This window comes from Juglans microcarpa x Juglans regia, chromosome 8D (genome assembly GCF_004785595.1).
Source record: "Juglans microcarpa x Juglans regia isolate MS1-56 chromosome 8D, Jm3101_v1.0, whole genome shotgun sequence".
NCBI lineage: Eukaryota > Viridiplantae > Streptophyta > Magnoliopsida > Fagales > Juglandaceae > Juglans > Juglans microcarpa x Juglans regia.
This window is the reverse complement of record NC_054608.1, coordinates 805,376-877,464: the sequence shown is the minus strand read 5'-3', so window position 1 is coordinate 877,464 and position 72,089 is coordinate 805,376. Positions and strand designations below refer to the sequence as shown.

The following is a 72,089-nucleotide window of genomic DNA, read 5'->3' as shown; positions in this document are numbered from 1 at the left end:
CAGGAGTGTGTGGACTTTACAGCAAGTCAAACATGTTCCAGATTTGAAGAAAAACTTGATCTCCATGGGACTATAGTTTTGCAGTAGCATTCCTGTAGGAGCTTGGAAGATCACCAATGGTGTGCTGGTTCTAGCGCATGGTAAGAGATCTAATTCTTTGTATTTAACATCAAGATCTAGTGATCTATAGAGAAATACAATAGTGCAAAAATGCAGGTTTGATTGCGCAAAACATGTGAGGAAGCCAAAGAGATTAGTTTTGATGTTCCTCATGAAAGCTTGGGAAATTTAGCTAAGGTTGCCAAGATCGGTTCGAGACCGGATACTCCTAGTGTAGTGGGAGTTGTGAATCGCCCAGTGGATGTGCTAACTAAGGCCAATGTACGTGGAAAATTGAAGTTGGGCTTGACTTCAGTGCATTTTCTTGCTTGAAGACAAGAGCTCTGAGCTGCAAAAATGATAGGACTTGACTGGAAACCATGGCTGGCTTGTGGAGGATATCATGTTTGAGGCAAAGGGTGATACAATGGATGTACCAGTCTCCAAGTAAAAGAATTGTTGAGTACTGTGGAGTATTGTTGGACCATATGCAAGTCAGAGAGTTCGCTTAAGACTGCTCGACAATGAGCACAAGCAAATGCAAGTTAGAGAGTTTGCTCGAGGCCGCTTGACAGTGAGCTCGAGCAGAATCTTAAGAGTAGTGCTAGGTTGCCGGCCAACATTGACCGCTGGATGTGCCGCTTAGCACAAATTCATCTTTTATTTTTTTTAATTTTTTTATTCACATTATTTATTATTTTTAAATATTTTCAAAAATATATAAAAAAAAATTTATCAATACATTAATAGCTAATTCCTTAATTATTAAGTAAAAAAAATATTAAAAAGAACTAAAGTATAAGAGGTGTCTAAATGAGGTGTCAATGTAGCATTTTCCAAATGTTAAACGTTGAAGATATGATGATGATGATGATGATCGGCACCGCCTCTCTCTTGTATTGCCGCCTCAATGGAAGATCTCTACCTTTTAGGGTTCATTTGAGAAGTAAGATGAGATAAAAATTTTGTGAATAATATAGTAAAATAATTTGTAAATAATATTGAGATAATTTGAGTTGAGTGTTATATATTTTTTAGTTTTTAGAAAATAAGAGAGAAAAAGTTGAATAAAAAATATTATAAAGTTAAAATGTTGTTAGAATATAATTTTATAATATAATTTTTGTTTAGAGATTTGAAAATTTTGAATTATTTTTTATTTTTTATTTGAAAGTTTGAGAAAATTATAATGATTAGTTTGAAAATGTTGTAATGATTAATTTAAAAATATTTATATTTGAATTATATTTAAGAAGATGATGAGATAAAATAAAATAAGATAAGATGAGATCAGAATTATATAATAAGATTTATTTTTAAATAAGGCCTAAGATGATGTTTCTTTACCAACTCTGCATACACAACTAGCTACCTAATAGGATCGGTCCTTTCTCTTGAGCAGATGGAATTTTCTCTCTATGCTTCCTAGGAACATAGAGTCTGTGTCTCTTGGATCTTCTCGATACATAGAGTTTGTTGCTTGTCTCAGTTGATCTCACACACATGGAAGAGGAGATTTCTCATCTTTGTAAGGGCCTTAAGCTCTCGGAAGAGGAACAACAAGAATACTACCTAACGGAGGAGGAATTTTCGCTTTCTCAGGACATCAGCAATTTGTGCCTTGTTGCACTGGTCGTTGCAGACATAGAAGTGAATAAAGGAGCCTTCAAAGCAATAATGACTAGGCTATGGAATGGTGAAAGTGGGATTTCTTTCAAAGATCAAGGAAGAAACAAGTTCCTACTCGAGTTTCATAACGCCACCGTGAGAACCAGGGTGTTAACTGGTCGACCTTGGTCTTTCGACAGAAATTTAATTTGTATTCAGGAGTGTAAAGGCAGGCTAGCCTTAAAAGATATCAAGTTTTCTCTGGAACCATTTTGGCTCCAGCTCCATGATCTCCCATTTGCTGCTATGAACAAAAGAACGGATGTGAAGCTCAGGACCAGTGCTGGTAAGGTTATCATGGTGGATGTTGATGAAAAAGGAAGAGCATGGGGGGGAGTCCTACGTGTGAAGGTGATGATTGACCTCTCTAAACCTTTGACAAGGGGTTGTGTTATTAACGTAGGCGATGCTCGTTCCTGGATACCCTTCAAATACGAAAGACTACCCTCATTTTGCTACCATTGTGGTATAGTTTTGCACACTCAGCTCAAATGCTCAAGACATATCTCAGATGGTAGTACCCATACTACGTCACCACTTCAATATGGCCCCTGGCTTAGAGCTGATCCATCTCAAAAGCCAAATCACTACAAAACACAATCAAGCAGTCTAGAGGGGAAGACCACAGGCAGTGGTCGGCAGGCCAGCTCCGATGATCAAGAGTCTGATTTTGGCGGGAATAATTTGTTAGCTGATTTCTCGCCAACAGTCCCGTGTGATCCTGTACAACCAAACTCTGCATTGGAAAAGGAAAGGAGAGGTGAAGACCTTTTGTCAAAAAAGGACAGTGTCAGGTGTCAACAGTAAAAAAAAAAACAGCCCCAACTTGTCTCGAGGGGTCTTCAGTTGAAGAAGTCAGGACATCACTTTCTAGTAGACAGTCAGACTCGATGTCTTTGGATACTAATATGGCCCTCGTAGCAGACACTCAACAAGTAAGTCCTTCACTTCTGTACTCCCAGTTAGACCAAAAGTTACAAACAAAATCTCCATTTTTGTCAAACTGGAAAAGAAGAGCTCGTGGAAAGACAGGCTTGAATGTTGTTTCAAGTTTGTCCAGCCCCTATGCTGGAAATGCAACCACCAAGAAGAAAAAAAGAATCAAGGGCTCGACAGTTAAACCAATGAGATCCTCAAAAAGACTCAAACACACTTTGGCAGTGGCTGTTCAACAGCACTGCCCATCTCCATGATCACCTTATGCTGGAACTACCGAGGGCTTGGAAACCCTCGGACAGTTAGAGAACTCCACCTTTTGGTGAGAGTTAAGTCCCCATCACTGGTTTTTTTAATAGAAACAAAATGTAAAAGAGGAAAAATGGAGCTCATAAGAAACAAGCTAGGATTAGAGTGCAGTTTCATAGTGGATTGCATAGGTCGAAGTGGTGGCCTAGCTTTTTTCTGGAAGCAAGAAACATCTGCCAATCTGTTGTCCTATTCCCTCAGCCATATATCTCTCCAAGTCCAAATGGATAATGCAGAAAAATCTTTCATTATCACTGGCTTTTATGACCAACCTGTTACTGCAAAAAGAAAAGAAAGTTGGAACCATCTAAGACTATTAAAAGTGAACCCAAATACTCCCTGGCTGTGCATGGGAGACTTTAATGAACTTACTTCGCATGGTGAAAAAAGAGGTGGTCCTCCCAGACCTTTTAATCAGATGGAAGCATTCAGACAGACCCTTGCCTATTGTGGACTTGGTTATCTAGGCTTTGAGGGCTCCCTGTTTACCTGGTGCAATAACCTTGAGGGTCCTAACTTCACAAGAGAAATATTGGATAGGGGACTAGCAAACTGTGCATGGCAGGATCTTTTTAACTCTAACTCAGTTTCCATCCTCCCTACCATTTGTTCTGATCATAGCCCTCTTCTCATATCAAGCTCCTCCTTTATTCCCTCTTCTATCAGAAACAAAAGAGTGTTTAGATATGAAGCTTCGTGGGCCAAACATGAGGGTTGTGAGCATGTGATCAAAAGGGCTTGGCAAGGTTCACTACAATCGAGCTCTAAGGCAGATGTCACTAGAAGGGGACTTGAAAGATGCAGATACCAACTGAGAGAGTGGTATAATGTCTTTAGAAACTCTCATCAACAAGAATTTAATACCAAAACTGAACTGTTGAGATCCATGCAAGCTTCTAACTCTGGGTTAGGTAATGATTAGATTCGAATTCTACAAAAGGAATTGAATGTGTCTTTAGAGGCAATGGATCTTAAGTGGAGGCAAAGAGCCAAGTAGAGATGGCTCAAAGATGGTGATAGGAACACAAAATTTTTTCACAAGTGTGCATCGATCAGAAAATAGAAAAATCTTATACAGAAACTCCAAACTGATGTGGGATAGACCTTGACAAATCTGGATGACATTGGAAGTGAATTCCAATCAACTTTTAGAGACCTCTTTACTACCTCCAATCCTACAGCTCCTGACTCTCTAATAGAAGACTTCAGACCAACGGTCACGCAAGAGATGAATTCTTCCCTTACAAAAGCTTACTCTAAAGAGGAGATTGAGCTAGCCATCTTTCATATGAATCCTCTGGGCTCCCCGGGACCAGATGGATTCCCTGCTATTTTCTTCCAAAACCACTGGCAAACTGTTGGTGATCATGTGGTTGCTGCTGTTCTAGAATTCCTTAATACCAAGTCAAATTTCCAATCAATCAACCACACTTTTATCACCCTTATCCCCAAAAAGAAATCCCCTTTGTTTGTATCAGATTATAGACCCATAAGCCTTTGCAATGTTTTCTACAAATCATTACAAAGGTTATGGCAAATCGTCTTAAATCCATTCTGTCTCTCCTAATCTCAGACACCCAAAGTGCGTTTGTTCCAGGAAGGATGATCTCTGATAACACAATCGTGGCATATGAACTAATGTACTCAATGCAGAACAGAAGGAAAAACCACAGAGAACGTTTTATGGCACTCAAGCTAGATATGAGCAAGGCTTATGATAGGCTAGAGTGGTCTTTCGTGCAGCATGTACTTCAAAGGATGGGGTTTGTTAAGGAGTGGATTGAGTTGGTTATGCAGTGCATTAGTACTGTCTCTTACTCTATTCTTCTAAACGGTTCTCCTCAATCTCCCTTCAAGCCTTCGAGGGGTATTCGTCAAGGAGATCCACTCTCACCCCACCTGTTTATTTTATGCTCAAAAGTTCTCACTTATGCTCTGAATCAATCTGAACAAAATGGGTTAATATCTGGCTTCCCAATTACTAGAGGCTCTTTGTCTGTTAGCCACCTCTTTTTTGCAGATGATAGTCTGGTTTTTTGTAAAGCACAGTTGCAGGAATTGAACAGGCTACATTATACCATCTCTTTGTATGAATCAACTTCAGGCCAAAGGCTAAATATTGAGAAGTCTTGAATCTTTTTTAGCAAGAACACAAGGCAAGAGATCCAAAATTCTATACCGTCCACTGCTGGAATTAAAGCCTTGGAGCCTTTTGAAAGATACTTGGGTTTGCCTTCTTACATAGGAAAGAGTAAATCAAGGGCCTTCTTTCCAATCCTTGACAGAATCAAAGCTCAAATGAGCAGCTGGAAAACTAACCTACTTTCCCCAGCAGGCAAAGAAGTCTTACTGAAATCAGTCATTCAATCCATACCTACATATTGCATGGGCATTTTTCTAATTCCAAAAGGCATATTAAGGAACATTAATAAACTGATGCAGTCCTTCTGGTGGGGTATTAAAAACCAGAATTCTAAGATGCATTGGCTAAACTAGAAAGGTCTTGGAAAAGGCAAACAGGTAGGGGTTTGGGGTTTCGAGAATTTGAAGACTTCAATAAGGCTCTTTTAGCTAAGCAAGGGTGGAGGATCATCACTAATACTCAATCACTGGCCTCTCGAGTTCTGAAAGCCAAATACTTTCCATCAACTAACTTTTTATCAGCTAGAGTTAGAAGGGGTGACTCTTTTGTGTGGAAGAGTATCACAGCAGGCAGACAATTACTTCACGAGGGTCTTCTATGGAAGATTGGTGATGGAAACATAGTGAAAATCTGGTCAGATAGATGGTTGCCTATTCCAACATCCTACAAGTCTCAGTCTCCTCCCAAGGTTCTTAGTCCTGAAGCTACTGTTAACTCTCTCATCGACCAAGACACTCACTCGTGGAATCTGCATCTGGTTCAAAATGTTTTCACTCCTGAAGAGGCTGTTATTATCTCAAGAATTCATGTTAGTCCATGCAACAACAATGACAAGCAGGTTTGGAGGTGCACTAAGAATGGGATCTTCACAATTAAATCAGCTTACCATCTCCAAGTTTCTATGATCTCAGTAAGGGACAAGCATCAGACATTGACACCAAACATGAGGTCCTTTGGAATCTATTGTGGAAGCTTAAAGTGCCTAACAAAATAAAAATGCTTCTCAGGAGATCAGCTAAGGAAATCCTTCCCACCAAAGTAAACTTGCACAAAAGGAAGATCATTGACTCTCCATTGTGTCCTATATGTTTACTTTATCCAGAAACCGTATCCCATGTTCTATGGATGTGTAAAGCAGCTCAGGATGTCTGGAGTATTAGCTCAAGAAGAATACAGAAAAGTAAGACTGTGGAGGCACTTTTTTATGATTTACTTTCAGAGCTTCTATCCACACTTCCACCAAAGGAACATACTAAATTAGCTCTCACAGCTAAGGAACTTTGGTTCAGAAGGAACAAGTTCATTTTTGAGTCCAAATTAGCCTCACCTCAACAGGTCACAAAACTGGTCTCCAATAGCATTATAGACTTGGAAGAGTTTGAAAGAAACCAGCATAAGACATCTTCTCAAATTCAACGTACAGCCAGGTGGTGCAAGCCTCCAAACAATTTCTACAAATTAAACTGGGATGCAGCTATTGACAAGGCTAACTGCAGGGTGGGTATCGGGGTGTCGATCAGAGATTGGTTGGGTCTCGTTAAAGCAACTCTCAGAAGCCCTTGTAACTCCTTTCCTGGTCCTCTTTGGGAGAAGCATTAGCTGCCTTGCAAGCAGTACAATTTGGTATTGAACTTAGCCTGAAATACGTTATCTTCGAAGGGGATTCAAAACAAGTGGTACATGGCATAAATGGCACAGCTAAAGACTGGAGCACGGTGGGGTTGATTTATCAAGACATCAAGAAACTATTAGGCACTTACCTTTCTTGGTTTGTTTGCCATGTTCCTAGACAAGCCAACACAGTGGCACATTGTTTGGCAAAAAGTTCTCTAGATTTATCTGAGGACTCAATTCATGTAAAGGATTATCTTCAATGTAGTCACGTTTACCTCCCTTGAGGTTTTAATATGAAGTAGATTTTCTCTCAAAAAAAAAAAAAAAAACTAGCTACCTAATAAGCCACCGCCTTCCACCATCACTCTCTGAAGTTCTTGACATCTTTCCCCACCTTTAGTCCTTTTTTTCTTATTTTATGTTATATCTTGTCGTGACAACTTCCAAGACATCTTTTCAATCGGTCGGTTCAAAGCCCACCTCCAACATAGTACGTAGTAGTGGCGTTAATCCCATTTATTTGAGCCTATACTTTTATCTATAAAAAAATTATAGATGATAATACAAAAAGAAAAAAAGAATAGATGAATTATAGAAACATAAATATTATAAATTAAACTAGGTGCGAGGTTGTTATTGTATGATCAAGAGATGTGTTTTAGATTTGTTTTCTATAATTAATTGGATGAAGATCAAGATTTTTTGAGAAATGGATAAAGATTAGTTTTGAGATTTCCTTCTATATATATGTGCCATGCATGTCATGCGAGAATGCATGAGAATCACTGATCAAGGTTGGAGGGGACATCCCAAACAGTTAGCTGGCCCCCACATGGGCCTGGGCCTTTGATCTAGTCTAGAGCATGTTTCATTGCCGAAAAACTCATTATTATTATCAAGGAAATCCAACCCACTACAAATACCGATTGGGTAACGGCAGTTGGAAATCCAGCCCACTACAAATACTGACTGGGTAACGGCAGTTATGTACACTACTCCAACACACATAACCGAGACAAAACAAAAGAGGAAGAACCAGCCAATAGTAACGGGTGACAAACCGAGAAGTACTGCACTTATCACAAAACAAGGGGGCCCCAAACTGAGGACTGCCACAATCTAAAGGGAAAAATAGAAGATATGAAAGGCAGTGGTGAATTAAATCGCCTGGTTGCCCAAAACACTACCCCCCACGATGTACAAACGACTGAAAAATCAATCACAAAAAATGAAAGAGTGAGAGCCCTAGGCGACGAGAATCACTGAAAAGAGAGATGAGGTCACATGAATCTCGTGACCAAAGATCGAGAACGGATGATAACCACAGAAACCCACCTTTGGGCAAAATATATATGATCAATGGCGGATATACAGGAGGTGGCCCGAATTCCTCAAGAAGAAAGGCATACGCTAGGCGGGCGATGTATGAAGAAATTTATAATGTGGAGAGACCCGTCAAGCAGCCCCGAGTACAGACATCCCCCACAATATCTTTTGGCGATAAGGATTGTTAAGGGGTTATGTATCCCCATGATAATGCCTTGGTGGTAACAAAACTGGTGGCAAATTTTACCACGAGGAGAATACTAATTGACAATGGAAGTTCAACGGATATCCTATTCTGGGACGCTTTCAGCAAGATGGGAATAAGTGTGAATCAATTGAAACAAGCACCAACTACGTTAAAATAGTTAACTGGAAATGCGGTACAACCAATGAGGTCCATTGCATTGCTAGTATCTATAGGCACAGACTCTCATGTCGCCATGGCGATGACTGAGTTATTAGTGGTGAAAACTCGGTCGACATACAATGCAATTATTGGGCGACCCATGTTGAATGCTTAAAGGCTATCACCCTGACCTATCATTTGAAAATGAAATTCTTGACGAGAGTTGGAATAGGCGAGGTTTGAGGCGAGCAAGTCCTAGCCATAGAGTGTTACGTGCAGGAGCTCAGGCCAGGATAAGGAGAAGTCAGTATTGTGGATACTAATGAGGGGGCAGTTCTCTCGCCAGCGCCCCAAGTAATGATGATGGAACAAGAGACTAGAGATGAAAGTACTTTGAAGCAAAGGGAGGCAAATGAACCCCTCGAGTTGGTCACTCTTGACCAAGGTCACCTCGAGAGCCATGTGAAGATCGAGACTAAATTAATAAAAGAAGAAAACAACAATTAATAGACTTCATTTTAGATTATAAAGATGTGTTTGCATGGAGTCATAAGGATATGCCTGGGATAGGCAAAGAGATCATTGGAAACAAGTTGAGTGTAAAGCCCAAGGTGCGCCGAGTAAAATAGAAGAAAAGAAACTTCAGTACCTAGAAGTACGAGGCAATCACTAAGGAAATGGATCGATTGCTGGCAGCAGGATTCATCAAAGAAGTACAATATCTGGATTGGCTGTCCAACGTAGTATTGATAAAAAAAAAAAAAAATCCAATAGGAAGTGCCGAATGTGCATGGATTTCACCAACCTCAACAAAACTTGCCCAAAATATAGTTTTCCGTTACCACAGATAGATTTAATAGTATATGCAACAACATGGCATAAGATGTTAAGTTTTATTGATGCCTACTTGGGATACAACCAAATCAGGATGAATGAGGCTGATCAAGAAAAGATTGCTTTCATAACTGACCGAGGACTATACTGCTATAATGTGATACCCTTCGGCTTGAAGAACGTTGGGGCAACCTACCAAAGGTTAGTAAACAAATTATTTAAAGACCAAATTGGGAGAAACATGGAAGTATACGTTGATAATCTGCTGGTAAAAAGTATAGTGTTTGCCCAGCATGTGGAGGACCTTAGGGAGGCTTTCCAGGTTTTGCGGCGAAATCAAATGAAGTTCAACCCAACGAAGTGTTCATTCGGAGTGCAATCGGGAAAGTTCCTCAGTTTTATGGTGTCAGAAAGAGGGATCGAAGCAAATCCCAAGAAGCTGAGAGCAATACTAGAAATGAAGTGGCCCACGAACTTGAATGAAGTGCAGAAGCTAGCAAAAAAGATATCAGTTCTTAAGAGGTTTGTATCCCGATCAATAGATAAATATCTTCCATTCTTTCAGGTGCTTAAGAAGGCACAAGATTGAGATGCCAAGTGCGAAGAAGCTTTCACCCAGCTAAATGAATATTTGGCTAAACCACTATTGCTCAGCCACACTAAGCAAGGAGAATCATTATTGTTATACATGGCTGTGACCCGGACTTTGTTTTAGCAGCCTTGTGCGAGAGGAGGGGAAGGAACAAAAGCCAGTAATATTACGTAAGCAGGGCCCTGGGAGGAGTTGAAGTCAACTACCCAAAAGTTGAGTTAGTCGCCTTCGCCGTAGTAGTAGCAGTAAGGTGATTACGACCATATTTTCAAGTCCATTCGATAAAGGTGATCACCTTATCGCCTCTACAAAAGGTGTTGAAAAAATCAAACACTTCGGGGTAGATGGTCAAATGGTCAATTGAATTAAGTGAGTAGGACATCAATTATATGCCAAAAAATGTTGTGAAAGGACAGATCCTAGCCGTCTTTGTAGTGGAATTTTCAAATTTTTTGAGAAGAAGTTCATAAGTCACCTGAGAGGAATCCATGGCAAGTATATGTGGATGGATCATCCTGCAGAGCAGGGGGAGAAGTTGGAGTGTACATAGTAACAAATGAAGGGCGAGAGTCGCACCATGTAGTACGGTTAGAATTCAAAGTAACAAATAATGAAGCCGAATATGAAGAAGTACTCGCCGGCCTAGTAGTAAGGAGGGTGTTAGGGGGCGAGAAAGTTGAGATGAAAGCCGATTCATAGGTAGTAGTCGGGCAAATCACCGGGGAATATTTGGCGAGGGGAACCAAGCTAATAAAATATCTTCATCTAGTTCAAGAGCAGTGCAAACGCTTCAAATACTTTCGGATATAGAAGATATCTCGAGTACATAATTTCAAAGCTGATTGATTGGCACGCGCGGCCTCAGCAAAGCAGGAAGAGGTGTTACCATGAGAGGTTGACTTGCAAACGGTAGCTAGACCGGTGATGGGAGATGAGAGTTTGCAGATTGGAGATCGCACACCAGGATGGGCTGATGGTATAAGAAAGTATTTAGAGACGGGTGATCTTCCCCATCTCTGGAGGAGGCGAGAAAGTAAAAAAGCAGGGCAACCCGATTTACTATGGTAGCGGGGTGCTTTACAGGTAGGGTTTTTCAAACCTATTATTGCGATGTGTAATGAAGGAAGAAGCAGAGTACGTCATGAAGGAAGTACATGAGGAAATTTGTGGGAGTTATTCAGGAGGGCGATCACTTGCTATAAAGATTGTAAGGGCAGGATACTATTGGCCAAATACGCTCAAATATGTAAAGGAGTTCGTGAAAAAATATACCCAATGCCAGATTCATGCACAAATCTCAGGTGCACCTCCTGAGGAGCTGCGATCCATAAATTCACCATGGTCATTCGCCCAATAGGGGATAGACCTAGTAGGCCTTATGCCCTTCCAGCAAAGAAGGAACAAAGGTTAATGTGGGAGATTTGGCCTTTTTATTAGTAAAATCATTTTCCAAGCTTTGACTCGGCAATATTCTTTTCCAATTAATTTGGTTTCAATTTAAGAAAAGAGTGGATATATATCATATATGCATATGATCATTCATTAAAAAACTTTGTTTATGGCTGTTTTATAATTTGGTTTTCTGGCCTATATAGCTCTTCTGATCTGATTTTCGGTCGACTAGTTATCATAGAAACATTACAAAAAAAAAAAATTTCTTATTTGTGACCAGCTATCTTTGATACTTCACATATATATAATGTCTCACTCATGATGAGGTGGAGGGAGCTAGCTAGGAACTCAGGCCTTTCAATCAGCATTCCTCCAAGTACGTAGAATATTGAAGATTAAATATGAGTTTATAATTTGAGCTCCACCACTTAATTTCCACTAATTAATTTCCTTCTTATTATCCTCCCATTAGCCCACCCAATTCCTCTTTGGATCGGCCCTAAAATTGCATGTTGCAAGTAATTAATCTAACGTCCTATGTACCTGTATATGTCTCCACCATAGTTTTTAATTGCAAGGTTAACGTCTTTCCTTAACTCTCCACTCAATTTGAACAGTAGTAGATCTGCAATTAATCCTTTCTTCTTCTTTTTTTCTTTTTTTAGTTTTTTGCTTTTTCCCTTGTCGTGTCGTTATTATGTACCTACTGCTTCTCCACCAGCCAAGTAACCAGAATGGTGATCAAGAAAAATTAAGAAACTCAAGAACAAATAAAGAACCCTTTCAAGAATTCAAGATGAAAACCAAGAAACCATTATCATTTCTTGGAAGAGATTTTCGAGCAATCTTTCAAACTCCAAAGTAGTTCACACTTAACATCCAAAAACTAAATTCGGAATACACTACAAGCATCTTTTTATACCTACGGCTACTATCATTACAACGCCTCGTTTTATTCCCAAGATACATCTCATACAACGTCGTATCTAGTGAAAACATTGCTGCCCATGTCAAGCTTCCACGCACCGTTTCATTAAAGCTCTTCTACGCACCGTTTTGATGTTCCAATAGCAGTTATTTTATGTTACATTCTTTCTTTCTGCCTTACAACCCAGAGCCTCTTACATTCTCCTCCTCTTAAAAGGATTTGTCTTCAAGGCCTTAATTCTCCCGCTTTAGAAGACCTTGCCCACAAAGTGTGGGTAAAGTTGCCCCAAATTCCATAAGCATTCCCATGGGCTATCCTCCAATGGAGCACCCACCCACCTGATCAAAACTTCTGTCATTGCAAGATTCCCCCTTTTCCTCATTCTTCTGTCTAAAACCTCTCGAGGTTCTGGTTGAAGTCTCCATCGTGAGTTTGTTGGAGGTAAAGATGGCAAGGGAGTGAAATTCTAACCAATCTTCTTCTTTAAACAGGATACATGAAAAGCTGGATATATTCTCGAAGAGATGGGCAAGTTGAGCTTATATGCCACTAAACCAACTTTTTGAGCAATATGAAAAGGCCCATAGAACCTATGAGCCAACTTCATATTATGCCTCATCGCCATAGTCTTCTGTCTATAGGGTTGGAGTATTGGAAAACCCAATCTCCCACCTGGGAGCTCCTATCAATTATGTTTCTATCATCATAAAATTTCATCATGTGTTGGGCTTTATGCATGTTTTCCTTCAACAAAGATAGTAGTTCTTCTCTTGATCTTAGTTGACTTTCCACTGCATCATTCATGGAAGTGCCTGGAATGTATGCTAGCAATTTAGAAAGGCCATACCCATAAAGAGCCTCAAAAGGGGTAATTCTGATAGACGAATGTGTTGTGGTGTTATAACACCACTCAACTATGGGCAACCATGAACTCCACTCCTTATGTTTTCGACTGCTATAACTCCTCAAATAACTCTCCAAGCATTTATTCAGTGCTTTTGTTTGGCCATTCAATTGGAGTGGAATGTTGAACTGAAGTCCAAAGAGACTCTCTATAATTGAAACAACTGCTTCCAAAAAGAACTAGTTAAATTGGGTCCCTATATCACATTATTGACTTAGGTAACCCATGAAGTTTAAAAACTCCAATAAAGAAAACTTGAGCCACTTTACTAGCCGTATAAGGGTGAGAGAGAGGAAAAAAATGAACTTGGTCAATCTGTCTACTACAAAAAAAAACACAGAATATCCATTAGAAAGTGACAACCCTTCAACAAAGTCCATGGAGATGTCCAACCATGGAGAATTAACAACTGGCAGTGGTTGCAGCAACCCAGGTGGATGGATAGTTTCATAGTTACTAGTTTGACATACTTCACATTCTCTAACCAATCTTCTAAAGTCTTTGTGCATACCTTCCCAATAAAACTCCTTTGCCCTCTGTAGATTTTATTGTAACCCACATGGCCTGCTAGTGGGTCGTGGTGAATGTACTGCAAAATCTTAACTTAAATTGATGAAGAATGAATGACCACAAATCTGCCATTCCTCAGCAACAAGCCTTGTTGCATAGAAAAATGCTTTGGCCCTTCTTATCCCTGCTGCAGTTTAAAAACAATCTTAGAAATTTTAGGACATAAAGAATAACAGTCCTTTAATTCTTCAATCCACAAGGAGGTTGGAAAAGAGATGAGTGCAAGAGTTGCTGGCTCTTCCTCATTCCTTCTAGAATGAGCATCAGCCACCAGATTTTCCTTCCCTCTCTTGTAATCAACTATAAAATCATATCCAATCAATTTGGATATACACTTGTGCTAAGATTTAGTTCCAATCTTATGTTCTACCCAAAACTTCAAGGCTTGTTGATAAGTTTTAATCTTGAAAGGATGCCCCAACAAGTAAAGCCTCCATCTTTGAACTGCAGAAACTAGAGCCAGCAGTTCTTTCTCATATGTTGACAGAAGTACAGTCTTCCCTTTCAAAAACTTGTTGTAAAAGGAAATAGGCTAAGCTTCTTGCATCAATACAGCCACAAGCCCCACTCCAGAAGTATCACATTCAATAGTGAATGCTTTAGTAAAATCTGGTAACCTCAAAACAGGAATATTATTGACAGCCTTCTTCAACATTTCAAAAGTTGTAGCAGCTTCTTCACCCCAATGAAAAGAATTCTTCTTCAACAGTTCTGTTAATGGAGCTCCTATAGACCCATAGCCCTTTATGAATTTCCTATAGTAGCTTGTTAAACCTAAAAACCCTCTTAGAGACTTCAAGGTTTTAGGTATAGGCCACTGCAACATAGCAACTATTTTAGAAGAATCTATGTGCACCCATTTTCCAGAAATGATGTGACCCAGATATCTCTTTAGTACCAAACTTACATTTTGAAATCTTAGCATATAAAGTATGCTGCTTCACACCTCCAAGACAATTCTTACATGCATGAGATGGTCAATCACATTCTGACTATACACCGATATATCATAAAAGAAAGCTAACACAACTTTCTCAAAAAAGGTTTAAAAATGTCATTCATCAACTCTTGAAAAGTTGTAGGGGCATTTGTGAGGCCAAAAAGCATAACCAAGAACTCATAATGGCCTTCATGAGTTCTAAAGGTTGTTTTTTGGATATATGTTTATCTAACACGAATCTTATGATAACTAGCCCTCAAATCCAACTTGGAAAACACCCAGACTCCAAAAAACTCATCAAACAACTCATCAATGACAAGCATTGAAACTTGTCTTTGATGGTTTCTTGATTAAGTGCATGATTGCAAATTTCTATCAGCTTTCTTTACAAATAAAATAGGTGAAGAAAATGAACTCTGGCTGGGTCTTACCACCTTAGATTGCAACAAATCATGAACTATCTTTTCTGTTTTAGATTTTTTATAATAAGGGTACCTGTATAGCTTTACTAATACAGGAGTAGTACCCTCCTTGAGATTGATTGGATAATCAAAGGCACTTCTTGGTAGTAAGCCCACAGGTTCTGTAAAGACATCTTTGTACTTGCTGAGTAATTCAATCATCACACTTTTAGGATTCTCATCAGGTAACTTCTCATCCACATGCATCAACTGTAAAAACCACCCTTGTTTCCTCACAAAGTCAGACTTCAACCCTTTAGTGCCTATCAACACATTGACACTACCAGACTTCAGCCCTTGCAATCTCACCACTTCCCCCACCGAGTCTGAAACTCATAAACATATCTGTAAAATCCCACTGGATAGAGCCCAGAGTTTTAAGCCATTGCACCCCAAGGACTATATTACACCCCCTTAGAGTTAACACATGAAAATGCACTGAAGACTTTGACCCTTGGCTCAAGATCTTATCCCCATTAGCAACCCTGATTTGCAAGCTAGAATCTCTTTCAAACTTGAGTTTAGCTTCTTGAATCACAAAAGGATCCAAGAAGTTGTGTGCACTCCTCGAGTCTACAAAAATTTCCACAGCACATGTCCCAATTCTACCATGCAATCTCATAGCATTATTATTAAAACAACCTGAAATTGCATTGATAGAAACCTCTAAACCCCCCACCCTCATCTTCTTGCAATTCTTCAACACTAGCCAATTGCTGCAATTCAACCCTTGACCCCTCGCTGAGTCACTCTCTTCTAATACATGTTGTTACAGTTCATCATGCTCAACTTGCAATAAGTACAGTTCAATCTTTACACAAGTGGGCTGGACTCCACTTCTCATCACAATGATAATAGAAACTCTTCCTCCTTTTCCCATCCAATTGAGATGAGAAAATCTTCTTTATAAGCACATTACTCCTCTATATCTCAATACTGTCATCTCCCATTTCAGAATGATTTTTACTCAAATACACTATATTGTTCATCCAAGACTTCCTTGAAGCTAACAAATATTCCTCTTGAATCTTAGCAATGCCAAAGGCAGCATTCAAATTAATGGAATTGAGCATTCGAACAGGCAATCAAATCTCATCTTTCAACCCACTCATAAAATAACTCAACTTATGATTTTCAGACAATCCCTTTAATCTATTCGATAGAGCCTCAAATTGTGCCTTATAAATAGCCACATATGAGAATTGCTTTAAACGTGTCAAAGCCTCCATAGGATCATAGGGCCAAATCTGACTTGAAAGGTCTTTACAAAAGAACTCCAACTTGTAAAGATGCCACAATCAACAACATCTTGATACCACACAAGGGCATCGCCCTCCATGTGATATGAGGCTATCAAGAGATTGTGATTCATTGATAGTTGATGAAATTCAAAGTACTGGGCAGCTTTGAAAATCCACTCAGCAAGATTAGACCGATCAAAATGTGGAAAGTCTAATCTAATTCCCTTCAGCAACCTCTCCTCACGATACAACTTCTCTCATAAACCCCTTTTTCATGATTCTCTTCTCTACCCCCACCAGAACCATTGGGAATAGAATTAACTTCTTGGTGTTCTACTAAAGTTTGAAGCGTATCAGTAAGTTAGTCTAACTTGCCCGTAATGCAATTGATAGCATGATGATGTTCTTCCAACTATTTCACAATTGCTTCTTGCTACCTCAAAGTAACTTCTTGTTGTTGTTGTGCCTTCAGGGATGCTACACGCGTGTTCTCCACCATGAAAGGATCGTCATCTTCTAATACCAATAGTTATGTACCTGCTTTTCCACTAGCCAAGTAACCAGAATGGCGATCAAGAACAATTAAGAAACTCAAGAACAAATCAAGAACCCTTTCAAAAACTCAAGATGAAAACCAAGAAACTATTATCATTTCTTAGAATAAATTTTCGAGTAATCTTCAAAACTCCAAAATAGTTCACACTTAACATCCAAAAATTGAATTCAGAATACACTACAAGCATCTTTTTATACCTACGCCTACTATCATTACAACGCATCATTTTATTCCAAAAATACAACTCATACGACGTCGTATCTAGTGAAAACACTACTACCTATGTCAAGCTTCCACACACCGTTTCATTAAAGCTCTTCTATACACCGTTTCGATGTTCCAATTGCAGTTATTTTCTATTACATTCTTCCTTCCCGCCTTACAACCCAAAGCCTCTTACAGTTGTTTGCATGTAAGAAGTTAAATTTATATAATATCATATTTTGTTCAAGACTACCCATGACATGAGCCCTCTAATAGCCTCAGCTATGGATTCATACGTACGTACCACTTCTTATCATCTAGCTAACTAGCCATGTTTGCCCATTTTTAATTGGTTTGATCTTTACGCTTTTTCACTAGCTATTACAAGGTGACAATATCCCATCCTTCCACCCTTTTGCATGAGATTAAGCGACTCTTTTGTCGAGAGCTCTCCTCATAAGTCATATATAATATACTTCCTTATCCATGAATGCGAGTGAGAAAATCAACATCCACAACTCCAACATAGACAACTTCAGTACACATGCATCCTAGTATTGTTATCAGATTTTTTGCCTTGAGTCACGAAACTTGATACCGATATCAATATTAATTAGGATATATATATATATATATATATATATATATTGTAAGGGGATTTTTCCCTCACTTATAAGCCCACTAGGCACTCAGCCGAGACTAATGGGCATTGCCCCGATACCCAACCCGGGGTCCAAACTTGCTCACAAAGCAACTCGTCTGCAAGGGAAAGTAAACAATGATGGTTGATGGGACAGATAGGCCTAACGCCACTCGACCGCGTTCCACTCATGGCGACTCGTACAGGACAAAACAGAAAAGATAGAAAACCTTTGACCTTCTGGCAAGGGAATATCAACGGACTACTGATGACGCTAGCAAAGTAAAGCAAATCGGGGAACCACATCGTATTAAAGGTACCACTACCCAAGCAACACACTACATTATTGGCGCCATCATAAAGGCAAGCCTTATTTAAAGAACTCTGACAAAAGGAACTATAAAAATAACATGGGCTCCACGGGGCAGGCACGATCTATCCCACCAGACTCCCGGTATAAATAGCAACTTCCAAGTATGAAAAATCTCTCTAGACTCTCTCATTATTTACAAGCTTTCAAAATACTCTACTAACTTTAGCATCTGAGACTCATCGGCCTCAAGGCCACCCTCTCCCCACTTCTTTCTTTTTCATTTTTGCAGGCCCAATTTTGAAGACAGGAGTTGTTGAAACCTGACCCAAAGGTATACGGAACACGACATTAACAGTGGCACCGGACAGTTATTATAAATATTGTAAGGTTCAACATTTTATACATCCATCTTTCTTTTATTTTAGATCCTAAAGTTTGGACATAAATTCTATCTAGGATCATAACCAAATTCATTTTTATTCTAGGGATATATATATATATATATATATATATATATATGATGACAAATTGGAGACAATCTGTCACAAATATTTCACTTAAATCTAAGCTGGCATTGTAATTGGTAGAGAACTAGTTAGTTACTCATTTTAGTTACTACGTACCTTTACCGTTAGTTCAAATACAAAGAATTACTGACTTTTTCTTTCAAATCTTTTTAAGATTTATTTAAATTAGGGATGGGCAACGGGGTCATGCCCCGCCCTGCTGGGGGGGCGGGATAACCCCAGTGGGGCATGGGAGGGAGGAAAAACCCTAACTCCCACATGGTGGGGTACCCCCGCCCCGCACTATGGGGGTATCACCCCTAGCTCAAATTATTTCATAGTACCAGAGTGAATACCTTAGATTTACGCTTTTATCCCCTACATAATGGCTTCAATGGTCTCTGTCTCATTAAGTGTTGAAGATTCAAGTCAATATCGTCTTAATTACATAGTCTATGATAATTTTTATATTTTGCAAGGCCAAGCTTTTTCACAAATTTAGCCGAACAGAAAACATGATCTAACATAACATTATAAAATGCATGACGCGGTACATCGATCTAGTTAATTATTTCTCTCCAGCCTGTTGAATCAAAATAATTGCATATATAGGATTTAATTTTATAAATGTGTTAAATGTACGTATTAACACTCATATATTATTTCTCTCCAGCCTGTTGAATCAAAACAATGTGTTAAATGAGAAATATTTTTGTAAAATATCTTATAAAAGTAATATAATTTTATAAAATACTCTTCATTTAACACATTGTTATACAATATATTATACAAAATATTATGAGTATATCATTACTCATAATATATAGCCAAGTTACATTAACATATGGTTATGTCAACTCGAAGGTGGACGTACAAGTGATGAAGATAACACATGCACATGACGACCCCATTCAAATGTACGTATTAACTTCGACCTAGTATAGACATTTTATATACTATATATGATCAATCATGTCGCACGTGCATGCTCCTCTCATCGTCATCAATATCCGAGCGAACCACCCTCCCGCCTCAACCGACTCATTCATTTATGACTTTAGGAGCTGTTTAAACAGTAAATTGATGTGAAAGTTAAAAATTAAATAAAATATTATTTTTTAATATTATTATTATTTTAAAATTTAAAAAATTTAAATTATTAATTATATTTTGTATGAAAATTTTTTAAAAAAATTATAATAATAAGATAAATAAAATATTTTAACTATCTAAACGGAATATATAATTGCAAATCATGTAAACCCAACTTTTCCCAAAACTGCTTATAATTGTACTGCTGCATGCATGCATGCATGCCCTCCTCTCCATGTTACTGTGTCTCTTACTAGCTTTTTCGTTGAGTAATACTACTCATCATTTTAACTTTCATCATTTTATGATGTGGCATTAGGTGATTGAAAATTATTTATTATATTTTACTTGTAAACTTATCATCTAATGACACATTATGGGATGTTGAAAAGATGATGAGAATTAAGATGATAAATAAATTTTATCTTTCTCGTTTTCTTTTTTTCTTTTTTTATTTCTTTTTTGGTTCAATATATATATACGGGGCCGGGCGAGGCTCTGCTTATCGGCGACTCCTAAAGTGATTTATTATAGCCTCATGAGCCCCATTGCAGGTACAATGGTGCCAAAGACAAGGACATGAATCCGAGCTGGGAGCCATACTTAATGCACGCCCATGACCAATTAGATCCCCAACATGAAGTCGAGGGCACTTTACTTTTCATTTGTGTTTGAAGGAAATATGTTCTGCTGGTATTAGTTGTTTTAATTTCTATTAAAGTTTAATGGTTTAGTTCTTTGAAGTGGAAACGCATATATGTAGTGTGAATCAAATGTCTATGTACTGATCATGTTATTATTCATCAGTTCGTAGCTAGGTCAACTCATGTGCTGCACTCACTCATCTCTACGATCGAGTGTCGACGCGCGCGCAAGTGCAGAATCAAGAAAATAGGCCGACAAGTTGGCTAGGTCAAGAAAGTAAACTTTGTGGCAAAGGTGCCAAATATACCATGGACACTGTTATCCTACTGTCATCCTATTATGTAATATGTGACATATTTATTATCATTAGATGATTATTTATTATCATTAACTATGATAAGAGTATGATCGAGTATAGAATTATTCTAAATTAATTATTGAAGAAAATATAGGAATTTTATAATTATGACGTTTACAATATATATATATATATATATGTATATATATATATATATCATCAATACGTTCTCAATACTTTCTAAAAGTTGCCATACATGCCTGCCAATGACTCCTTTAAGCTTAATTTGATGGGGCAAGATCTGCTCAAATGTCTCGATCTCACTCTCTGGTAAAATCCAAATTATCAAATAAAACAAAAAAATCATCTGAAATGGTGAATTATATCTCAACTACATTCAAATGATTTTCTAAGTTCCATAGGATTGGAGGTGGGGGGACCAAGGGAGTCTTTTGAAAAGTCCTCGAGAGTCTTCCATCTTGCAACTATAGAAGCCATCATCTCATCCCTTCTGATTTTGACAAAATTGTTAGTTCAAACCTCAAACCAGAAACAAACCCACAAGTGATCTAGGCCTCTACCCTTCTGATCCACAACGATCATGGTCAGAAAGACACCCATAAAACTCATCTTCTCATGTCTCTCCGTCCTTGCTTACTCCTCCACATGCAGTACTACTACTTCTCATTCTTCTGGTGCGGTTAAGGAAAGAGCTGGGATCAAAGGATTTTTCATTTTTGGAAGTTCTCTGGTTGATAATGGCAACAATAACTACCTCCAGAACTCAATCGCCAAGGCTGACTACTTGCCATATGGAATAGACTTCCCTCTTGGGCCAACAGGAAGGTTTACAAATGGAAAGAATGTGGTAGACCTTCTAGGTGACCACCTTAAGCTGCCTTCATTCATTCCTGTATTTACTGACCCCTCTACTAAGGGAAGTAAGATTGTTCACGGTGTAAATTATGCTTCTGGTTCCTCCGGTATTCTTGATGATACAGGCTCGCTTGTGGTAAGATACAAGATTATCTGATCTTCACCCTCATTTTCTTCTTCTTCCTTTTTCTTCTTCTTCTTTTCTTTTGTTGAAGGGTGATATCTGTCATAGCAGCATTCAATCATTGAAGTAATGTTGACGTAAAGGATAAAAAAAGTTTTCCATCCCTCCCTGTTCATTTTTCTTTTCTGCCATCATGGCAAATTGTCCCTTATTCAGCCAAAAATCTGCAGAAGTTTAATTTCCATATAAAAGACCTTCTATTTGTAATATATAAACGGTTAAGAGAGAGAGAGAGAGAGAGAGGTATGTCTAGAACCTTACTATATATAGCACACATATATATATAAGCTGCTAAATCATTTAAACTTGTGTCTAGAACTTGTCTTCTACCTTCTTCCATGTAGTTCTTCTTTCTTTTAAGAAGCAAAAGGCCATAAATTAATTAGATTTTTCATAGCTCATTAAAGACCAAACATAAGCAGAAAGATGAATCTTAAACTTGGAAAAAATGGGATTATGTTTCAGGGGCAGGTGATCAATCTGAATCAACAAATCAGGAACTTTGAGAAGGTGACCTTGCCAGAATTGGAAGCTCAAGTGGGGTGTAGAAGTGGAGTGGTGCTTCCCAATTACTTGTTCATTGTGGGAACTGGGGGAAACGATTACTCATTCAACTACTTCCTGAGCAAATCCGACAGTAATGTCAGTCTTCAAGCCTTCACTGCCAATCTAACTGCAGCACTGTCTCAGCAATTAAAGGTTAGTTTGAAAAAACAATTGAAATGATTTGATATAATTCATCGTATTATATTATATCATATTATAAATTTATTTTTATTATAAAATAAATCTGATTAAATCATATTTATTTTATATAATTTTTTTATTTATATAACGATTCTTTTAAAATTAATCCAACCCATGAAAATATTTAACATAGTTTTTATAAACATGTAGATGAAGTACTGATGATCTTTTGCTATATACTCCGCACAAAACAGATATAACCAAGGTGGTTGTTTTTTCTAGTTCTAACACAATGGACTATATATTATATTTAGAAATTTTCTAATCACAAAAAATTTTATAAAAATAAATTTATAAATTGACGTGATTTGATATGATTCGTTAGATTGTAAAATTATTTTTATTATAAAATAAAATTAATATATATCATATAAAAATAAATTAAAATTTATTATTATGTCTCTCGGTAGCTATAGTATTTTTCTATCAAACTATTTGATGAATGCCACATCCGATCCGTTTATGTCTAATGTCACAACATTGTTTGGTATAAATGCCCGTTTATTTAGTCTAAAAATAAACGTGTCGTAGTATCATGTTTGGGAACATCTGTCCCTACCTTACGTACGTGTAAATTTTCAAGCCCAGAACTCTGTCTTTCGAATTCATTAAGTAAAATGCTGGGGACCGATGAATTGACCCCAAATTGACCATATTTGTTTTATTTTTTAAAGAAAAAATTAATGATTAAGGAAGTTTTTAATAGTGAATTGGTATTTTTTTAAAAATAATACGTTTAAAAATATTTAAAAAATATGTAAAGAAAAAGAAAATAAAAATAACAGTTCTTCTATGCACAGTCGTCTCATGTAGACGATGTGCAGTCGGCTGATGTCAGCTGAAAAAAAAATAAGAAAGAGAAAAAGAAAGGGAAAGAGCCAAATACGAATACGAAAATAGAGACTCTCACCTTTTGCTCCACAACATTTTTGGCTTGCTAAATCTCACTTCTTCATTATCGACAACATATTATTTGGATATTTGGTTATAAATTCTTACTTTCTGTCTTGAATTCTTATAAAACTCAAGTTGCATGCCCTCCCCCACTATCGCTTACGCCACATGCTATTGGAGACAATCAACCCTCACCCATTCTCACGGCATCTCGCTATCATATTTTGATTTAACAAAAGAATTTGTGAACAAAATTATGGAAATTCGAAGCAACCATATGTGGTTGTACTTAATGCAAATAATCAATGAAGATTCTACATTTACAAAAACCCATGTTTATATTTTGCTTCAAAATTCTCAGGAATCTAAATTAGGAAAAGGGTTCCAAATCAAGAGAGCAAACAACAAAAGATCTAGAACCAAAATAGGAATCAATGGGTGAACATTACTTCCCATACGTTTCCTTGTCATCCTCTTCCTGACATAATTCCTCCTTTGTTCTTCTCCCCACTGAGCTTCCTCCAGTCCCCTGGCAAGAATCAATGGTGGAGGCTGTTGGAATGGACACTTGGATCTCCATGAGGTCTCAGGAAGCCCAAATCTGGAGACCCTTTTGAGGAAAGAGCGAAAACCCACCTTAGATGAAGAGGAGGGAAGGTCGAGAAGAACTCCATGCAGAGAATTGGAGGTGAGAAGTCGGGATGAAGGGAAATGGAATGGCTTTACATTTCGAAACACAGAGAGGAAGGAAGGGGCTTCGGTGGAGAGAAATATAGCTTAGGGTCTTCGAAACACAGAGAGGAAGGAAGGAAGGAAGGGGCTTCGAGGGAGAGAAATTTCTTGAGGGTCTAAGAAAAACAGTGAGGACGGACGGAAGAGGCAGCTGGGGAGAGAAACGGGGAGAGGGATCGAAAAACACAGAGGTCTTCGGGGAAGGAGAAACACAGAAGATGCTTCGAAACTTGGAGAGAAGGAAGGAGGGCTGGGAGGAAATGGGGCAAACTCAATAAAATCAAAACGGCGTCATTTTTAATTCCATGTCAGCAGCCGTTTGTAAGCCGTTTACCTAAGGCGACTGTAAGTAGCATTTTTCTAAAAATAAAGATTTTTAGTCAACTATCGATAGCAGGACCCATTCATTAATGAGTAATGTTAGCACCCAAAAAGAAATCAGAAATACTAAATCCACTGAAAAAGTGTCTCGAATATATGTTTCAAAACAATTTATTTATTTATTTAATGATTAAGGAATTATTTTTTATTAATAATATAAATTTTTTATTTTTTAAAAAAATATTTATAATTATTAAAAAAATACATGAAAAATAAAAAAAAAATAAAATAAATGAAACACATTTATTGGGACACACTTTTGAGATACTTTTTCGGTGGGTGGGTGTAGTGTTACTCAAAAGAAAATGACGCCTAGCTAGTACCAACTTGTCTTTCAAACTTCAATAAAAATGTCATCCTTGCGTTATAATAATACCATCATGAACTTTTTCGATGTAGTTTAATTGAAAGTTAAGCATTTGAATGAACTCATTTTTTTATGAGTTGAGTTTAGTTGAACTTAATTTTTCATGAAAAATAGTGAGTTGAGTATTAAAGGAAATTATGTGGAGTCCATCTAAACTAATTTTAAAGTCTGTTTGGATGTTAAGAAGAGTTTAGTACTTTTTATGAGAAGTTGAAAAAGATTGTGGATCCACATATAAAGATGTGTTAAGTTGAAAAAGGTTGTATATTTCTATGTGTAAGGAAGTTTTGAGTTGAAATGAATTTAATAATTTGAGAGTTGGGTGCTAGTTCATGACTTCAAAGTTAGGAGTTTAAATAAGAACATAAGTTGAAACTATATATTTGTAGTAGTAAAGTCTGGCCTCTGGATTATAAGATGAGTTTTTGACTAACTGAATACTTTGGAGGTACTGTGGAGATGAGCTCAACTTTGGAGCAGTAACTATGGTTCAAACGGGATATTTCACTGCAAGGAGAAGCTCCTATGATAACACCAGGAAGAATTACTATGCTGGTCGTCCCTAGCTCCTCGTTTGATGAGGAAAATAAATAGAATTGGTCAAAGATCACGTTAATTAAGTAAATTTATTAGTTTCAATCTTTTTATTCTCATCTATCTTCAGAGATGAAAAACTCGTTCAAAAAATCTAATAGCATTTTTGCATAACAAAAATTTACAAAAAAAAAAAAAAAAAAAAGTAGACTTATTAAGGGCTTTTGTTGTAAAATTATGGATCAGTTTAATTTAAATATTTGGGAAGAGAATTAATATTGAGATACATATTTTTAGTGTTTACTACTTGTGATTGGACGAATAATTTCTCGAGGAGATCATGCAAAAGTTATTTTGAGTTAAAAAATATGTTTATATGGAGATTCTTTTTATTTAACAAACATCATAGGAAAAAATCAAACGCTTCAGATCTGATTCTTCACCAGAGACTTTTTTATCATTCTTCCTTTCATTTCTCTCTACCATCCATCTACCCACCTTGTCTATCAAGGCAGTTCTTTTTGTTTAGTTTTATTTTACTTTTTTAAGGTTGAAAAAAAAACATCTACAACTTTCCGGCAACTCCTGAGAGATACGTGCGGCACAAGCAAACTCCAGGGCCGTAACTCGTTCAGATGAAAGTGACATTTTTGCAAAAATCACAGCATGTAGTTGTCACGAGCTGCCCACATCTACATGTGGTTCTCACGTGTCACCCTTTCTAACAGCTCTTCTCGCCACAAGTGTCGGATCACCGAACTCTCCACCACTATATCTTTTTAGATTTGACCTTTGTGGCTAAAAAGAGACAAGCGTGTTACCTTCACACATCTTCATAGATTTCGAAATCTACCGGAATTGGTCCAAACTATAATCCGTCATTTTTTCCATCTATCTTACTGTTTTCCTTTTTGGTTTCCTTATTGTTAATTTTTTTTTAAAACAAAAAAATTTCGTCTCTTAGATTTTTATCTGTAGAGGTTGAGTCATCTCTTTCTATAAAGAGTGAGGTTGAATCTCTATTTAGACAGAGAGTACCGTCTCTTAGACGTTTTTCTGTAGAGAGTATCAACAGTAGTGAAGACCAGACTAATTACAAAAGGAAATAGTATACTGGTAGAGCTCTAAATGCATTATTTTGATTTATGATGTCATGTTTGACATAGAGACATTCCAAAATGTATCCAGTCATATATGCAAGTTTTTTTTACCAATAAGCAATGACATTTTCCCGTTAAAAAAAAAAAAACAAATAAACCTAGTCTTCATATTTGCAAGATCATAAGTAGTTTGCTGTAATGCACAATCTAATGAATTACATTAATTAATTCGCATCAATTTTTATAAATTTATTTTTATAAAAAAAAAAATTATTAGACCAAATATTTTTCGTTAAACGTTTATAATTGATGCAGAAGTTGTACAATTTGGGGGCCCGGAAGTTTGTGTTGATGTCAGTAAACCCAATCGGATGCAGTCCTATGGCTATGGCCATGATAATCATGACAAACCGTCGCTGCATACAAGGTCTGAACCGGGCGGCTCACCTCTTCAATACTTACTTGAAGTCCCTCATAGATACCAGCAAGCCACTCATGCCTGGTTCTACTTTTGTTTACGTAAACTCTTACAAGATTATCAGGGATATTATCAAAAACCCCATTTCTAAAGGTAAATTATATATAATTCCTTTATTTTATTAACCCAGTTATTATATACGCATTAATTAGAATGAGAATTGGGGTTCTAATTGATCATGAGGCATGCTTTACAGGTTTCAAGGAGACGAGCAGCCCTTGTTGTGAAGTGGCATCATTGAGCGAAGGTGGGAATGGTGTATTATGCAAAAGAGGTGGGAGAGCTTGTGCAGAGAGGAGCAGTCATGTGTTCTTTGATGGACTACATCCAACTGAAGCTGTTAATATTCAGATAGCAAGCAAGGCCTATGAATCTGACCTCAAAACCGAAGTCTACCCAACTAACATAAAAAATCTAGCCAAATCTTATGTTTCTAATTGACGTACGTGTTGGTTCATCGCGTGCTAAATAATCGAACTTAAAGCTTGAATGTTTTTCTCATGTACTACTCTGTGTGGCTACTGATTTTGTGATTTTCTTAGGAGGTTTGGGAATGTTTATGTTTCTTTTCCTTCTGCTGGCCATTCTCTTTCCAACTTCAGGAATTAGAAACTTTTTTATGAACCTATGATGTTACTTTGCTTGCAAGTGATGTGGAGGTTGACTATCAATGGCCTCTCTCTCTCTCTCTCTCTCTCTCTCTCTCTCTCTCTCTCTCTACGGCCAATTAATGGTGGCCTGGTTCATACCCTGCACTGTTGTTGCTTATTTGGATAATAAACTACAAGCCGTGAGTAATTCTAACTGGAAAGTTATAGCGTGGACAACAAAAGAAGAAAAAAAGTTTATTGAGAAAGCTCAACAAAAGAGGGTAGAAGATTTGAAAGATATACTATGGTCAGATGGTGTTCTACGAATACTTTTTTGTTTGATTCTGAAGACCCCCATGAATATTATTCGGATGTTGTTGTATTGAATTTGTGATCATGCACAAAATACGTACTATCATTACCATATCCTTAAAGCTTAAGGATAGTTACCATCAGTGACTTATAAATTAAGTTTTACTTATCTGTAAACTTTCTTTGTGTCAAAATAGTAGAGAGATCAGAAATATACGTAGACAGCTTTTTGGAAAACTCTCCTTCCGTTCAGCCACTTTCATTATCTTATAAATTCCATCTATACAGAGAAGTATATGCTATATACGGAGTCTAACTGATTCTTAATATTCAGTATCTATACATGGTAAGATGATTTGTACAACTAATATTAATAGAGTCCTAAATTATATAAATTCCAAAAATTGTATATGGTAACATCTCCTCTCAAATTGATGCTGGCACAACAAGAAATAGAACATTTTCCGGCGATCACTTTTGCTGGGATAAGGCCATGAAATCACCGCGCTATACCTTTACCAGCGATATCCACATCGCCGGACATTCGCCGGTATTAAACCTCCCCTTCTAAGCTACCCGAACATCAGCCAAAAATTGCCGCTAAAAATCAATCATTTCCGGCGATATTTTTCACCCCAAATAGTATAACATATCGCCACAAATGTCATCTACGATTCAGTACTAATCGTTGGGAAATATTAATTCCAATGCTTATACATCGTCGCTAAAAGTTCCAAAATCGCTGCAAAAACCCCTTCCCAACGTTTTCAAAATAATGCTGCAACTGACTTCACAGTTACAAAACACTTCTTGCGGCGATTACAATTTGCCGGTAGTTATATTTTCCAGCGCTTTCTAAATCGCCAGTATTAAGTATTTTGTTTAGACAACCCAGACGCAGCGACTGTTAAATCGCCGCTTATGTTATTTTACCAGCGATTTTCTAATCGCCGCAATTGTATTTTTGGTTTACTGAAATCGGTTGCAATGATCATAAAATCGCTGGTAAAGATTAATTTGCAGCGATTATAAAATCGCTACAATTGAGTTTTTGGTGTTGATAACTCATTTGCAATGATTATAAAATCGTGGGTATATGTGATAATGCAGCGATTTTAAACTCGCCGTAATTGTCCCTTCTGTTTTCCTTGTTCAATTGCAGCTTCTGTTAAATCACCGCAATTGATAAACTACCAGCGAAATTGAATTGCCGGTAGTTGATTTAACAGTGCGGCAATAATATTTCACTGGAAAGTTATTGAAAGTTACCGGATAACTCATTTAATCATATTATGGACCCTGTTCTCTTTTACTGGGTGTCGTTTTTGCTTGTTCCTAGAGGCAACATTCAACATTCAAACAATCTCGCATCCAATCATTCAAATTGAACACTAAAAATACATCATAAAACTAGTCCATCAACAAATATATATATATATATATATACACACTAGGGTGGTGCATTATATTCTCATATCAAATACAAACTGAGCTAGCTACATATTAAATACTAGATAAACATCACAGTTATAGCAGATTGTTTAACTCTACTATCTACCGAAATAACTACTACCAAGTTCCACAACTCTATTAAAGTGGGACCGTCCCTCAACATTGGCACCCAACAGTTCTACATATCAGCTTTGATAGAGAAAGGTGGTGATTTCATAGATATAGCACTATCACGTGACTTCTCATACTCCTCATCCGTGTATTTGACAAAATCAACAGACTGCACAACATTAAGGAAAACTAAAAAATTCAGTTATATGAAAAGAATAGATTTAACGGAGCATGTTTAGAAGAAAACCTATAACATCCAAAAAAAAAAGTAGTAGAAAGATAAGTAGAGTAAAAGTACCAATGCACAAAGATGAAAGTAGATGTGAAATATATATTGTTGCTTTCTAGGCAAAGGAATAGTCACTTGTTAGCAGAATACCATTTACAACTCTAACCTGTAATGTCGTACAATTATTCACTCGTGGCATTTCACGAAAACTTAAAATAATAACAACTTATGCAATTTTTTTTGATAATGTGGAACCACCCCAAGGTAGGGCCATATGGACCATCCCTAGGTTATAAGCCCTAGATTCACAATCCCACCCACTAGAAGATAGCAATTATGAACTTATAGAAAATATACTTGAGTGGCAAATTAAAAATGGAAAAATAAAAGGGCAAACAATCATGCAAAGCAATTAATACTCTTATCAACCCTTTTTCCTGACAACCTACGACACTAAAATAGAAACACAACACACAAATCTCCTTAAGCCCCAGGCAGTCATAGAGACAGTACAACATGCTTTTGCATTAAGGTAGCAAATAGAATTTATACCATCCATACCAATTGTATCAAGGCTTGTTGAAATAGGTATAATATCCACGTGAGCACACAAACACATGTGAGGGTCAGAATCCTAGAATGCCACAAAATGCAGCAGGTATTCTCACCCCACCAACACCACCAACACCTGCCATATATATACTGTTAGTAAGAAAGGCTTAATCAAATATTAAAATAATTAGCTTGCTCAAGGATTTAAAATATGATCAAGCATCACAACAAAAAAAGATACAATTTTTAAACAGATGGGATAACATAAAGAATGCTACAGGACTTGAAACTAAATTTTTATTGGAAAAATAAAAATTTACTTACTAAAAGTCATGAGGTACAGAACACACAATGACTCTTCAAAAATCATGAATAGGTATTTTAGTTGTTTTTTTTATAAGTATAGGTATTTTAGTTGTTTAAGCATAATTAAAAGTTGGGCCTTCGTAAACAGAATTTTTGGTCATCACAACCAGCTAAAGACTATGGAAAGAACAAAAAATGAGTGATCAGGAAACTACATTAATAACACCACAAGGCTAGCTCCACCAATAAATATACTCAGAAGCAGTGTAATAAGTCTCACACTTCATCTTTTTTCTATATAGGTAAAGCAAAATAAAATTTTATTGATTCAATTAAATAGGTGTTTCCCAAAGGAAGTATACATGAAAAGGAACTAGACGTCTCGCGTTTCATCTTTATACTAAGTAGTAAAAGAATTCTAAGATGCCAGGAAAAGGAAATGGAAACCAAAAACAACAAAACATGCAAAGAATGAACCCAATTGCCTTAACTATCAATCAAACAGAAAATTTTAACCCGAAGAGCCTTTTAGCCATTTCGCTAGCATCGACAATGTATGTGGTGATACTAAAAAGATTTAAGGGAACATAAATAAGCTGTTGAAAGTTGTACACATGCTCACCCAATGAGAAGTCAACAAAAGCTGCAGCCAAAGCCACAACAGCTCCACTAAAGGATCCCTAATGAGTCTTCCAGATGCTGCAGGATTTTTGGATGTACCATTATGCTTATTTTCTCCACTAATACTGAAAATAAGACGTGCCAAAATAAAAATGACATTATTAAATCAATAAAACAACAAGACAGGGAAAAACTAGAAAACAAAAAATAAACAAAGATAACGAGTGGAACATGCATATCTTCATCCATGGCAAACATTACTCTAAGCAAAATAAATTTTAATGGGATTCAAAATAGATGTTTATTATAGCCACGGGAAGGATCAACAATGTCCAACCCAATGTGAAATTGCAACAAATTAAGTAAGTAGACAGATATATCCATAAGCTAGTTCGTCCACAACAGTTTTTTCAATGCAAGTGGCACCTCCTTCGACAACAGTAGTAACCATGGGAGATGTCCAAGAAAGCTTTTTCATGTGTCTTCAAGAAGTCCGAATGACCAAATCCAGTCTCATGCCCATCTACATCAAATCTGAGCAGTCAGTCCAACAGTACATCATGAGCATTATATATATATATAAATATATATATATATATATATATATATATATATATATAATGCTCATGATATATACACTCGCCAGGGAGGGCGAGAATAGGGCAGCTATAGGTTCAAACCCCAGGGCCGAGAGTGGTAAGTTCGCAGACCCCTGAGATGCGACGGTCGGTGTTGTCCTAGGACAAAATGAGTTGGATAAATAGATCCAATTCAACAATTAGTTTCAGGTCGGGTATGCCGCCTGACATAGTTAATGAGGAAGACTGTGCTTTTGAAGCAACAGAGTCGCCTATGCTGGGATCATGGAAGATTTCAAAACTTGATGTTAGCACGATCTATCGAACTAATTGGTTTGAAAGATCCTTACACACACAATTTTACGTGCGTACTGTTGAACAAACTTATGCTATTTCCAAAACTCAAGAAAAATGTTATCAGTTTCCAAAAGAACAGATGACAAAATTCTTGCAGCAAGGTTTTAGATATATTCATATTGGATCTGCCCAAATTGCTGTCAAACCTTTAACAAGGAGAGGTATCAATGCGTCCGTATTATTTTGTTTAAGGGATGCCAGATTCAATAATTTTGAAACAAGTATTCTCGGAATGATCCAATCCTATTTAACGGATGGACCAGTCCATTTTAATTGTTATCCAGATTTAACTCTTGCCATTGATGATGAACATATTTCAAAATGTTTAACTTTAAACATTTTAACTTCTATATATGATATGCTTAAGGGTAGCAAACCCCTTACTTTGATTTACAGGATTTATTATCGTCTTTTAAAAACGAGTTTAAATCCAAAAGCAATTGCAAAACCCATCTAGGAAAAAACTCTTCTGATTCAGAGTTCAACCCCAAATGCGGATGTTTCAACTCCAAAAATGATTTTTTGGAAAGATATCATTCTTCCCAAAGAATGGATTTTAGAAGAAGAGGCTCCTCCTATTCCTCGAAATCCTGTTGACAGTTACCCAAGTAACATTCAACAGTATTTGGATGGAACCATTAAAATTAGTTTTGATCAGTCTAGATCTCCAGGGCTAAGAAGAAATTCTTATGCTGGATCTAGTTCTTCTTTTACATGGTCAAAAATTTCAATAAGAAGAGACCAAAATCTCAAACAATTTCTGGAAGATTCTGTTAAAACAGCCCAACCTATTAATCCTATTTTAAAACTGAAAGGACTCTTTCCGTCCTCTCAAGTTACTTTTACTTTTTACACAGCACAGGATGCTGGTTCCTCTAAAGACCAGCCTATTCATAATGAAGCCGATAAAGAAGACAGCTCATCTTTATCACCTACAGCTTCAGATATGGTAGTTCCTGTTGCACCACAAGTTCATCACAGTTTAACTGTGTTGAATAAACCATTTGCATTTGATCTTGTTTATCTTTTTTAAGAATACAAACTTTCAAAAAACAGTGCTAGGCGAAAAACCTATCATATAAAGTATTCTGAAAAAGAAAAACGTGTTAAACAGAAATGGAAAGAAGAAATGAATAAACAGCAAAAGCATATTCTTTTCTTCGATTTTGTTGAAAATATTTATGTTTCTAACAATACTTTGAATGTTGTTAGAACTGATTTTGTCAAGGAAGAAAGCAAGATGGTAGTCCAGTCTAGCCATCCGCCTTTGGAGACTGTCCTCATCACCCACAAAGGGGTTGAGATATCTGCTTCATCTTTCAAAATCTCAGAAACTGTTTCCAGAGATCCTGAGAATGACAAGATTCTCAAAGAAACAAAAAAGGTTATTTCTCAAAATAACTTTGTGAATCTTGCTCTTCATACGATCGGACAACAGCTAGATCGGATTGAAGAAAATGTTGAAAAACCTGATTCTATTCCTTTGGTTTTGACTACAGATCAACCAAAGAAAATAATTGAAAAACCTTTGATTATCTTACCTAAAATTCGAGCCAAAATTGATTTTAAAAATCCACAGGCAAAAACTTTAGATAAAATTCATCAAATGCTTAATGATCTGAAAAGAGAACAGCCTTCTACTAGTGCTTTGTCTAACAAAGAAATAGAAGAAGAAGTTCTTGTTGAAGCTACAGATGAGTCTTCTAACGATCACTCTTCTGAAGAAAATGATCTTGATTTACTTGAAAAGAATTTTCAAGATATTGTTTTAAAACCTGAAATTGCCAGATTCTCTTCAAAAGGACCCAAACCAATGAGTCTGACGAAGAACTGGTATTCCAGGCCTACCCCTCCTAATTTACAGTTTGAAGAAAAAGTTTTTCAAAGCCAATCTTCTTACTCTGCTGACAAGGTTTACGAATGGAATATTGATGGTTTCTCTGAACAAGAGATCATGAATACCATGAGTAAAATGTCCCTTTTAGCAAATGCTTATGTGAACAACAATATCAGACAACCTGATATTGTTAAGATTTTAACACAAGGATTTTCCGGTGTTTTAAAAAACTGGTGGGATAAACACCTAACCAGAAATGTCAAGGAAACCATTCAAAACGTTGTTAAGTGTAATGATGAAGGGTTACCTATTTTTTATGAATCCATTGAATCTGCCCAATCTGATGGAGTTAATACTTTGATCTATACAATTTTAAAGCATTTTATTGGCACACCATCTGATATAACTAGCCGCATCAGCGACCAGTTAAATAATCTCAGATGTCTGATTATAGATGGTATCAAGATGTTTTTATTTCTAAAGTAATGCTTCGTAATAATAGTCAGAAGCCTTACTGGAAGGAAAAATTTATTGATGGTTTACCTCGCTTATTTGCTTACAAAGTGAATGATGAACTTACTATTGCTAGGTCTCTTAATTACGACGCATACACCTATGGTGATATTTGTGCAGTAATCAAGAAACTTGGTATTAGTATGTGTAATGATCAAAGGATGCTCCGAGAGCAGATGAGAAATAGCAAGAAAGCCAAATACGAAATGAGAACATTTTGTGAACAATTTGGACTTCCTGCTATAGCTCCCTCTTAAAGGAAGCACAAGTTTTCTAAACCTCATGGCGGTATTAGGAGAAAACCCCGTGATGAATTTTACAAAAAAACTTATAAAAAACCATTTTCTAAGCCATTTTCTAAGAAAAAGAAATCTAAAGATTTTTCTCAAGGAAAATATTTTATTTGTGGCAATCCAGGACATTTCGCTGATAAATACCCCAGAAAGCCAAAAAAGATAAAAAAATTAAAAAAGAGGTTTAATCAGTTGAATATTGATAACAATGATAAAGAAGAACTATTTCGACTCCTAGAAATAGCTTCGTCTTCATCATCTGATATCCTTGAGTTCAGTTCTAGTGATTCAAAATATCACTCAGAAACTGAATCTCCAGATTCTACTGGTCCTAAACTAGGTTGCAATTGTAATGATACTTGTTGCCAGAGAAAGGGTAAGATAATTCATGTCTTGTCCAAATCTGAAGAACAAGAAAACCTATTGTTAACTTTGATTTCTCAAATAAGAAATCCTGAGCTTAAGGAAGAATATCTTCTTAAGTTAAGAAAGACTATGGCTCGCCAAGAACCAGAGTCTTCTAAGCAAAGGATTAGTTTTCAAAAAACCTTGGAAAGATTTCAAAAGAAAAAATCCAAGGAAATTTCTACAAATGATTTACAACACGAAATAAATCTTGTTAAAAAAGAAATCGTTGAACTCAGATCCGAGGTTAACAACCTTAAGTCTAAAAATGAGATTTTAAAACAAGAATTTTTAGTGTTTAAAATTGATAAACAACTTGATCAAGATATTCCTTCTGACAATGAGCAAACAAACGATTCTGGTTCAAGCCAACATGAGTTAGCCGTTGATAACCAGATTTGTTTGATCCATCATACGGATCAGATCTGAATTGTATTCAGGAAGGACTCATTCATAGTAAATACTTTGAAAAATCTTCTGAGAGATTATTTTCTTCAAATGGGTCTCAGATGAAAATTACTTATGAGCTTAACAACGCTCATGTTTGTCAAAACAATGTTTGTTTTAAAATCCCTTCTGTTTTAGTCAAAAACATGTCTGACAAAGTGATTTTAGGCATTCTATTTATTTCTGCTTTATATCATTTTTTGACTAAAAAAGATGGTATTACTACCGACTCTTTTGGTCAAAATGTCAAATTTAAATTTACATCTCGACAAGAGATCGATCAAGATAAAGGTTTGAAACCTTTACTTTCTGCAAAACAAAAGCATCTGAATTTCCTCCAACAGGAAATAAGGTACAAAAAGATTTCTGAACAATTATCTTCGTCAATTTTAATTTCAAAAATTGATAATTTTAACAAGCGTCTAGTTTTCGATGTTTGTTCTGATTTACCAAATACTTTTTGGCATAGGAAGAAACACATCGTTTCTCTTCCCTATATCAAAAATTTTGATGAAAGTACTATCCCCACTAAAACCAGACCAATTCAGATGAATAGTCAGACTTTAGAATTCTACAAAAAGGAAATTGCAGATCTTATGAAAAAATGCATAATTAGAGATAGAAAGTCCCATTGGTCTTGTCCAGCCTTTTATATCCAAAAAAATACTGAACTAGAAAGAGGCACCCCTCGTCTAGTCATTAATTACAAACCTTTGAACAAAATCTTGCAGTGGATTAGGTACCTTATTCTCAACAAAAATGACTTAATTCATATGTTGAATGATGCTGCAGTCTTTTCCAAATTTGACCTCAAATCTGATTTTTGGCAAATCCAGATAGCCGAGTCAAACCGGTACAAGACAGCCTTTGTAACCCCCTTTGGTCATTTCGAATGGAATGTGATGTCATTCGGTCTCAAAAATGCCCCTAGTGAGTTCCAACATATCATGAACGACGTCTTCAACTCGTTCTCTGCTTTTACCATCGTCTATATAGATGATGTCCTTGTTTTTTTCAAATCTATTGATGAACACTGGAAACATTTGAATTCGTTTCTAGACATCATTAGAATCAATGGTCTTGTCGTTTCTGCGAAAAAAATTAAACTATTCCAAACCAAGATCAGATTCCTTGGTTATGATATTTCTGAAGGGAAAATCAGGCCTATCCAAAGAGCCATTGATTTTGCCGACAAATTCCCTGATATCATTCTTGACAAAAAACAATTACAGAGGTTCTTAGGATCTCTTAATTATGTTGCTGATTTCTACAAGGATATGAGGAAACAATGTCGTCTTTTGTTCAAACGATTCCTTTCTAATCCTCCCCCTTGGACAGAAATCCATATTAAAATAGTGAGGAAAATCAAAGCACATGTCAAGACTCTTCCGTGCCTTGGTATCCCAACTTCTGATTCATTTAAAATTGTTGAAACAGATGCCTCAAACATTGGTTATGGTGGCATTCTGAAACAATTTGTTTCACCAGGTTCTTCTGAACAAATTGTTCATTTCCATTCTGGAACCTGGAATCCTGCACAAGAAAAATATAGTACTATTAAACAAGAAATTTTATCTATAGTACTATGTATTTCTAAATTTCAATCTGATTTGTTAAACAAAAAGTTTTTACTTCGTATTGATTGCATGAGTGCTAAATTTGTTTTAGAACAAGATGTTGAAAACATTACATCAAAACATATTTTTGCACAATGGCAAGGTATTTTAAGTGTTTTTTATTTTGATATTGAATATATCAAAGGCACTGATAATTCTATCCCTGATTTTCTTACCAGAGAGTTCTTGCAGACACCCAACCATGAGCGAAAGGAAAAGAGAAACAGAGAGCGAACCCCCCACCTCCAATACCCAGTATAAAACTCATCAAGAATAAGTCTGGATCCTCCATTGTGCCCAGTGTCTCCTCAACAGCACTGGATATTGCCAATAGGTTCACACCTCTTGGTAAAATTGTGCAACCGGCGATCTTCGCGTTTACGGTTTCTACACCTTTTGATCCATATGCGAAAGCAGTGGCATCAAAAGGTCCTACTTTGATTACTCCTCAGTTTTTCCTCCCAAAAGAAAAATCTGAATATTTGAAAAAGCCATTTATTACTCATCTGTTTCATATAGAACCTAATCGTTCTAATTTAACAGATCCATTCAAAATAGCCTCTTTTTATTTCCCCTCTAATTTTCACTGGATACTTGAAGATTCATCTAAAAATCTCCAGTACTATTCCAGTATCCTGATTCTCACCAACTCTCTTGTCATAAAACTCATTTATAATAAGAATGATTCCACCAAATTAATCTATCACAGTGCTTATATCCTCCGAGTCATGACAGAGGCCGAATGGAAAACAAACTCATGGACTCCCAAAAGACTCTCAGACTCTACACTGAGTTATAATTATTTTGATTACATAACTGCCTGGAGACGTTTCATGTTCTTTCAGGTACCAGATATGAGCCATTCATGGTTCATCAATTTTGATACAAGATTCAAAGGAACTTTCCCTTACTAGTTTCTCCAATGGTGGGACCAATTCGGATTAATTCCACAGAATCTTCCTGAACAGCTCACCAGAGCTTTTACATTCTATCAACAAGTTGCTGGTACAAAACTGAACCGACATTCACAGATGTTTTCTTATGAGCTCTATTTTTGCAAGAACTACAAACTACTGTGGATCTTTAAATGGACTTATGAGAAAAATGCTGATATAATTGACCGAGCTTATTTCATAAAATGGTGGGATAGGTTTGGACCGACCTAATTCACCAACTGCTTCATCAAGAGGAAAAGCCACCAGCTCATCCTCAAAGAAATCTTCTAAGTCTGCTAAAGATAATATCCTCAACAGACTTGACAAAAAAGATTGAATAAAATTGTTGGAGCAACAACTGTCTAAGTCTACGATCGATAATTCTGAAAACGATGAGAATTCAGAAGCATCCTCAAAGGCTTCATACAGTAATATATTTGGTCATGATTCAGAAGGCATTCCAAAGCTGGAAGATGATTGACTACTACTTGAGTTCAAAGAAGACCGACCATAGTTCTCTTTGAGATATTTGTCACTTTGTGCCTAAAGCAGCCACCTCCAGAGACAGCTGGAAGACACAGAGACGACTGAATGCTATTTTGTCATCTTGTGCCCAAAGCAGCCGCCCACAAAGATAGCTGGAGAGACACAATGATGATACTCTGAGACCCGTGCCTAAACAGTTCCCACTGTTCTCTCATGGATTGATTTACTGTTTTACTTTAATAATTGTAAATAGGAACTGCTTATTTTATAAAAGGAGAACCTTATTTTGAATTGAGGTAGAACTCATCCTACAAAAGCGTTTGTGCAAAAGAGGGTGTCTTTCTCAATATAAAGCCACTAGCAGGATCACTACTAGTCGATGTGAGACTATCCCGGCCCGCATACTCGACCCTCCCCTCGGGGGTCCCTTGCAGCAGCCTCACACGCCTACCAAACCAAGGGACCCTTGCCAGGAGCGGCCTATATATATATATATATATATATATATATATATATATCATAACTCTTCTATTTTTTTAGCGTATGCAATTTGCTTCCTAAGATCTACTGAACTACTGCACCAATTAGTAGATTTCAATTATATGAGTTATCATTCTCACCATACTTTGCTTAGAATAATACTAAACGGTTTTAAAAGTACCCATCAACATCATAGGATATATATTTAGTACATTGTATATAGTCATAAAACAATGATAACATGGGGTGAGGTTAAAAGGTGATATTGAACGTGGAGATCACCCCCGCTCATTTATCCATAGTACTTGGCAATGTAATTAATTCAAATTATAGCAATAATACACAAAAGCAAGAGTTTGTTAACCTATCAAGCAAGGGTAATTATACTCATTCCAGGTTAGATTCTAGTAAATTAGCATTAAGAAAGTAGGTTAACAGTTCAAGTTGTTATGTGTTTTTTGAGTTCTTTGCATTAATTATATAATGATTATGCTGAAACAGATTTCTCAAACCACATCTATGCATACGACATTGGAAGCAATATTTACATAACTTATGCATCCCCGCATATCCTAAAACCTCAATTAATGCATGGTTGCCGGGTGATCAAAACAGAACAAGGTGGCTGTCATAGAGGAGATTCCACACATGGAAGGAGATGACCGACTAATTTCTTAATCCAAAACAACAGTCTGTGTATGATATTCAAACAACCCCCATCATTAATCATTAACTCGGAAAAATGAGTGATCATTCACAAGTTATAACAAAGAATATGCAAGTAATTAGGGATAAAAGAAGCAGTGCGTGAATATATATAAGCTAACAGGTCAGTAAATGATTTTACAATATGAAAATCTTGTCCGAAGAGGTGGTGTCAATGAAAGGGCAGATCCAACAATTTATTTTGGTTAGGTGTAACATCACTGAGATATTGGTTCCAACGAAAACAACTAGTATGCTTTCAAAGTCTTTGTTCCACATTATTGTCAGAACTAACGACATCTTCGATTATGAAGATACATATAGCAAATTATCAAAGCCAGAGTTTATGTCCACTCTCCAATTCACTTTCCACAACCAGTTAATTATACACTCTAATTATCCAAGTCAATGAGACTATGCAAGACTTATATAGTATAATATAGCAGCGATATATTTAATATTGTTCCTAACTAAGAAAACTAGAAATTAACTTTTATGATAATATAAAATTAGAAAAATATGAAGTTAGTAGTCTAATAAATCTGAAACAGTTTTTAAACTCCATCAATTTGTCACTTATATGAGCTAGGTCTACCTGAAGTTGGCCTATTTTTTCCTTTTGGGGGTTTAATATACGAAATTCATTCTAGCATAATTTACTTGAGTTGCACTACAAAATAATTGCTTATTTGTGACTAGTTATTTCCTGTAAAAATGACTATTTCTTGTCAAAATAAGATTGTTTTCATCGCAAATAGTCATTATCGTCGCAAATAATTCATCTCAAATGCTTGTTTTTCTTGTAGTGTTAGTTTTTCCCCTTTACCAAATTAATATTTGTTCTTAAAGTCTGGTTCATTTTCCTATAGGATTTTAACTGTGAACTATTCATTCTTAAGCTTACACCAGGGATCTAAATCTATATATAAACGCTAAACACAACAGTATTACACAAAGAAAACCAGGCATTGAGTTCAAAATCGACACTTAAATTATAAAATTAGGCAAATACATAACATTTTGAAGCAAACAGAGGAACATTTTTTTGATAAGTTACAGAGGAACATGCACATTAGTTTCGCAAGTTAAACAAAAATTATTGACAAAAAAAAAAACACAAATTTTGCAATGCAACCAACACATGAAGGGGAAAAACAGATAAATTAGCAATGAGAGATTCTCGTACGGTGGTTCCCTTCCCTAGAGCATACGATGATTATACTAGACTGCGGCAAAAGTTCAACTTGGGAAACGAAATGGAGGCACAAAACCTATATTGTAAGGGAAGGAAACGTAAGGTCACAACATCGTTACTAGCCGAAAACAAGGGAACTCAATTTTCCCATTTTGCAGGATCACCGAAAATGGAGAACCAACAATGGAAGGGAGAAAGGTGTGGAAAAATGAGACAGTGAAAACGAGGTTTTGCTGAAGATGGAGGAGGTGACGCCGTGCGCAAACACTGGGTAGGGTCGCAATGCAAGTGCACTGTAGTCAAGGGTTCGTCGAAGTGTAGAAGCTGGGTGTTGGGCAGAAATGTGTTTGTGGGGAAAATAAAAGTACTCTTCGATAAATAGGAGATCAATTTGGGGCCCACACAATATATTGCGACGTAATTTAGAGCATTGCAAAGCTAATTTTTTTTTCCCAGCAATTTTAATCGTCGCCAAAGACCATCAAAGTGTTGCAATAGCCCTGATCAATGGACTCAGAGTACAATCAGTTGTATTTCATTTTAAAACAACCGGCAATTTTTAAACCACTACTACAGAATACCTTTCCCAGCGATTTTTATTGTAGTGACTAAAAAATCGCCGGGATAGACCAATTTTCTTGTAGTGTGGTAAGTCAACAAGCAACAATTTCCCAACAAGGAATTGATTGGGAAATTGTTGCCATTGTCAAGTCATAGCTTTGGTGAAGACATTAACCACTTGGAGATCATAAGAGATGTGAGGAAGAGATATCACCTAACATTCCAAGGTGTCTCGATTAGAATGACAATCAACTTCAATATGCTTGGTGCGTTCATGGAAAACGGGACTGGTGGCAATCTGAATAGCTCTAGTATTATCAGCATGAAGAGGGGTAAAAGTAGTTTGAGGAAACTCAAGCTCCTCAAGAAGACCGCATAGCCATAAAATTTCAGAACAAGCAGTAGACATGGCACGATACTCGGTCTCAGTAGAGGATTTAGAAAAACGATATTATTTCTTACATCTCCAAGAAATTAAGGCATCACCTAAAAACATACACCAACCCGTAGTAGATCGACGTGTATCCGGACACCCAGCTCAATCAGCATCACTATAGGTAACAAGTTGAAGAGAGGAGCCGGTAGGAAAGAACAACCCACGAGCAGGTGAACCTCAAAGATAGAGGATGATGCATCGAACTGCAACAAGATGGAGATCCTGAGGAGAAGACATAAACTGACTGACCTGATGAACAACATTGGAGATATCATGTTTAGTAGTGGTCAAGTAGATAAGACTCCCAACCAGGCGTTGATAGAGAGTAGGATAATTCAGAATGTCCCCTTCATCTTTCTTGTATTTGACATTTACCTCCATAGGAGTATCAACATAAGAAGTGTCCTCCAAACCAACCAAAGTGATAAGATCTTGAATATACTTATGCTGGTTCACAAAAATACCATTGGCCCAATGATGAATTTCCAATCCTAAGAAGTATGTGAGCTGGCCAAGATCTTTCATATGGAAAGTTGCATATAACAACTGCTGAAGCTTAGTAATCAAACCACAGCCAGTGCCAATAATGATAATATCATCCACATAAACCAAGAGAATGACTATACTCGACGCAGACAAGTGGAAAAAGAGAGAAAAATCATACTGACTTTGTGTAAAACTGAAGGAAATAAGTGTACTGCGAAACTTCTCAAACCAAGCCTAAGGCACCTACTTGAGCCCATACAGAGAACGCCTTAGCTTACAGACATCATGAGGAGAAGAAATAGTCATACCAGAAGGAAGCTTCATGTAAATCGCTTCTTGGAGATCACCATGAAGAAATACATTCTTCACATTCATCTGATGCAGTTGCCATGACTGTGAAGCAGCAATAGCTAAGATGATTCGAATCGTGGTCATTTTGGCAACAGGAGCAAATGTCTCCTCATAATCAACCCCATATACTTGCTTGTTACCCAGAGCTATGAGGCGAGCTTTGTACCGGTCCAAAGAGCCAAAAGAACAAAGTTTTACAGAGAAAACTCATTTATTCCCAATAGGTTTGATTGTAAGAAGACAATGAACAATATCCCAAGTGTGATTCTCCTCAAGTGCTTAAAGTTCTGCTTGCATTGCATTTTGCCAACACTCATGTTCCATGACCTGTTTGTAGCAAGAGGGAATGGAAATAGTGGATAAAATAGCAACAAGAGAGACAGGAGAGAAGAAACCATACCTATCAAGGGTTCGAGAAGGACGAGTAGACCGACGAAGAGTGGTAGAAGCAGGAACGGGATCAGGCATTGGGTCAAGATCAGAATGGGGCGCAACGAAAGTGGAACTAGACTCATGTTAACTACATCTTTCATACACAAAACCAGGTTTGAACCTTTTCACAATTGTTGGGGAATCAGAAAACTAGGCAGGGGAGATAAAGATGCAAATGGCAGCTCAACATGAGATGGAAAGAAATATTGATTTTCAAAGAAAATCACATTCCTAAAAACCCTTATACGACGAGCATGGGGATCATAACAAACATAACCCTTTTGAGGGATAGCATAACCAAGAAAAACACACTTAACAAACTGAGCAGTAAGTTTATGTCGTTCATGAGCAGGGGGATGCACAAAACAGATACAACCAAATGTACGAAGATCTGAATATAAAGGAGAATGACCAAACAACTTAAAAAAATGAGAAACATGATTTAACGTTGGGGAGGGTAAGCGATTGATCAAATGAACTGAAGTAGAAAATGCTTCACATCAAAAATGAGGAGGAACAGATGATTCAAGTAAAAGAGTTCTTACCACATCAAGAATGTGGCGATTTTTTCTCTCAACAACATCATTTTGTTGTGGTGTCGAAGGACAAGAACACTGAGAGATTATTTGTTTACTTTAAAGAAAGTCTTGAAACTCATTAGACATGTATTCGCCGCCAGAATCAGAGTGTAAGACATTGATACTAGCAGATAATTGAGTCTCAAGAAGTGGAAGAAAGCGCTTAAAGATTGAAAAAACTTTGGCCTTAGCCCAGAGGAAGTAAACTCAAATAAAGCTACTAAAGTCATCAATAAAAGTAACAAAGTACTTGTAATGCGCATGAGAAACAACAGGTGCAATCCCCTAAACATCACTATGAATAATATCGAAACATTGTGAGACACGAGATGCATGATGAGGAAAATGTAGAACTTTAGTTTTGCCAAGTTTGCATGATGTACAAACAAAAGAAATATCAAGAGAAGAACATGTTTTATTTACCAATAATCCAGAATTAAACTAAGTATGAAGTACATCAGAGTTTGGGTGTCCTAGACGTCTATGCCATATCTTATTTCCAGAACCAACAACATTACATGCAAATAAAAGTCAAGAAAAACTAAGAATAATAGTGGAACGAGAAACGTGAAGAGGAAAGAGTCATCCCACTTTAGGCCCCTTCGCGATCATCTTCCTTGACACTTGATCATGCACAACACAACCAGAACGAGAGAAATGGACATTACAATTATTATCAACCAATTGACCAACAGAAATAAGATTTGTGGAGAGGTCAGGAGACATAAAAACATTAGTTAAGGAAGAGGAAAGATCACCAACAGCACTAATAGGCAGAGAACTATCATCAGCAGTGTTACTTTTCAGATTTCCATCATACTTTCTGACATTGGAAAGAGGAACAACAATATTGGTCATATGGTTAGAGGCTCCAGAGTCAAAATACCATGGCTTAGAAGAAACTTTATGATTACCTGAGAGCCCAAAATCAGAAAAATCTGAAATGATCATATGTTGTACCATTTCAGGAGTGGGTGTGTTCAGGTTTGCTAAGGCTATAGGAGCAGGAATAGGAAAAATCGGCGAGACAACATGCAATGCAGCAGAACTAAAGGCACCAGCGGGGGCATGATAAGCAGTACCCTGCTTCCTTTCAGGTCGAATGGGACAAGTAGAGATGATAGGACCTAGTTTCTTGCAGTAGTTACAGAATTTTTTGGGACAATCCCGAGCAATATGACCAAAAGCTTTACAACTAAAACACTGGACAACACGCATGTCTCTACCCTTATTCCTCCCCTATGCTGCATAAGCCACGGAAACAGGTGCACTAACATTAACCCGATGTTCCATGGAAGCTTGAGTGAGTAGACGCTGCTCCTCATGAAGAAGTTCACTCAAACAAACATCCAGAGATGGGACAAGAGCACGATTCATTAGATTAGACCGTGCAATTTGAAAGTCGGGTCGTAGCTTCATCAATAATTGATTGCGCTTGCTGGTTGCATGCACTACTTGGACAGCAAAGAGAGCTGCAGCGGGAACATTAGCATAAACAATGTCGGAATAGTCAGCCCATAGAGTTTGAAAACTAGAAAAATATTCCTCAATTGAGAGACTACCTTGTGTGAAATTAGCCATCTCATACTCCGATTGAAATCGTCTAGCAGAGTTGTCTTGATTGTAAACCATATTGAGATAATTCCACATATCAGCAAAAGTTTTATAAGGCCTCAAATTGAGAACAAGATGAGGCTCAACTGAGCTAAGGATCCAAGTCATAACCCGAGCATCGTTAATTTCCCACTTAAACAACGCCTCAACATCTCGAGGTGCGGGATCACTCCCATCAATATGACCCCACAATTCTTTTCTTTTGACAAATAATTTAAATTGAAACTCCTAAGCAGAATAATTTTTGCCAGTAAACCGAATATGAAATGAGTCTACTTTATTGTATGACATGATGCAACGGAAAAATAATCACACAAAACAAAATTGTTGTAAGAAGCACTAAAATCAGGGAGTTCTGATAACACCCGAAACGTCGAGAATAATACCAAAGATGCCGAAAGGAAGGGACTCACCAAAAAGCTGAGAAGATGGCATCGAAAACCCAAACCAGTGAAACCCAAACTAGAAACAGGCGCTGAAATCCAAAGGACTCAAAGAAGTTAGGGGAAAAAAATCAAACACAGACAGCGCCGAAAATCGCAAGAGACACGTAGATGGTGCCGAAAATTCACAAAAAACTCCAACCAAGAACCAACTGTTGCACTGAAAACTGCAAGAACCCAGACCAAACCAAAGCCGAGAATCATAGAAGGTAGGAAATCCGAGAACACCCCAAACAAGCCGAGGTTGAGAAAGTGACGTTGGATCCACCAAGATTCACGTCGGGTTCAACAAAATTCAACCCAGAGTGCACTGAACAACAGAAACCCACAAATCTAAGAGAGAAAAAAAATTCAAACAGACACAGAAATTAACAACCTTCTCTTAATACCTTGTCAAAATAGTAGAGAGACTAGAAATATACGTATACAGCTTTTTGGAAAACTCTCTTTCCGTTTAGCCACTTTCATTATTTTGTAAATTCCATCTATACAGAGAAGTATATACTATATACGGAGTCTAACTGATTCCAAATATTCAGCATCTATACATGGTAAGATAATTTGTACAACTAATATTAATAAAGTCCTAAATTGTATAAATTCCTAAAATTGTATATGGTAACAGTTTGATGAATCATGATTGCAGCAGTTCGTTTATGCAGAGAAGTTTTAACAACTTGGGAGCTTGGAAATTGGTTCTTACCACCATTATTCCAATTGGGTCTGCTTCGATAGTTTTGCCGAACCTTCAAACTGCATTGCCTGCTAACAAATGATGAACCGAGCAACTCAAGAATACAACGTCAGCTTGAAGCCCCTGGTGGATGATATCAAGACTCAAATTTCTAGTTCTAATATTTTTGTTGTCAACACATATCGCTTAAAGATGTCTACAATTATCAACACATGAGGCATTTCCCCTATATTCACACAATTATTTTGCCACTATCCCAATTTCGCATTCAGTGCTCGTCTGTCTCGATCAAGTCACTACTCATTGGCACAAGGCCTTCAAAGGAACGATTTTTGTTCGAACAAGTGGAGCCCCATGAGCTAGGCATTTTGAAATGTGCTGAGGTATATAGATACGAGGATGCAAGAACTGATTGGGAGTGTTTTAGCAACATGTAGGTCGAGGGACCAAAATCCAAGTACAATTATTTTGCAGGGCTTGAACTTCTTCATCCATGGCGGCTAGCCAAGCAGGATTCTTAGGAGCAGATTTGAATCCTTTTGGCTCAGTGGATGCAAGGAGAGTAAAGAGAAGACCAGAGGATCCCAAGAAAGCAAGATTCACCGGGTGGCGTGTTTTGAAAATACCAGGTTTAGCTCGTGTGAGCATAGAATGAGAACCAATCGGAATAACAGCAACAGGAGCAGCAGTGGGTAGCTCAGCCGGCTCAAGAGAAGTGGGACTAGGATACAGTACTACAAAGAGGGACCTGCAAGAGAATCATCGGCCTGCAAAGACTCATCCATTGGATCAGTACAAATAACACACGGGCTAGATACGGATTGAGCAATGTGTCAAAAATGTAGTGTAGGGGACAATGGGGGCATGTCTGTATGGGGAAGACTTAGTTCTAAAAAATTTGTAACTGGAGGGGGGATATGGGTTGAGCCTGGGAGGTATCTAGCGAGGGAAAGTGATTCTCATCAAATTGAGCATGTCAGGTGATATATAGCCTAGAGGTGGTGGGGTCAAGACAACGGAACCCTTTATAAGAGGAGTTGTATCCCATAAAATTCAATGAATACTATGGGGAAAAATTTGTTAGGCATATAATCATGTAAACAAGGATAAACACGACAACCAAAAGGAAGAAAATTCTCATAATTTGGAGATGAACCATATAGAAGCTCAAAAGGGGACTTACCTCCAAGAAGTGGTGTGGGCAAACGGTTGATGATGTAAGCTGCAGTGCTAAAGGTGTCAACCCAAAAGTGAGGAGAGGTGTGGGAATGGAAAAGCAGGGCCAAGCTGGTCTCAGTCACATGGTAGTGTTTTCTTTCAGCGCGACCTTTTTGGGCAGGAGTATAGAGACAAGATAATTGATGATGAATGGCAGAGGTATGAAGGTGAACTTTAAAGTAGTTGCTAGTAAATTTTGCACCACCGCCACTTTGAAAAATTTTGATTCGAGCAGAATGTTGATTTTCCACAAATTTTTTAAATTGAATAAAGGTATCATAGAAGTTAGATTTCAATTTCAATGGATAAAGCCAAGTGAAGCGAGAATAATCATCAATGAATAAAACATAGTAGGCAAAACCCAAATTTGATTTTACGGGTGAAGGGCCCTATATATCGCAATGAATAAGATCTAACACATTAGACGACCTATGTTCATTACGAGAATAAGGCAAACGATGATTTTTTGCAAGTTGACATGTATCACAAAACGTAGGAGATGGCAATAAGGAGGCAAGATAAAGGTGTTATTTTTTATTAAAAAGGAAATAACAGAATGATTCACATGTCGAAAGCAAGCATGCCATAAATCATAAGAAGCATGAAGAGATTTATTTTTAAGGATAGAAATAAAAATGGAATTGCCACGCTCTAGCACATATAAGCCTCTATCTCATTTACCAGTTGCCACCACCCTTCCCGTTTGGCGATTCTGAACAGTGAAAAAATTATTAGTAAATGTAACGGATAAAGGAAAATCATTCATTTATTTACTAATGGACAAAAGATTTTTAGTGAGGTGAGGGACAACCAAAATATCTAACAATTGAAGATCTAGGGAAGGTGAAAGTTTACCAGTGTGGGTAATAGGTAGGGACGCACCATTCCCTACAATCACACAATCCTCACCCGTGTAGGTGGTGGAGTGATCCAAAGTTGAGTGGGCTGGAGTCATGTGGGCCGAAACCCCTATGTCCAAGAACCAGTCGATGGCTTCATTTCCAGACAGAGAGCAGGAAGAGGTGAAAGCTTCTGCAAGTTGTATCGTGGGTTCATGCCAATCATAGCATTGCCTGCACCGATCTGCGTAGTGACCATCCAAGCAGCAAATCTGGCAGCGTGGTGGACAGCGACCTTGGGTGGTGTTGGCACGGTTCTGTCCGTGACTAGGAGACTCGCTGCTGGAGGCCATGTCTATGGCGAGAATAGCAACCCCCGGGATGAGAAGAGGTCCGGTTAGCAGTGAACGCTACATCTGAGGGTGCCAAAGTCTCTAGAGATTTTTGAATAATTTCAAAACTCTCAGCTTTAGACACAAGATTAAGGAAGCAAGGGAGGGGTGTTTGTGCCATTTGGGCAATAGAGAAACTAGAGAAATCGGGCTTGAGACCACAAAGAAACCAGTGAACTTTGTCGGTTCATCAATTGGAGGTCATCTTTGAGGCGAATTTCACGGCCCTTAGAGCGGTGGCTAAAGGTGTTGTCCAAGGCAGTCCAGACCTCACGGGATGTGGAGAGGCCAACGGCTTCAACCATTGCTTCCTCTGTAAAGGAGGAGAAGGGAAGGCTAAGGAGGCTCTGGTCGGTTGCTTTCTACGCCAGGTGTTTGTTACTTGGCGTTTGAGAGGTGGGAGGGTCGAATAGAGGTGGCAGCACAATGGTACCATCCACATGACCCAACAAACCTTGACTCTCAAGGAGGGGAAGAAGTTGACTCTTCCATAGGAGATAGTTGGAGGAGTGCTTGACGGTAACCATGTGGATCATGGTGTTGAAGGGAAGAAGGGTGGGAGAGGAACCAAAGGCCATTGGGGATCTTGGGATTCTAATCCAGGTATGCTCTTGATACCATGAGAATGTTAGGAAAAACCACCACACCTTTGAGTGGTGAGAGTTTTGCATATATATTCATTTACAGGTTATACCTAATTACACATAAATGGAAAGAATTAGCTAAACAAGCTCCTATAATTGAGGGTCAAAGGATGCACATATAGAAGGCCTGAGATTAAGGCAAAGGATCCTCATCAGGGACTAGTCTTTTGAAAAGTAGTCGAGTCTTCCTTGCTTGCAACTATATAAGACATCCCATCCCTTCTAATTTTGACAAAATTGTTAGTTCAAACCTCAAACCAGAAACAAACCCACAAGTCTAGGCCTCTACCCTTCTCCACAACGATCATGATCAGAAAGACACCCATAAAACTCATCTTCTCATGTCTCTCCGTCCTTGCTTACTCCTCCACATGCAGTACTACTACTTCTCATTCTTCTGGTGCGGTTAAGGAAAGAGCTGGGATCAAAGGATTTTTCATTTTTGGAAGTTCTCTGGTTGATAATGGCAACAATAACTACCTCCAGAACTCAATCGCCAAGGCTGACTACTTGCCATATGGAATAGACTTCCCTCTTGGGCCAACCGGAAGGTTTACAAATGGAAAGAATGTGGTAGACCTTCTAGGTGACCACCTTAAGCTGCCTTCATTCATTCCTGTATTTACTGACCCCTCTACTAAGGGAAGTAAGATTGTTCACGGTGTAAATTATGCTTCTGCTTCCTCCGGTATTCTTGATGATACAGGCTCGCTTGCGGTAAGATACAAGATTATCTGATCTTCACCCTCATTTTCTTCTTCTTCTTCCTTCTTCTTCTTCTTCTTCTTCTCTTTTGTTGAAGCGTGATATCTGTCATAGCAGCCTTCAAGCATTGAAGTACTGTTGACGTAAAGGATGAAAAAAGGTTTCCATCCCTCCCTGTTCATTTTTCTTTTCCGCCATCAGGTCAAATTGTCCCTTATTCAGGCAAAAATCTGCAAAAGTATTATTTCCATATAAAAGACCTTCACACATAAACAGTTAAGTGAGAGAGAGTGGGGTATGTCTAGAACCTTACTATATATAGCATATATATATATATATATAAGCTGCTAAATCATTTAAACTTGTGTCTTGAACTTGTCTTCTACCTTCTTCCATGTAGTTCTTCTTTCTTTTAAGAAGCAAAAGACCATAAATTAATTAGATTTTTCATAGCTCATTAAAGACCAAACATAAGCAGAAAGATGAAGCTTAAACTTGGAAAAAATGGGAATATGTTTCAGGGGCAGGTGATCAATCTGAATCAACAAATCAGGAACTTTGAGAAGGTGACCTTGCCAGAATTGGAAGCTCAAGTGGGGTGCAGAAGTGCAGTGGTGCTTCCCAATTACTTGTTCATTGTGGGAACTGGGGGAAACGATTACGCATTCAACTACTTCCTGAGCAAATCTAACTGTAATGTCAGTCTTCAAGCCTTCACTGCCAATCTGACTGCATCACTGTCTCAGCAATTAAAGGTTAGTTTGAAAAAACAACGCCTTCGATCGATTCTGGCCCAAGTTCCAAAGGAATAGGGGCATGCACTACCTTCTTGATCCAATCCAAACTTTATTTTCACCGATTAATACGCATGCTAAACATGAAAGACTGACAAACATAAAACTTAAAAATTAATCCAACCCATCAAAATATTTAACATGATTTTTATAAACACGTAGATGAAGTACCGATGATCTTTTGCTATTTACTTTTTACAAAACAGTTATAACCAAGGTTTTTTTTTTTTCCTAGTTCTAACACAATGGACCAGTATATATTATATTTAGAGATTCTCTCGTCATAAAAAAATTTTATAAAAATAAATTTATAAATTAATATAATTTAATAAAATTATTTTTATTATAAAATAAAATTAATATATATTATATAAAAATAAATTAAAATTTATTATTATTACATTTCGGTAGCTACAGTATTTTTCTATCAAATTATTTTACGAAGGAAAATGATAGGGTTACTATCTTTTTACTATCTATTTTTTATTTTTTTTGTATTTAATTTTTTTATTTTACTTAATGATTAAAGAAGTAACTATTAGTAAAATTATCTATTTTTTAAATTTTTTCTTAATTATTAAGTATGTTAAATAAATATTTAAAATAAAATGATAAAAAAAAAATTAAATACATGTAAATAGTAAATGAGTATAATGAATGCCACATCCGATATGCCGCTACTGTCTACAGAGTGATGTCGCAACATTGATTGGTAGTCAATCCAAAAAAAAAAACATTGATTGGTAGCCGGCCTACGTGTGGCCATAATGTCCTTTTTTTTAATTAGTCTAAAAATAAATGTGTCCTACCATGGTGGGGAAGATCTGTCCCTACCTTATGTGTAAATTTTCAAGCCCAGAATTCTCTCTTTCTAATTCATTAATGAGTAATGTCAAAAAGAAAATGACGCCTAGTACCAACTTGTCTTTCAAACTTCAATAAAAATGTCATCCTTACGTTATAATAATGCCATCATGAACTTTTTCGATATAGTTTAATTGGAAGTTAACTTAGAATGGTACTGGTAGAATTGGTTGAAGATCACCGCGTGGTAGTTCAGTTAGTACGAGTTACTATGAGTTTTTTTTTTTTTACTATGAGTTGGTATTTCAATTAGTACGAGTTGATATTTCATAGTTTTAAAGTCAAGAGTTTGAATAAAGACATAAGTTGAACCACTTATAATAGTAAATCCTAACCTTTAGATCATAAGATGGATTTTGGACCAGCAGAATACTTTTGGGATACTGTGGTGACGAGCATGCCCTTGAGGCAGTAGCTATGGTTCAAACCGGACATTCCATAGTAGGGAGAGGCTCATATGATCACGTCGAGGGAGAGTTGTTACGCTAGTCGTCCCTTCTAACAGCTCTTCTCACCACAAGCACCGGATCTCTTAGATCTGCTCTTTGTGACTGAAAAGAGACAAGTGTGTTGCCTTCACACATCTTCATAGATTCCAAAATCTACTGGAATTGGTACAAATTGTAATCCGTACTTTTTCACATCTATCTTACTGCTTTCTTTTTTTGTTATTGTTAATTAAAAAAAAAATCGTCTCTATGACTTTTATCTGTAGAGGTTGAGTTATCTCAATCTATGAAAGGTGAGGTTGAGTCTTTGTTTAGACAAAGAGTACTGTCTCTTGGAAGTTTGTCTGTAGAGAGTACCAGTAGTAGTGAAGACTAGACCAGTTACAAATTGAAATAGTGTACTAATGGAGCTCCAAATGCATTGTTCTAGTTTATGATGTCATGTTTGATACGAGGACATCCTAGAATGTATCTGGTCATAAATGTAAATTTCTTGATGAATAAATTATGATAGCTTCACTTTAAAAAACAAACAAACAAACAATCATGATCCAAATCTCCAATGTTTACATAGAGAGCATAGTCTTCATATTTGCAAGATCATAAGTAGTTTGCTGTAATGCACAATCAATTACATTAATTAATTCGCATCAATTTTTATAAATTTATTTTTATAAAAAAAAAAAATTATTAGACCAAATATTTTTCGTTAAACGTTTATAATTGATGCAGAAGTTGTACAATTTGGGGGCCCGGAAGTTTGTGTTGATGTCGGTAAACCCAATCGGATGCAGTCCTATGGCTATGGCCATGGTAATCATGACAAACCGTCGCTGCATGCAAGGTCTGAACCGGGCGGCTCACCTCTTCAATACTTACTTGAAGTCCCTCATAGATACCAGCAAGCCACTCATGCCTGGTTCTACTTTTGTTTACGTAAACTCTTACAAGATTATCAGGGATATTATCAAAAACCCCATTTCTAAAGGTAAATTATATATAATTCCTTTATTTTATTAACCCAGTTATTATATATGCATTAATTAGAATGAGAAATGGGGTTCTAATTGATCATGAGGCATGCTTTACAGGTTTCAAGGAGACGAGCAGCCCTTGTTGTGAAGTGGCATCATTGAGCGAAGGTGGGAATGGTGTATTATGCAAAAGAGGTGGGAGAGCTTGTGCAGAGAGGAGCAGTCATGTGTTCTTTGATGGACTACATCCAACTGAAGCTGTTAATATTCAGATAGCAAGCAAGGCCTATGAATCTGACCTCAAAACCGAAGTCTACCCAACTAACATAAAAAATCTAGCCAAATCTTATGTTTCTAATTGATGTACGTGTTGGTTCATCGCGTGCTAAATAATCGAACTTAAAGCTTGAATGTTTTTCTCATGTACTACTCCAGGATATGTGTGGCTACTGATTTTGTGATTTTCTTAGGAGGTTTGGGAATGTTTATGTTTCTTTTCCTTCTGCTGGCCATTCTCTTTCCAACTTCAGGAATTAGAAACTTTTTTATGAACCTATGATGTTACTTTGCTTGCAAGTGATGTGGAGGTTGACTATCAATGGCCTCTCTCTCTCTCTCTCTCTCTCTCTCTCTCTCTCTCTCTCTCTCTCTCTCTCTCTCTCTACGGCCAATTAATGGTGGTCTGGTTCATACCCTGCACTGTTGTTGCTTATTTGGATAATAAACTACAAGCCGTGAGTAATTCTAACTGGAAAGTTATAGCGTGGACAACAAAAGAAGAAAAAAAGTTTATTGAGAAAGCTCAACAAAAGAGAGTAGAAGATTTGAAAGATATACTATGGTCAGATGGTGTTCTACGAATACTTTTTTGTTTGATTCTGAAGACCCCCCTGAATATTATTCGGATGTTGTTGTATTGAATTTGTGATCATGCACAAAATACGTACTATCATTACCATATCCTTAAAGCTTAAGGATAGTTACTATCAGTGACTGTTATAAATTAAGTTTTACTTATCTGTAAACTTTCTTTGATGAATCATGATTGCAGCAGTTCGTTTATGCAGAGAAGTTTAACAACTTGGGAGCTCGGAAATTGGTTCTTACCACCATTATTCCAATTGGGTCTGCTCCGATAGTTTTGCCGAACCTTCAAACTGTATTGCCTGCTAACAAATGAGGAACCGAAGCAACTCAAGAATACAACGTCAGCTTGAAGCCCCTGGTGGATGATATCAAGACTCAAATGTCTGGTTCTAATATTCTTGTTGTCAACACGTATCGCTTAAAGATGTCTACAATTATCAACACAAGGCATTTCCCCTATATTCACACAATTATTTTGCCACTGTCCCAACTTCGCATTCAGTGCTCGTCTGTCTCAAACAAGTCACTACTCGTTAGCACAGGGCCTTCAAAGGAACGATTTTTGTTCGAACAAGTGGAGCCCCAAGAGCTAGGCATTTTGAAATGTGCTGAGGTATATAGATACGAGGATGCAAGAACTGATTGGGAGTGTTTTAGCAACATGTAGGTGAACAACTTGCGGCAGTTCATACGAAAAGATGTTATGATGTCTAGTAGTCTGCCTAATGAAGTGGATGATAATACTAAAGTGGCCAGGATGATTGAAGAAATGGTGAAAATAGAGGTTGGAAAAGTTGATGCATTAAAATTTGGGGATGTTTTATATCAATAAATGAAAATGAGGTTATGGCATCGAAGGATTCTAGGCTTCTATCTTGGGAAAGAAATTAGTCCTAAGTATGCTAGAAAAAATCTATTCATCATCCATCCCATAATGTGACATTAGATGTTAGGTTCACAAATAAAATATAATAAATAGTCTCTAATCATTTAACGTGACATCATAAGATGACAAGATGATAATAAAAATTTAGATGATGAGTATCATTACTCAATATACTAAGTGCCTATAATTGGTTGAAAGGATGTGAGACAGACGGTAGAGAAGAAAGCAAGAAAGTCAGATCACTTGAATGATCATGGTTGGGAGCAAAGGAAGAATATTCTTGCAAAAGCAACTGAAAAATGTTCATGTTCTTTCAAGGGCCATATTGAAAGGGTACCCTTTACCGAAGGAGGTAGCAGCTGATATGGATAATAATGCTATAGCAAAGTTGCAAAACATGTCTATTTCAAAGGCGAGACAGATTCATACTGCTTATTTCTTGGGTATTGTTGAATCTATGCATTTTGATTTGAGCCAGGAGCAAGAGGGCCCAAAATTCTTATAACAAAATAACAACAAAGGAGAAGAAAAGGGGCCTTCGAACCCAAACCCAAAACACTGTAGAAAGTTAGTAACCCGCCATGGGTATGGCATTTCGTATTAATCGTAGACCTCCCATTAAAAGTTGAAGAGAAATATAAATGGAACATCTGCTGGAAAATCGGTCAAAGTTTTGAAAATAATTGCGAAAGCTGGAACGTAGTGCTGATTTTACCAACGGTCCGATATGCATACATCTGATTCGTTGCCCACAAAAAAGAAGCCACGGAATTGAAAGGTCTTTTCTGAATTCCAAGGTGTTTACCACTTTACCTCAATGGCCATTTGACCAGGTCGCAATTGCCCCGCACGCTGCAGCACGCAAGTATGGAAAGACGACGACGTCAACGCCGCCCAAGTCCAAGTCTAAGGTCTTCCTCCCGCTTCCCACTTCCAAGTTTTAACCCTCTCTCTCTCTTTACGTCTCTGCATAATCACGCAGATACTCCCCACCCATCCACAATTACAGATACATAGATATTGGAACAAATTCACAAACCCAGATAAGAAACATTGAACAGAAGTAAAATGACCCACCTTGGAATCCAACCCAGATTCCTCTTGCTTTTCCTCCTCCACATCAGTTTGCTATTTGCAGCAGAAGAAGCGGCGGCGGCAGGTACAATCTCACCTGGGTCAACTCTTTACGCCTCCAACACAAACGAGATATGGTCCTCCCCAAGCTCCGCCTTTTCCCTCGGCTTCCTTCCACTTGGCCCCTCCTTCATCGCCGCCATCTTCTACTCCGGCGGTGTCCCCATCTGGACCGCTGGCTCCACCCCCGTCGACTCTGGAGCTTCCTTCCAGTTCCTCCCCACCGGCACCCTCCGTCTCCTCAACGGCTCCAACCATATCGTCTGGGACTCCGCCACCACCGGCCGTAACGTCTCCTCCGCCTCCCTCGACGACTCCGGTAAGCTTGCCCTCTTTCGAACCGGAACTGTTTCGGTCTGGTCCTCCTTTGAGCACCCAACTGATACGATCGTGCCGTCCCAGAACTTCACTACCGCTATGTCTCTGCGCTCTGGGTCTTACACCCTTCGTCTTCTTTCTTCTGGCAATCTCACACTAAGTTGGAATGGGAGCATCAAATATTACAATCAAGGTTTGAATTCCTCTTATAATGCTAACATAACTTCTCCGAGTTTAGGAATACAGAGCATCGGGATTGTATCGATTTACGATCCTCGTTTGCCTGATGGGGCTATCTTTGCTTATAGCAATGATTATGCTGAAAATAGAGATACGCTGAGGTTCCTGAGGTTGGATGATGATGGGAATTTAAGGATTTATAGCTCTGATAGAGGGAGTGGGACTCGAGTTGTGAGATGGGCAGCTGTTGAGGACCAATGTCAGGTTTTTGGCTTCTGCGGAAATATGGGAATTTGTAGTTATAATGATACGAACCCGATTTGCGAGTGCCCGTCTCAGAACTTCGAGCCGGTTGATCCAAAGGATAGTAGGCAAGGTTGTAAGAGGAAGGTGGAGACAGCGGATTGTCCGGGGAATGCGACCATGTTGGATATGGAACACACGGTGTTCTTAACATACCCACCGGAGACAGAGTCGCAGATTTTCTTTGTGGGTATAGCGGCCTGTAGATCAAATTGTCTTGTGAATCCGAGTTGCGATGCTTCCACTTCTTTGTCGGATGGGACAGGGCTGTGTTATTACAAGACGCCGGTTTTTATTAGCGGCTATCAGAGTCCTGCAGTGCCTAGCACTTCGTATGTCAAGGTTTGCTCACCAGTGGATCCCAACCCATCGCCTTCTGCACAGGTTGTTGGGGAGAGCAGCGGCTGGAGGATGCATCCATGGGTTGTGGCTACTGTGGTTATAGGCACCATTTTCGGTTTGATTGCCTTGGAGGGTAGTTTGTGGTGGTGGTGTTGTAGAAATAGCCCCAAGTTTGGAGGATTTTCAGCTCAGTACGCTCTTCTTGAGTATGCTTCTGGTGCCCCAGTTCAGTTCACGTTCAAGGAGCTCCAACGCTCAACCAAAGGATTCAAGGAGAAGCTTGGAGCTGGAGGATTTGGGGCTGTGTACAGAGGGATTCTTGCTAATAGAACGGTTGTTGCAGTCAAGCAACTTGAGGGTATTGAGCAGGGAGAGAAACAGTTTAGAATGGAGGTTGCAACTATAAGTAGCACCCATCATTTGAATTTGGTGAGGTTGATTGGTTTTTGCTCTGAAGGGCGTCACAGACTTCTAGTATACGAGTTCATGAAAAATGGGTCTCTTGATAGTTTCCTTTTCATGTCGGAAGATCAGTCGGTAAAGTTGTTGAATTGGGAGTCCCGGTTCAACATTGCCCTTGGAACTGCAAAGGGAATCACATACCTTCATGAGGAGTGTCGAGACTGCATTGTCCACTGTGATATAAAACCGGAAAATATTCTCATGGATGAGAACTATACTGCCAAAGTCTCAGATTTTGGTCTTGCCAAACTGGTTAATCCAAAGGACCACAGGTACCGAACCTTGACAAGCATCAGAGGTACAAGAGGATATTTGGCACCAGAATGGCTGGCAAATCTTCCGATAACCTCAAAATCTGATATTTATAGTTATGGTATGGTTCTCTTGGAGATAGTGAGTGGGAGACGGAATTTTGAAGTATCTGCAGAAACCAATCGGAAAAAGTTCTCTGTGTGGGCATATGAAGAGTTTGAGAAAGGTAACGTTAATGGAATTCTTGACGGAAGGCTGGCAGACCAAGAGATCGATATGACGCAAGTGGTGAGGGCAATTAAAGTAAGTTTTTGGTGCATCCAGGAGCAACCGTCACAGAGACCAATGATGGGGAAAGTGGTACAGATGTTAGAAGGGATTACAGAGATTGAGAGGCCACCTGCCCTAACTCCATGACTGAAGGGCCTGTTAATGTAACAAGCATAAATGTCAGCAGCAACACTAGCGCTTTCTCCACCACTGCTGGTTCAGCCCTTGCTCCCTCTTCCTCTTCATCATTCCAAAATACAGGAGTTTCACTTTATGCTCCTGGGAGGAATGTGGAGAGGGCCTCGTCAAGCCTTTTACGATCAAACTCAGACTGAAGCTTGCAAAATTATATATTGCCACACAAACTGCTTTTGGGCTGTGGATTTATTGTGCCGGATTTGACAAAGAAAATCTTGATAGAGGTAGGGTTTTGTGGTCAAAATACCATCCATGATATCGATATCTGGTGTTGTAGAAATTGTTATTATCTCCAAGTATAGAATTTTAGGATTGTCTTTCATCAACAAAATTTTTATATACTGATCAAAAAACCAAAAAATTGGGATAGTCTGTGTAATTAATGAGCAGAGCCATTGTACGTCAAGCATTTTACCCAGCTTGTTTCCATAATGGGGGATGATGGCATAATATGCCAGGGAAAGATATTGTTTACAGTTGAGGGTGTGGTGCACGGGATTGGGATTTACTCTACAGAGGTGGTCCGAAGGGCCCCAACATAAAAGATATTGTTTACAGTTAGTCCACCTTCGTGTGACAAGTTTCTAAATTCTAGTACCCATCTAGTTCTTGTTTATAGATAAACTAATGAGTTCATCTTCTTGTTCAAGTTCTTTATATTCTTTATTGTCAGTTGAACACTCTGTATTCTTGTATTCTGACATCGAGAAATCGCTAATGACATATCTTGTGATGTCAAGTAATTAAACTGAGACTACCAAAGCAAATGGCATTCTGGGCAAGTTGCCTTTGCTTGAGTAACAGAAAGAACCAAGGTAAAGCAAAGAGATTGTTGAAAAACTAGGTTGCCCTCTCGAGCATAGCATATTTTTTATTTGTCATTTTCCAATTTTTCTTTAAATCCCGAAGGAGGGAGAAGTGACTAGTTATGGTCCTTCGTGGAAGTTGAAATCTTGTGATGTTTGGTGAAAGATCCTTTTCCAACAGTTCGAAACTCAACGCACGCACTGTATTTTTGACTTTTTTTTTTTTTTTTTTTGCATACGTTCATCCTAACGGTCAAAAGTTTCAAACCCACGTGAGGACAAAAATCTTAAATATGTATTTCGAGAGAGGTTGAACCATTTTGTAAGTTAAAGTTATTTTAAAATATATGACTCATTATCCTTTCTCGCGATGAATGGTTATGCTGACATGATGACATTAGAGCTTCTAATTTACTAACTTCAGTTCTTCTGAATCGAAAATTTCCCAAAATGGAAGTTAGGAACCCTTCTGAATGTGGAAAAGAATGCTTACTGGCTCGAGGCTCCAGCTCGTTGGAGACCCAACTTCTTGATGATGAAGCTGGCCGGAACCGATAAAATTATAAAAAGCACTAGAGACCACAGCAAGAAGAAACCCTTAAAGATTATTATCAGCAAAGGACACAGAAACTTGCCAATTAAGAAAAACGAGTTTGCTGAAGTGGGAGAAAAGTAGCAAAGGACTTCAAAATCAATGAAAGTTCTTCACCTGCATGCCAGTCCAAAAGGGATGGTGATGGAGCGGAAGCTTTGATCGCTTCCATATACCTTGTCTTTGTTTATTACTACTCGACGTATCACTGTTTACTGCTATGGGTCGGCAGGGAGTGATATTGGAGATGTAGACGGCCTGGTTTACATCAACTTGGACAGTGGGCTCCTGCCTAATCATCCAAACCTTCGTGGTTTAAAATGGGCCAGGCTACCAAGAACAATACTGATGGTGGCTTTTTCTTTTGTTTCTTCTTTCGGCCATTTGGGTATAGTTTATATGGGCTATGAAACTGTTTACTTTTTCGCAAGAGAAGAGAGAGAACCTTAAAAAAAAAGCTACAGTTGCTCTCATGTCATGATCTCCAAAAATTCTCTCTACTTTAGGGTTTTACTCAAATTTGTTCTAAACACTAAACAACCAACTTCTCATATCATGTATCTTTTTTAAAATTATTATTATTTTAAATTTGAAAAAATTGAATTGTTTATAGATGAGATGAGATGTATTGTAAAAATAAATGATTAGATGATCTGATATCTAATATTATTATTTCTCTTTCGAGGATTCCAACTCATTCTTTAAATATAATTAACCAAATATAGTGAGCAACTTTGGCATACATTTCTTATATATGTTTTTTCTGATCCATGCCGCCAGCTTTCGAGTAGAATTTTCATTCAAGATGATTATTACCTTTACCTCCGGTTCTTCTCATTGATCATCAGACATCTTCAAAGATAAATTGTTCTTCAATCCTATCAAAAACAAATGTACGTGTCTCAGAGTTTTAGGGCTCACCATGCACCTTCAAAATCCACCCTTTAACGCCCTACTCTGATAGTTTTCTTTTTTGGAGGGCACACAATTCATAGTTTTTTACGACCGCCTATCTCTCTCTCTCTCGATCGTCCTTTTGGCTCCGGCCCCTTCCCTCTATAAATAGAGTACATGCAGTGATCTAGCTAGCAAAAACATACCCACTGAACCGATGATCACTCATAGTACCCTCACTCATAGTACCCTTTGTTAAGGAGAAAACAGACTAAAAAAACCATGCAACCCTGAGCTACCGAGAACACCCCACACCACAACACCCCGCACCCCCACTCCCCCCCCCCCCCCCCCCCCCCCCCCCCCAACACCCCCCACACACACGAGACAAGCTGACGAGCCATGAATATGGGTTGCTGTGTGACGTAGTTCTTATCGATTCTTTACATAGGAATTGTCCTTTTAATTAGGTAACATAGTATTAAATACATGCACGCTTCGATTTTTATTAGATATGGCAAAGATCAAAACGAACAGATGGAAAATATATGCATTTTTATAAGTAGATAGAAGCTCCAACATAGTGCAAAACACATGAAAAAATGAACACTGCGGTCCTCTTAGTACTGTGTTTTGCTCTTAGTCCTGTCTGTTATGCTCTAATCTTTTGTGGGAATGATTTTAATATAGAAAGCAGCCCTGTATGAAGAGCTTTGAGTCTTAAACCATACGATCAGGACAATGAGGATAAAGTTAATCCTTTTTGGTGCTTTTGATGCACTAATTCGTGATGAACTTTAATTATATCCCTCTACTCAAGATGCTCTTTTGGACTGTTTAGCATAAGTTCCATTCCTACCTAATAACTAGTGATCATCACTTTCTCTAAAAAAAAAAAAATATATATATATATATATATATATATATATATGTTGGATATGTGTTCCAATCAAGTTTAATGGAAATATAGAGCTAGCTAGCAGAAACCATTACAAAACAATAGTGGATAGGTCACTTTGGTGCCTTTCAAGTATAAATAATATATACAAGAAAGTGCAACCCACCGTGCTCATGAGGCTCCTGCTTACTGTTCTATTATGTTATGGCCAGGTGGGAAAGTTCCCTCCAAAGTGTATCAACTTTTAATCCGGTGATCTCCTGTTTTATATATAAATCCATATCTGCATAAAGTTTTGAACAATATTACTAATGCTAATAATGTAGTACTAGTACACCACTCATGTCTAAAGTATACACATAATAGAATGCATGCATGGCATTCTTCTCTAGCTTATTCTTTTTTGGGGTGAAAAAGAAGCTTAAGAAAGACAAACGACAAACATTATAAATTGCAAAAACACAAAGATAAAGAGGCTTTAGATAAAGAGTCTGGGTTTTGGTATTTTATGGCTATTTGTAGCCCTAGGTGTCTATATGTAGCCACGGTTTTTTTCTGTTATAAATGAGGACTATCAATAAATTTAGGATATCATCTTCTTTTTCAAATAATAATAATAAAAAAAAAAAAAAGGGGCCTTAGATATGTTACTGGGTTACAGCAACTTTTTAAGTGAAAAATGGAGATCTCATGACCAGAAGCTCTAATGGAAGTTGGAATCTGATAATTTAAAAAAAAATGAAATAATTGAATTATATATTAAACCGAATATATATATATATATATAAGCTAGCTGGATCATATTCTGATCTATATATATATATATAAGCTAGCTGGATCATATTCTGATCTCCTGGCCATATACAGGCAATTTAGTGTATAATTTGGCTGCATTTTGACTCTGTTACGTACACTGTATCTAGCTAGCTTCATACTGATCACTATAAAACGCAAAGCGTGTGGCCGATTCTTCCTCAAAAGCTGACGTTGAAAGCTTGAAATATATATACATATATATATATATATTTATATATGAGTGCCTGAGCAGAAGCGAATCTGATTTTTGAGAAATCATGCCCTTTTCCCTAAAGGAACTCCTTGTCCCACACCACCCCCCCCCCCCCCCCCCCCCCCCCCCCCCCCCCCCGGCCTCCCCCATTTTATGCGGTTAGCTTTAGGTAGAATTGATTTTGATTATTTGCGTGGATATTTTGACATAGAATAAGAATATTAACCACATCTATATTAAGGGGAGAGAAATTATATATACGATTCATGTGGCTGCAGGCAGGGGAAATCATTTGACCTCATGACAAGAACATGCATATTGGAAAACAAAACTTGCATCATCTGAGGATATATGTCACGTAATTCTCATAACAAAAGACATGTTGTGACCAAGTTCAATAATTCAAAAACGTATGAGCATTGACTTAATTAATATGATCATATTCCAGCTGTTAGGTACTTTTCCAGACTTTAAAATCCTTCCCCTCCACTTTATTTCTATTGAAATTAAATTAATATTCCATATGTTGGGTTTACATTTACAATCCTTCCCCTCCGGTCACTTTATTTCTATTGAAATAAAATTAATATTCCATATGTTGGGTTTGAAGAAATATCTCATGTACGGCCTCTTTCGGATGTTGAGATCAGAAATTTGTAAATAATAATAAAATGGTTTATAAATAGTAATTAATGAAATGTTTTGAGTTAATTTAGGATATGTTTGGATATAAAAACATCTCATCTAATCTCATTATTACAACTTTCCTAAATTCTCACACAAAATATAATAAACAATTAACTTTTTCAAATCCTAAAACAATAATAATATGAAAAAATAATATTTCAATAATATTTGATTCAATTCATCTAAAACTATCTCATCTCATCTCATCTCACTATCCAAACAAGCCTAATATGTTTTATGAGATTTTAAGAAATGAGAAAGAAAAAGTTGAATAAAAAATTACAAAAAATAAAGTTAGAATAAAATTTTTTAATATTATATTTCTTTTAGGATTTGAGAAAATTGAATTATTTTTTATGTTTTATTTAGAAGTTTGAGAATGATGTTAAAATTGAAAAATGTTTGTATTTTATTAGTATTTGGATGTTGATATAAAATGGTTAACACCATCTTAACATCCAAACTAGCCCTAAATCTTAGATCTAAATTACTTCCATTCCCTATTTTCTTTCATAAATCCTTCTTAATTTTCTTCTGTGATCAATAGTATGATACGCACTAGCTCGTGCATGGAAATAATTTTGGAAGTAACTAAGTGGGATTTGAATAGTGAAATAAGATGAGATGAGATGGTTTTCGATAAAAGTTGAAAGTTGAATAAAATATTATTAAAATATTTTTTTAAATATTATTATTGTTTTGAGATTTAAAAAGATTGAATTGTTTGTTGTATTTTATATAAAAATTATAATAATGAGATGAAATAAATTAAATTAAAATAATTTTAATAACCAAACTAAGCCTAATATAAAATAAAAATATCTATGAGTGCGGACTCAACTACTTTATAAGATACAATTTTTATTTTTCCCATGAACGAATAGGCCCATGAAAAGATTTTTATTATATTATTTTGCATTTTCCTAGTCATTTCAGTAACCTTTCTGAAAGAGATGTTTGTGCTGAAATAGTGTCAAATGAAAATCTCCATTCGCAAAATTAGCCAACCCCACTCCGATTCTGAAAACCCCAAAGCCCCAATAACCTTAGTGAAAGTAATGATTGTATTTCATGTCTTGCCCATCTATCTGTATAAGTACCATACTGACCGAAACACAAAGATGTCTTGTCTATCTCTATCTCTTGTTTGGCTCACTGACAAAAACAAATACAAATGAAAGGAAAACACCCAAGTCCCAACCCACATGGGAAATTATAAACCCCAAACGATCATATGATCTTATTTACCACATTATATATACTCATATATTAATTAATAGCATTAAAGTTGACATGATTAGTAATAACAACCTTTTAAAATTTAAAATAAAATAAAAAAATGATATTTACAATCGTGAGTATATTAACGTTATGTAATTATTTTAAAAAATATAAATAAATATAAATTTAATTTTTTAATAATAAATTTTAATCTTTTTTAAAACGATCAGAAACATCACATAACTGTAACATTACTATGTAACATTACTCAACAAAATATCAACTAAAAGCAAAAATTAATAGGAAGTGAATAGTTCAGAATGGAACTGAACACAAGAATAAAAGTCCCGCATGAATGACAGGTCTCAGCTGGCCTCCTCCAATGATCCGTAGGTTTCAATATTTCCTTGTATTTTGGTAGGGCCATGGAACATCCGACAGAATACACACACTCTACTTTTACATGAGTATCGAGACGCCAAAATAAAATTTATATGTCTACACAGAAAAATAGGTTGCGGATGAAAGAAGAAACGCGCGCGTACCGTCTCTATCAAGCCTTTTGGCCTAAGTACAGAATCCAATAAAACAGGCGGCTAGCTAGGTACATGTGATGCGCGCGCAGACCGTACCCTTACAGGTGCCAAAGCTCTCATATGCATGCATGGAATCCCTCAGATGATGTGCTCTGCTGCTTTCCGCCTATTGGAGTTTTAACTTTTAACAGCTTTAAACCTGCAATCTCGATTTTAATTAGCAGCCTCAAGTAATTAATTTATAATACATTCATTATTCTACCTTCTTACTAATTTCTTCCGATATATGGAGTCGATCGAATCCCTTGAACAGTAATGAAAGGCTTGAGTAGGAAAATGGAACCTTTTACACTGGTTTTTTTATCCAAAATAAGCCAAATTAAAGATCTACTCCTATTTTGAACCAGATTTTTCATGATTTGTTTCACATTGCAAGTCTGCAACAGATCTTTGTAATTCCAAAACAAAACAACAAAAAACAAAAAAGAAGATAAAAACAATATTCTTTTTTTGGCAACTAACTCGAATGATAATTGTCTGTCTATACATTATATAGAAGGAAAGTAGACACAAGATAGGAATTAGCTTCAGTACTTTGCAAATACCATATAATTCAATGATAGCAGATGATCAGTCCTGCATGCATGCATGTACGCGTGGTTATTAGTGTGTGACTGACGTGAAAGGCCATGGCAGATCAGTCCCTCACAATGAATGTGATCTGCTAATAATTTACTCATCACATGAGACGTTGCCTTCCTTCCATAAAAGCCTTCATTCTGCTTTTCATCTATTTCCTTGCAGTTTTCCACCACCCATGGAGACATTCCCCAATGGAGAGAAATCTTGCTTAAGTTATCAAAACTTACTGGTGCTGCATGCGCTGGTATAGATAGAGTCAAGGATATTGCCACTTTTTTTTTTTTTTTTTGTTTTTTGTTTTTATCACACAGTTATACCTGTCATGAGCAATGTTTTGAATACCGTACCGGGCGCCGTACCGGTCAAGGCACTAGAATAAAATATTTCGATACCGGTACCGTTTCGGAATAACGTTTCGGGATAACGTTTCAGGATAGTCGATCTATAAATAAATTATATATATATAAAAATTATATTCTAAAATAATAGTCTATATATAAATAAATTATATACAAATACATATATATATATAAATTATAAATAGTCTAGTCTGAATTGGGGGTTAAAAAATAAACTTGTAGTTTGAAAAAATGAAAAAAAAACACAGGCCGAAATATAGGCCGGTACAGCCCGAAATTGAGGCCGGTACCGGCCAGTATGACCGGTATTTTGGCCGGTACGGAATAGGTATAGTATCTGTACCGGCCGGACGGCCGAAACGAAAAATTTCGACCTTACCGATCAATACGGTACGAAATTTAAAACACTGATCGTGAGAGTTGTCTCGTATATATCTATTTCTAATTATAGACTTGTAGTACTACTGTTGTCAAAGAAATGAGACCCACGATAGAGATGGATCCTATCGAGATGATTGATGGAGGCGGCTTATAATTATAAGAGGGAAATGTGATCGACACCAATATTAACATGACATGAAAGGTGGGAATATTGTGAGTATATACAAGTTAAAAAAGAGGTCCTCAAATTCAAAACCTTAAATTGATTAAGAAAGATAAATAAGTTGAAAAATCTTCTTAAAGCGAGTTCGCGCATCAAATCGCACACCGATATTAACATATAAGACATCCGTTTAATGAAACGATATGAATTAAATATGGAAATGATTTGCATGAGACAAAGAACCTTCTTCTTCTCTCAAAATTTTTCCTCTTTTATTTTTCTTTTCAATAAAAAAATCATGTCAGCGTCGATACACAATTTAGTGTACTAAACGGCTTGTAAATACCTAGCAATACTCAAATAAGTCTCCCAATAGTTATTGTTATTTATTTAAAATATGGAAAACACTATTATGTCCACTCCTTTTGACACTTCCATTTGACCACTGGTCAATTTTTTTTTTTTTACTTAATGATTAAAGAAGTTATTTTAAAAATATTGGTGTATTTTTTTATTTTTTAAATATTTTTAAATATGTTAAAAAAATATGAAAAAAAAATATTTTTACACTGACCGTACCGCCCAACTGTTAAGAAGGGGCGGCACAGTAGCCGCACCCAAAAATTATTCTAGCAATATTAAATATTGAATAAGCGTGATAAGATTGACTTTAAGTATCTATTTTTTTCCTATTAAAAATTCAGAAAAATAAAATGAAGTTTTAAATCGGATAAAGGAATCAAAAACAAAAACTTAACGATCCGGAGCTTTGATGGGTTGGGCTCATGGATCCCAAGCGACAATCAAAAGAAACACTGGAACACTACCAAATGATCTTTATTTAGAAAGGTATTAATAAGAGGTAAAAATAACAAAAACTTTCCAATTGGCCCAATGGACAAGACCCATCCATCCCAACCGACCCATTCTCTCTTATGGTTTTCCCTCTCTCTAGCCTCGCGCTCTCTCTCTCTCTCTCACCACCTTCTCTCTTCCCAAAACTCTCTTTTTTCTGCACAACAATAACCTTTTCTTGCCCCCCCCCCCCCCTCTTTTTCTTTCCTCTGCCCAAGCTACTTGTAGGTCGCAGTCGCCACCATTATCAAGTCCATATTGCTCTTTCCTTTATTTTGTCTGTCGTTCCCCTCTATAAATATCAAGGTTACAGAGGGTGTATCAGGCAAGCTCTACTTTAAGTAATTTCCTTCTTTGGCTCTTGAATTTACTCAAACAGACAGCCATTCTCTGCTTTTATTTCATACATACATCTTCCAAACCGAAAGCAGACGCTTCTTATGCCCATTAGCTTCTCCCACAGTTAGAGGGTAATTAAGAGGGAAGTCTAAAGGTTGGTATTTTTGCACAATCTTTAAATACTTCTACGTATTTCTTACTCTAATCACTTGTAAAAATGAAGATTTGATTGAAAACAAGATGGAAACCTTGGTATCCGTTAACTTGGTATATTATATGACATTATAACAACTTGGATGAAATCAATATTGGGTTCTATGTTGTGTATTGCTTGACCATGCTTTCTTGATGTTTGAACAAGTAATCAAAACTTAGAGTTTCATTTGGTTCACTTCGTGATTCAATTTCTTGCAGATTACATTTATACAGGAATCCATTTCTCTAAGCTACAGAAGTTAGAAAATGGCAGATGACGACCCTGATTTCACTTCCCACAAATCCCCGTCTGCTTCACAGGTAACCAAATCTTAAAAGCCTGACCTTGTCCTTGCGATCATTCCCTCTATTAAACTTTACTTCGTGTACACATTATTTCATGCAAACAGGTAATGGAAGAACTGAAAGAGCTATGGCTTATGGCCATGCCAGTCACGGGCACCAACTTCATGGCCTTCTTTAGAGCCGTGGTATCGGTCGTGTTCTTGGGACGGCTCGGCAGCCTAGAGCTCGCCGGAGGAGCACTCTCTATCGGTTTCACCAACATAACTGGTTACTCTGTTCTTGTCGGCCTCGCCTCAGGGCTCGAACCGGTATGCAGCCAAGCCTACGGTAGCAAAAACTGGGACCTACTCTCCCTCTCCCTCCAGCGCATGGTCTTCATACTCTTACTCGCCATCATACCCATCAGCCTCTCGTGGGTCAATCTGGAAACCATCATGATTTTTCTGGGACAGGATAAGGAAATCACTGCAATGGCCGCAACCTACTGTATCTACTCCCTCCCGGACCTCTTAACGAACACGTTGCTGCAGCCGCTAAGGGTTTTCCTAAGGTCGCAGCAGGTGACCCGGCCCATGATGTACTGCTCCCTATTGGCGGTGACCTTTCATGTCCCGCTGAATATATTCATGGTAATGGTGATGGGTCTGGGAGTCCCCGGCGTGGCTATGGCTTCGGTGCTGACGAACCTGAACATGGTTGTGCTGATGGCGGGGTACGTGTGGTGGACGGGGAGGAAGTCCGGAACGGAGTTGAGATGGAAAGCCGGGACATCGATCGATTTAAAAGGCATGTTGTGTGGGGTGGGACCTCTGTTGAAACTAGCGGTGCCGAGCGGTCTGGGAATATGCTTGGAGTGGTGGTGGTATGAGATAGTGACGGTGATGGCTGGGTACTTGCCGAATCCAAGACTGGCAGTGGCCGCCACTGGGATTCTCATTCAGACCACTAGTATGATGTACACTGTCCCCATGGCCCTCGCTGGATGCGCCTCTGCCCGAGTATGTTTTTCTTACCCATTTTACTTGTCCTATGCATGTACTCATGTTACTTTACTTTTGTTCTGTTTTCCCATTTTTTAAGGTTCTGGTTTAACCCGGATGTGGACCGTTTGGCCAAGTTTACAGCTTCTGGAGACCGTGTAACTGGCTGAACATTGATATCCAGATCAGTGATGGGTCTTAGAGTTCATCCAAAGAACCTATTTTGGAGTGATTCGTGCTGTTTCAAGTAGAGAAGTTGGGGAGGACTAGGCTCAGAACTGGGTTACATTTGTTTTGTTGTGCCCATTAGGTGATGCCCGACTCGGTCGGACATTGCTTTTCACTTGTTCATACCACTGACTCTCGGTTTTTAGTGGGATTGGAGATTTTAGGCTATGTGGTGGAGTCACAATCTTATTGCTAGCTGGGTGGATTGAAACTGTGAACCGACTGATCCTTTGTTTTTTTTCCAAAATCGTATCAATGGGGCTTACGAAAAAGTGGGTCCTAGAAAATGCAGACCATAGGATCAAATTCATGATGAAGTCTTGCGGTTTTGATCATTTCTTGTGCATGCAGGTAGGGAATGATCTTGGGTCTGGGAAGCCATACAAGGCCAAGTTAGCAGCAATGGTTGCATTGGGATGTGCCTTCGTGATCGGCATCATCAACGTGACATGGACGGTGATCCTCAGACAACGATGGGCGGGCCTCTTCACAAAAGACGAGCTAGTCCAAGCCTTGGTTGCATCTGTCATGCCTATCATGGGGCTGTGTGAGCTTGGAAACTGTCCACAAACCACAGGCTGTGGCATACTGCGCGGCACGGCACGCCCAGCCGTTGGTGCAAGTATCAATTTGTGGTCATTTTACTTCGTGGGGACGCCTGTGGCGGTGGGCCTAGCCTTCTGGCTGAAGGTTGGGTTCAGTGGGCTGTGGTTCGGACTCCTCTCTGCTCAGGTGGCTTGTGTTGTCTCAATCCTCTATGTTGTGCTATTCCGTACGGATTGGGAGGCTGAGGCTTTCAAGGCCAGGAAACTCACTGGGTTGGAGATGAAAGCATGCAATGGAGTAACTGATGAAGAATGTGAGAAAGATGAGGAAAGTAAAAGGCTGTTGGTAAATGGAAAAAACAGAGATGATGTTTGCTAGACAGAGCATTAGAGAATCTGTGGGATTAATCTTTGGGATTTGGGATAGTTTTTTTGTTTGCTAGTCACTTTATGGGTGCTCTGACTGATACTTGGGATTTTGTGTTTGGGGTGGTGGGTTTGCTTTTTAATCTGTCAAATGGGGTTGTCGTGGAACTGTTTTTTCCCCCTTAATAGTGAGGGTCACTCCCCCATGGAAAAGTGTGCATATTTTGAGAAAGAATGGCCTACATACATATTGATTACTGATGCTGCTCCCAAGTGGTTATTTTGTTTTTTTGTGATGCTAGTTTATAAACTCTACATCTTGGACCAGCGCCAAGTATTGCCATGGGTGCATTTTCCTGTGAGAGCTCAAAACTGTTTCAGAGCAATAGCTCAGAAAATGCCCCTGGGGTTGTCAAATCTCGTTATGAATCAGCAGAATAATTGCAGCAAACATGTCAATGCGTCACATCTTTTACAAAAGGGAGCAATAAAGCAAATCAAAGTAAGGAAAATACTATAATTGCAGGCTATGCTTGCTAAAGCAAATATGTGTCGGTAAATGATAACAGTACTCTCCTGCCCAATTGTGTGTTTAGTATATCTTGTGTCAGGAACCCAAAAAGAGACCCTCCAGAGCAATATTGGCTACACGCGGGACAACTTCAGCATCTGAAGGAGAGGATTTTCATGGACGAAAGTTCTCCCAATAGTCGATGTGAGAAAGCTTTCCTGTCCAAGAAAAGTAATTTGCGTTCAAACATGAGCTTTTCGCCACGACGCAGCCAGATATGTCAATGGCAGACAGGAAACTTTAGGTACCAAGCAGCCACAAGTAATCAATATATGCACTGAATATTGTCTGCACAGATATCCTAGTTGCTGTTTTGCAAATTGCAAGACTCGGATTTTTCAGGACTTCAACACCAAAGTTGTGATGGACATGCATGAGTTTTTAGAAACAATATATATGAAACAGGGCATTTATTAACCATGTTTCTCTACTGAACCAGCTACAGATCTTTCAAACAAAAACTGTCGCAAAATCATTAGAGACTGCCAAATTAAAAGAATTTGTGACAGCCCATGTTGGTCTGCCAGCCATCCTCTCTTTTCTGCCAAATGACACGCAAACCTAACAGCTAAAATCGGTGCTTGTTTTTATATCATAATAAAGATAAACACGAAGAACCTGCAGGAACAATTCCCAATATCTGGGAAAGAAGAAAAAAAAAAGGAAATGAAGAAAAATACTGAGAAGAAAAGTCCCCGACCATGCCACATGTACAGGTACTGTGACCTCAATTATGTGGAGAAAAGCAGAGTGGTCAATTCCGTTGCTCCGATTTGATGTCTTTATGCTCCTTTTGGCTTCTATCTGCTACTATTTACATCGGTCTGAGATTTGATTTTGGTTCCATCTTTAGTGAAGATCTTGTTGGTCACGTGGGTCTGGCTTCAAAAAGGTTTAACATAAAGGGTATCATGGGATTCTTGTTCTATATGATTAGGGGATTCTGCTCTAAAGTTACCA

General features: G+C 37.6%; 5 protein-coding genes and 1 long non-coding RNA gene across 6 annotated transcripts; 4 read left to right on the top strand and 2 right to left on the bottom strand.

Annotated features, from left to right (window-relative positions):
* Positions 1-14,193: 14,193 nt before the first annotated feature.
* LOC121243072 (uncharacterized mitochondrial protein AtMg00860-like) lies at positions 14,194-15,269 on the bottom strand. The gene is made up of 2 exons (XM_041141132.1): positions 15,117-15,269; positions 14,194-14,478 (listed from the first exon to the last, which is right to left on the bottom strand). The coding sequence occupies exons 1-2, from the start codon at positions 15,267-15,269 to the stop codon at positions 14,194-14,196; spliced, it is 438 nt and encodes a 145-aa protein (XP_040997066.1).
* A 296-nt stretch (positions 15,270-15,565) lies between these two features.
* Positions 15,566-26,681, bottom strand: LOC121243207. Its single transcript, XR_005936076.1, has 3 exons — positions 26,302-26,681; positions 24,448-24,458; positions 15,566-15,576 (listed from the first exon to the last, which is right to left on the bottom strand). It is a non-coding gene; the product is annotated as an uncharacterized LOC121243207 (long non-coding RNA).
* LOC121243206 (GDSL esterase/lipase At1g29670-like) lies at positions 21,144-27,306 on the top strand. The gene is made up of 4 exons (XM_041141286.1): positions 21,144-21,569; positions 22,083-22,316; positions 26,688-26,943; positions 27,047-27,306. The coding sequence occupies exons 1-4, from the start codon at positions 21,159-21,161 to the stop codon at positions 27,289-27,291; spliced, it is 1,146 nt and encodes a 381-aa protein (XP_040997220.1). The 5' UTR covers positions 21,144-21,158; the 3' UTR covers positions 27,292-27,306.
* A 22,329-nt stretch (positions 27,307-49,635) lies between these two features.
* On the top strand, positions 49,636-53,943 carry LOC121243205 (GDSL esterase/lipase At1g29670-like). The gene is made up of 4 exons (XM_041141285.1): positions 49,636-50,275; positions 50,785-51,018; positions 53,103-53,358; positions 53,462-53,943. Exons 1-4 carry the CDS (start codon positions 49,865-49,867, stop codon positions 53,704-53,706), a joined length of 1,146 nt encoding a protein of 381 aa, XP_040997219.1. The 5' UTR covers positions 49,636-49,864; the 3' UTR covers positions 53,707-53,943.
* Positions 53,944-55,814: 1,871 nt separating this feature from the next.
* LOC121242918 (G-type lectin S-receptor-like serine/threonine-protein kinase At1g34300) lies at positions 55,815-58,962 on the top strand. The gene is given in 2 exon segments (XM_041140924.1): positions 55,815-58,488; positions 58,491-58,962. Coding segments are annotated over 2 exon segments (2,526 nt in total). The 5' UTR covers positions 55,815-56,165; the 3' UTR covers positions 58,694-58,962.
* An 8,680-nt stretch (positions 58,963-67,642) lies between these two features.
* On the top strand, positions 67,643-70,815 carry LOC121243755 (protein DETOXIFICATION 54). Its single transcript, XM_041141884.1, has 4 exons — positions 67,643-68,092; positions 68,353-68,454; positions 68,544-69,437; positions 69,999-70,815. Exons 2-4 carry the CDS (start codon positions 68,401-68,403, stop codon positions 70,569-70,571), a joined length of 1,521 nt encoding a protein of 506 aa, XP_040997818.1. The 5' UTR covers positions 67,643-68,092; positions 68,353-68,400; the 3' UTR covers positions 70,572-70,815.
* Positions 70,816-72,089: the final 1,274 nt, after the last annotated feature.

What these genes read in the sequence shown, in the direction of transcription:
- LOC121243072 (XM_041141132.1), bottom strand. Translation starts at nt 15,269, where the DNA reads ATGCATGTGGATGAGAAGTTACCTGATGAGAATCCTAAAAGTGTGATG. An exon ending in TCAAGGAGGGTACTACTCCT is followed by an intron (nt 14,479 to 15,116) that starts GTATTAGTAAAG and finishes GCTATGTTGCAG; the next exon opens with TGGCCTATACCTAAAACCTT.
- LOC121243206 (XM_041141286.1), top strand. Translation starts at nt 21,159, where the DNA reads ATGGTCAGAAAGACACCCATAAAACTCATCTTCTCATGTCTCTCCGTC. An exon ending in ATGATACAGGCTCGCTTGTG is followed by an intron (nt 21,570 to 22,082) that starts GTAAGATACAAG and finishes ATTATGTTTCAG; the next exon opens with GGGCAGGTGATCAATCTGAA. An exon ending in CACTGTCTCAGCAATTAAAG is followed by an intron (nt 22,317 to 26,687) that starts GTTAGTTTGAAA and finishes TAATTGATGCAG; the next exon opens with AAGTTGTACAATTTGGGGGC.
- LOC121243755 (XM_041141884.1), top strand. Translation starts at nt 68,401, where the DNA reads ATGGCAGATGACGACCCTGATTTCACTTCCCACAAATCCCCGTCTGCT. An exon ending in AATCCCCGTCTGCTTCACAG is followed by an intron (nt 68,455 to 68,543) that starts GTAACCAAATCT and finishes TCATGCAAACAG; the next exon opens with GTAATGGAAGAACTGAAAGA. An exon ending in CTGGATGCGCCTCTGCCCGA is followed by an intron (nt 69,438 to 69,998) that starts GTATGTTTTTCT and finishes TTGTGCATGCAG; the next exon opens with GTAGGGAATGATCTTGGGTC.
- LOC121243205 (XM_041141285.1), top strand. Translation starts at nt 49,865, where the DNA reads ATGATCAGAAAGACACCCATAAAACTCATCTTCTCATGTCTCTCCGTC. An exon ending in CACTGTCTCAGCAATTAAAG is followed by an intron (nt 51,019 to 53,102) that starts GTTAGTTTGAAA and finishes TAATTGATGCAG; the next exon opens with AAGTTGTACAATTTGGGGGC. An exon ending in CAAAAACCCCATTTCTAAAG is followed by an intron (nt 53,359 to 53,461) that starts GTAAATTATATA and finishes CATGCTTTACAG; the next exon opens with GTTTCAAGGAGACGAGCAGC.